Source organism: Papio anubis, chromosome 16, assembly GCF_008728515.1.
Source record: "Papio anubis isolate 15944 chromosome 16, Panubis1.0, whole genome shotgun sequence".
In the NCBI taxonomy this organism is placed as follows: Eukaryota; Metazoa; Chordata; class Mammalia; order Primates; family Cercopithecidae; genus Papio; species Papio anubis.
The window spans coordinates 89,947,174-90,000,549 of NC_044991.1; the positions used below are offsets into that span (position 1 = coordinate 89,947,174).

The 53,376-nt window shown below is 54.6% G+C and overlaps 2 protein-coding genes across 6 annotated transcripts; one reads left to right on the forward strand and one right to left on the reverse strand.

Moving 5' to 3' along the window:
- The first annotated feature begins 981 nt into the window (after window positions 1-981).
- COL9A3 (collagen type IX alpha 3 chain) lies at window positions 982-28,698 on the forward strand. Its single transcript, XM_031656896.1, has 31 exons — window positions 982-1,547; window positions 2,806-2,841; window positions 3,482-3,553; window positions 4,208-4,261; window positions 5,476-5,511; window positions 5,807-5,830; window positions 6,057-6,110; window positions 6,422-6,475; window positions 6,901-6,942; window positions 8,567-8,623; window positions 9,080-9,133; window positions 9,750-9,803; window positions 10,092-10,145; window positions 10,587-10,640; window positions 11,011-11,064; window positions 11,692-11,745; window positions 12,551-12,604; window positions 12,709-12,762; window positions 13,223-13,267; window positions 13,426-13,479; window positions 13,564-13,617; window positions 14,156-14,209; window positions 14,313-14,384; window positions 16,706-16,741; window positions 17,637-17,681; window positions 21,196-21,228; window positions 21,464-21,610; window positions 21,746-21,800; window positions 22,350-22,532; window positions 26,396-26,473; window positions 27,942-28,698. The coding sequence occupies exons 1-31, from the start codon at window positions 1,236-1,238 to the stop codon at window positions 28,130-28,132; spliced, it is 2,220 nt and encodes a 739-aa protein (XP_031512756.1). The 5' UTR covers window positions 982-1,235; the 3' UTR covers window positions 28,133-28,698.
- On the reverse strand, window positions 28,517-49,335 carry TCFL5 (transcription factor like 5). Of its 5 annotated transcripts, none has more exons than XM_031656900.1 (6): window positions 48,546-49,335; window positions 47,675-47,861; window positions 46,922-47,084; window positions 44,537-44,777; window positions 41,949-42,090; window positions 28,517-29,468 (listed from the first exon to the last, which is right to left on the reverse strand). In XM_031656900.1, the coding sequence occupies exons 1-6, from the start codon at window positions 49,184-49,186 to the stop codon at window positions 29,346-29,348; spliced, it is 1,497 nt and encodes a 498-aa protein (XP_031512760.1). In that variant the 5' UTR covers window positions 49,187-49,335; the 3' UTR covers window positions 28,517-29,345. The 5 variants fall into 5 exon arrangements, with proteins under 5 accessions (XP_031512760.1, XP_031512759.1, XP_031512758.1 ...); XM_031656899.1 differs by having other exon boundaries at window positions 44,537-44,780; XM_031656898.1 differs by lacking the exon at window positions 28,517-29,468 and adding an exon at window positions 33,473-34,017.
- Between the last annotated feature and the right edge of the window lie 4,041 nt (window positions 49,336-53,376).

Genomic DNA, 53,376 nt, shown 5'->3' on the forward strand with positions numbered 1-53,376 from the left:
GTCATGAGTCCCCACCTGCCCAACGGAAGCTCCTGCAGCCTCCTACAACCCCCAGGGCAGACTCCTGGGGGAGGGACTGCCATTCTGCGCCTTCATTGACCCTACAGGCAACTGGAACGTTTGAGTCCCCTAGGGCAGCGACTGCCCTGGCAGCCTGAGACAGACCTTGGCCGGGCTTGGCGACCCCCGAGCTTGTGGGAGATGGACATGGCCAGCACCGCCTTCAGGTTCCTGCTCAGGACACAGTTCCTTCAGGCCCGGGATCTGGGGGAGGCATCCTTCCCCTGGGCCAGGGTCATCGTTTTGCGCTCGCTCCCGGGAGTCTGGGGTTGGAGTCTTGTCTCAGCCAGTGGCAGCTGACGTGGCCTGACCACCCGGCCTGTCCAGGTCCACGGGTGACGGACCGCGGTGGGGGTGCTCCCAGCCCAGCAGGCAGCCCTGGACAGCGACCCCAGAGCAGGAACCAGGGCTGCAGTGGGCACTGACCCGGCCCTGGTACCGAGGATTCACCCTCCCCCGGGTCTTCCTGGGCCTTGGGCCGCCTGGGTCCGCTCCAGCGCCTGGGGAGGGGTCTGCGGCTTCGGAAACTCGCGGGTCCCCCCTGCCCCTTCCTGAAGGGAGCCCTTCAGCGCCGCAGGCTTCCTCCCCCACACTTGGGTTGAAGAGCACGGGGAGAAAAGAGCGTCTTTCTCTCTTGTTCAAAGCTGCGTGTGTGCAACGCGCCAGTCCCAGGATAATTTTAACTCGCGGCCGGAGAGAACGCGCCGCCGCCCGGCGTCTTTTTTTTTTTTTCACCCTGGCGGGCTGGGCTGCGGCGCGGGGCGGGTAGAAGCCCCCCCGCCAGGTGGGCCCGGCTGAATGGGGGGCTTGTGCAGGCGGGGGCGGGGAAGGGGAAGGGGAAGGGGCCGCCCACCTCGCGCCCCGCCCGCCCGCCCGCTGCCAGCCCCGACGCCGCCGCAGTTCAGACTCCGCGCAGCCATGGCCCGGCCGCCCGCGCTCGCCCCGCTGCTGCTCCTGCTCCTGCTCGGGGAGCTCCTGGCGGCCGCCGGGGCGCAGGTGAGCGCGAGCTCCGGGCTCTGACGCTGGACGTGGAGCCGCGCGGCCCAGGGAGGGCCCCAGCCCCGAACCCGCCACTCCGGGGTGCCCGGCGCAGCCTCGACGCCCCCAGCCCGTGTCGCCGTCGGGGCGCGGAGTCGCCAGAGCCTCGGGATGAGCCTCGACCGACCGCGTCCTCGATGGGTCCTCGCTGGCCCTGGTCGGCCGGCGCCGCCGCCTCTGCTGGGAGCACAAGGAGGCCTTTGTTCCCGCGGCCCGAGGGAGGCGGGGGACACACTGCCCGGGGGCGCCTGGCTCCGCCCGAGGCTTTGGGGCTCACGGAGGAGAGCAGGCCCCGGAGCCGCTCGGGACCCCAGAGGAGGGAACGCCGGGTCAGGCCCACCGAGGCACCTGCGCTCCTTAATGAGTTTTCTCCGTTTCAGAAAGTGGGACTCCCAGGCCCTCCAGGCCCCCCAGGGCCGCCGGGGAAGCCCGGCCAGGACGGCATTGATGTGAGTTTGGGGCTGGGGAGGGCCCCGAGCGCTCTGGGGTTCTGACTCTGGCCCCCACCTCCCTGAGCTCCCCAGCCTGATGGAGAGAAAACCAGGCCCCACCTCCCAGAGCCAGGGTGACATCAGGGGGCAGCCAGAGCCTTCACGGGATGGAGGTGGCCCTGCGGGGATTGCTGGTGGGTAGGGGTGGAGGGTGTCACGTGGTGGCCCCCGACCCAGAATGCCGGCACTGAGCTGTGTGGCTCTGGGTCCCCTGAGGGGCCTGGGCCCCTGTGTTCTGGGTTCTGGCCCCTGGGGCTGAAGTGGGGAGGGGCACGTCCCTCGGGTGGATGGGGGCCGGGGGTCTTATTGGAGGTTGCTGGGCTCTGGAGCCAGCCATGGAGGGGGCTCAGGGGCCGACTCGGTCCCAGAGATGATGTCCCTCACGGGTATCTCAGGCCTGGTGTGCACCAAGCAGCAGGAGGGGCAGCTGAAATTCTACAGCTGTGTGTCTCTCGGAGGGATCGTCTGGGGTGAACCTCCCCATGTGACCACCACCGGGGCGGGGGTCCCCTCAGGGCCTGTGCTCGCTGTGTGGTTCCCCATGGAGGGCTGTGGAGGGCTGCACCAAGAGCCCCCCGTGACCCACCCTCTGCCCCCCACCCAGCTCGGCCTCAATGGCCACAGCCTCCTTCCCCGGCCACAGGGCTGTGCTCAGGACAGGCATGTGGACCTGAACCCCCATGGCCCACGGCCCTGGCCTCCCTAGGCTCCTCCTGGGCCAGATACCTGGACCCCAGGGCTCCCACCTGAAGCCTGGTCTTGACATCTCAGTTAAAGACCCGGTGGTCGTCAACAGGGTGGGGAGCTGGGGGATCTTCCTGGAGACTGTGGGGAAGCTGCCCTTAGCAGCAGATGGAAAAGAGAGGCCTCCCAGCCCCGAGGCCTTCTTCCTAAAGCCCCAGGCCATGGAGGGAGGGGGTTACTGATGCATCCCCTCACTCCTGGGAGTTGCGTCCCCACACCTGCAAAGTGGTTCCCAAATGCCCTGTGGCTGCAAGCGCTGAGCCCCTCTCTCCAGGTCACCCCTTTGCCTATTGCTGCCCCACACATGGGAGGGTGCCCCCTAGGTATGGATCGGAGGCTCAGGGACGCCTTTTGTCTGCTTGAGCTGGGCCTCCAGGGCTGAATTGGAGGCCAGTGCTGCTCTTTTCCCTGAGGCGGGGTTCTTGGGGGACCTCTGATTTTCAGGGTTACATGTGGGTATCTTTCCTCACAGGGCGAAACTGGACCTCCAGGTCTGCCTGGGCCCCCGGTGAGTATCCCTGGCTGGGGAGACAACCTTTTTCTAGTCTAGAGAGAAAGAGGGGACTCGGAACAGAGGGGTCATTGATGTCCTGTCGCATCCTGCCAGAGCCCGGGTTGCCTAAGGGGAGGCCTCAGAGGGCCCAGAGCAGGCCCGGAGCCAGGGGGGCGGGAGGGGAGTGTGTGGGCTCAGCCTCTGCATGTTCTGGGCAGGGCCTGACTTTGAGCTTTCTTTGGACCAGTGCCAGGCAGGCCAGGGCCGGGGCTGGTACAGCCCTTCAGGTGCCCCAGGCCCAAGGTCGCACGGAGCCCTCCCACCTTCTCCAGCCCCAGGGATTGAGGGTGCTGGGGCTCAGAGTCCTGTCTGGCCCACTGGGGGTCCAACAGAGATGCCTGCTGGCCCTTAGCCAGGGAGGCTGAGGTGACCAGATGAAGATCTTACAGATGCCACTGAGGGATGAGGCAGGCAGCCTTCCTGGGCCAGCAAGGTGTGGGCAAGCAGGACACGCGTGCCCCAGCTGAGCTGGGTCTGCCAGACAGCAGGGAGGACCCAGGTGGGGGGGAATTGGAAAGCATTTTGCTTCCTTGCTGAAGGCCTGGGCTCGGAGCCAGACCCCGCCCTCACATCTCTGCCCTTTCCTCCTGCACAGGGACCAAAGGGGGCCCCAGGAAAGCCGGGGAAATCAGGAGAGGCCGGGCTGCCGGGACTGCCGGGTGTGGACGTGAGTGCGCCTGCCCCGCCCCCCATGCCCCGCTGCCCGCTCCAAAGCTCTGGAGGAGTCCAGCCTTAATTGCTGTTGTCCAGCTGGGCCTGCCGAGGCGGGAAGCCCAGTCCTGAGAGAAGTCTCCAGCAGTCCCCAACAGGGGTCCTTTGGCCTTCGTCCCAGACACCACTAGCATCTGGCAGAGGACAGAGCCAGCCCAGTGGAGTCGGAAGTCCCGCCAGCCTTCTCTTGTCCAGGAACGAGTGCCCATTGTCAGGCCCCTCTGCTCACTGCTGCCCGGGCCCCTGTGAGCCCCAGGCTGGCCTCGCTCAGTCGTCATGGGCTCCAGGCCTGGCCCCAGGGCCACTGGAGCTTTATTCGGGAAGCCAGGCCTGAGAAGTGAGCTGTCCAGTCCTACTGGGTTGGTCCCCGAGGCCTGACTACAGCAGGCGCCTCCGTTGCTGGCTTCCTGCTGGCTGCCCCCCTCCTCCCAGACCCTCTGGGCACAGCAGGTAGACAATGGACAGGGCCAAGAGAGGAGGCTGCCAACCTAAGGGTCTTCTGTGCCTCTCTGGACTCACCAAGGGAAGGCTCCATGCTTCCATTTTTGCCTGGGAGTGGCATGTGCTTCCCATGTGGCCCCTCAAACTCACCCTCTGCCTCTTTCCCCAGGGTCTGACTGGGCGAGATGGACCCCCTGGACCCAAGGGTGCCCCTGGGGAACGGGTAAGTGCCTGCGCCAAAGCCAGTGGCTTCAGTTCAGAAGTGAAGTCCCCCGGCCACCTCTGGCTGTTCTGTGTCCACAAGGCCAAGGAGCTGGTAGTTCCAAGGACAGCTGCCCTGCCCGTGCCTGGGGTGGAGGGGCAGAAGGGCAGGGTGCCACGTGGCCAGTCCCCTGTTCCTGCCTCCCTGCCCCACCCCCACATACGGTCAGAGTTGTCCTGGTATCCAGACCATGGCAGGGAGAAGAGGGATGGTTTGGGGGAACCCACCCCAGGTGCCTCCTCAGAATGTCCCTGCAGCCCCCAGAGCCCTGGGCGGACCACCACCAGGCGGACCACCACCAGGGACCCCGGGCACGCAGCCTGTGGAGTCCCCTGTGCCTGCCTGCTGGACCTGAATCCTTTACCCTAACTGAGCGGCGCCACCGCCCAAGGGTGCCTTTCTCCCCTCGTGGCTTCTGAGTACAAAACCGAAACCAGCATTCTCTCTTCGGCCCTCATAAGACGTGGCAGTCAGCCAGCCGGGTGCCACTGACCCCAGACTCAAAGCATCACAGAGGGCAGGAAGGCTGCGCTGGGGACACAAGGACACAGCCCTGCCCGTGGGCCCCTTGGGAGCTCGTCAGGCATGAGGCGGATTCTGAGCTGAAAACAGGAGGGAAACAGTAGCTGCTGGCGGCCGAGTCCGTGGTGCCCGGGGGTGTGGGGTGGGCTCGTCTCCAGGCTTTCAGGAGGGCCCTCCAGCCTCAGAGCAGGGCCCGTGTGAGCCGTCCAGCGAATGAGACATTTCAAGCAGCAGGGCCCAGACAGGGCCCCGAGTTTGGAGAGCAGACGGGACCTGGCTGCCCAAGGCTCTGGGGACTTGCTGACGTGGGCGGGGGCTGAGGATTCAGCAGGCTCCGTGGGTGGGTTATCGGGAGGGCTTCCTGGTGGAGACAGGCACCTGGGGTCACTTCTGTGCATCTCAGACCTGCCCCAGGTCGCGCCTTCGCCTTTCTGTAGCAGGCACTGGGACTCTGGTGCCATCTGTCTCCAGCAGCTCCCCAGGACGGCAAAGACCCTCCAGGTCGAGGGCTCAGAGGCCCTGCCCCTCTGTGGAGTGGGGACTTGGGCCCTGTTGCCCTGGGAGCTGGAGTTGTGGGTCTCACTTCAGCGGGAGGGGATTGGGTTTGCAAATAGAGGCCCAGCCCAACCTAGACACCTGCTTTCTTCCCACAGGGAAGTCTGGGACCCCCGGGGCCGCCCGGGCTGGGGGTGAGTATGGAGTGTGGTCCTCTCCTCTCCATGGAGTTTGGGGAACTGGAGAGTCTGGTCTAAATGGCATCCAGGAATCGCAGGGGCCATCCCTGGCCCTCTCCTCTGCCACCCCTCTGCAGCCTCTCCGGAGGCTGGTGCCTGGACAGGGTCTTGGAGCCCTCTCTGGGCTGGGACCAGATGCCCATGCTTGGAACCGCCCTTTCCCCGGGACCCACCTGAACCATCTTAGGGAGGGGTGCGGCGCAGCCCGTCTTGTGCCCAGCAGGCTCTGACCCCATGTTTGGCTTTGCAGGGCAAAGGCCTCCCTGGACCCCCCGTGAGTACTGACAACCCTTGGGGCCCTGAGCAAGCGTGCAAGTACCCAGAGCCTGCCAGGCTGGGATGTCCCAAACCGTGCCTGGGTGTGGGGCTTCTCAGGGGCAGTGATCTGACCACCCCATACCTGGAGCCCCCCTCCCTTCGCAGGCGGCACACCGACCCTGGGTGGGGATCCTCGGGGCGCCCGGGTGCAGACCTCCTCACCTCTCTTTACCTCCCTCCAGGGAGAGGCAGGAGTGAGCGGCCCCCCAGGTGGGATCGGCCTCCGCGGCCCCCCGGTGAGTGGCTGTCCCAGACCCTCTTAGAGTGTGCTCACCTGTGGCCTCCACCCCCAGACTCAACAGCCAGGGACCCTCTTCCCCTCTCCCCTTTCCCTTTCTCCCCCACCCCTACCTTGGTAGGTGTTGGTAGAAGCCCTGGCCAATGATCCAGACCCGACCCCAGGACGCAGACACCAGCAGAGGCCGTGGGAGTGGGGGCTGGCGGGAGCCGGGCGTGTCCACCTCCCTGGGAGAAGCCGGGCACCTCACTTAGGTGGGGGCTGATCCCACTCTAAGTCATATCACTCTAAGACATACCCCCTCCCCAGGGACCGTCTGGACTCCCCGGCCTCCCTGGCCCCCCGGGACCTCCCGGACCCCCTGTAAGTACTGGGCAGAGGCTCTAAGAAGTGCTGGGCATGGACTAGGGCACCAGGTTGGGCCCTCCCCCTTCCCCCTCCCCAGGCTCCATGCCCTCTGAGATCTCCTAACCCTAACTTGGCCACTCCTAGGAACAGTCAGTGGTGGGGGCAGTGGCTGTGGCTAGGCCAGCCAACTTGGGGATGATCAGGGCTCAGGTCCCCAAGGCCACCCTGCCCCAAGGACAGGTGGATTCTGTCATTGTCACATGCCCTGTGGGTGGGCCAGCAGCACCCAGCACTGGCCACTTGGGGGACGGGATGAAGGGTCTCCAAGTCCCCTGGTGGATGGGGAAGGTTGTGGTCTGTCAGAGAGTGGGTGGGTAGGTTGGGTGGGTGCAGGTGGACGGGGAGGGCAGGAGAATGTCAGCTGTCTCTTTGTGTCTTAGGGACACCCAGGAGTCCTCCCTGAAGGCGCCACTGACCTTCAGGTAGGCACTTGCAGCCATATGTGAAGGGCGCTGGGAGGTGCCTACCTTGGGGGGCGGGGTCTGGCCTGGAGAGGGACTCGTCCATCCTGGCAAGAAGGCAGGGCGCGAGCACTCCCTGGGGACGGGAGCTCAGTGCAGACAGCTCAGACACAACCTGGCAGAGAGCCTGGCTGGGACCTCCCCCTCCCGCTTCCTGCCCTCCTCGCCACCACCTAGACCTGCACTGTCCCTCACGAAGCCACCAGGGCGTGGAGGTGTGCAAATGTAATGAATCACAATCATGTCACAGAGCCATCGAGCTCCCCTGCGTCATCCGCAGAGGGCACCTTTGGCCACAGATGGCGACAGAATAGTCCCTCGCTGCATTCGGGACTGGAGTCTGGGGCCCACCTTTATCTTGATCTTTGAGCCATGTCAATCACCCGAAAAGAAAACAGGCTCAGGCCAGGCACAGTGGCTTACGCCTGTAATCCCAGCACTTTGGGAGGCTAAGACAGGAGGATTACTTCAGCTCAGGAGTTTGAGACCAGCCTGGGCAACATAGTGAGATCTTTGTGTCTACAAAAAATTTTTAAAGTAGCCAGACGTGGTGGCATGCCTGTTGTCCTAGCTATTTAGGTGGCTGTGGTGAGAGGATCACTTGAGCCCAGGAGGCAGAGGTTGCAGTGTGCTGTGATCAAGCCACTGCACTCCAGCCTGAGCAACCAAGCTAACCCCTGTCTCAAAAAAAAAAAAAAAAAAAAAAAAAAAAAGAAAAATGAAGAGGAAAGAAAATGGGCTTGGGAGGCCACGGATCCATCTCTCCTCTGTTTGGCCGTCTGCGGTGGCAGTCAGTGACTCGTTTCCATAGAGAGGTTTGATAGTTTTGAAGGGAAAAGCTCGGCCCACTCCGACCTGGCCACCGGTGGCTGTCTACCAGCCTCTCTCCTCACCCCACCCCGGGGCCCTGGTGCCTGGCCAGCCTGTGTCTCAGAAGGGAGGCTTTAGGGAACCTTCCAGAATGTGGTGTGTGATTGGGCCCTGACCATGGGATGAGTGGGGCGGGGGCTGAAGATACGGGTCTGAACCCTTGGCCCAGCCTGCCCATTGCAGCTGTGGGATAATCTAGAAGCAGCCCTGGGTTTCCTGAGCATCAGGCCTGTTGCCTGGGCTCACGGTGTCCCTCCTAAAAGCCCCGTGCCAAGCACGTTCCTGTGCTGAGGACGGCCCCCGACCTAAGGCTGCTGCAAGGCCCCCTGCAGAGCCAACTGCCCGTGCTGTGCTGAATGGCTGCTTTGAAACCCAGTGTCTGCCGTGGGGCTGAGAAATCCGAGCCGGCTGCTCTATGCAGCCTCCGCTGCACTTGGCCAGTGCTGAAGGAGACCCTGTCTGTGTCCTGTCCTGGTGCTGTCACCGGGGCGGAGTGGCCTCCTGGGGTCCCGTCACCCGTGCGGAGTGGCCTCCTGGGGTCCCGTCACCCGTGCGGAGTGGCCTCGTGCGGTCCCATCACCGGGGCAGAGTGGCCTCCTGGGGTCCCGTCACCCGTGCGGAGTGGCCTCCTGGGGTCCCGTGGGTGCTGACCTCTGCGTCACAGGGTCCTGCTCTGTTTGGCTGGGAGGGGTCTGACTGCTCTGTTTTCCGACAGTGCCCAAGTATCTGCCCACCAGGTCCCCCAGGGCCCCCTGGAATGCCGGGGTTCAAGGTGAGTCACTGGGACCCAAGCACTGCCCTATGCTGGGCAGGAGGTGGCCGGGCTCCCATGGGGCTGTGGGGGTGGCAGGTCCAGAAAGTTGGGCCCTGGTTCCAGGGTTGCTCCAGGAAGAAAGCCAGTCCAGCCTCCCTGTCCCGCCTTCAGCACCCCAGTGACAAGCTGATATGGCCAGGCTGGGACTGGTAATGGGCGTCAGAGAGACTGTGGGGGAGAGCTAGCCTCAAGCCCCCACCCCCCCAGCCCTGGCCCGCTCCTGACCGCAGAGCGCCCTCAGGTGGGTCCCAGCGCCTCTCAGGCCTCGGTTTCCCCGTGAGGGCCCAGGCCCGCAGTCCTGTACTGCCGTGTGGCGGGCCCTGGGCTGACTGACCCTGCAGGCCTCACTTCAGTGTTGCCAGGGAGGGGGTGTCGGGGGGTTGGGGGGGGCAGTGACCCCATGTTTGCTTTCAGGGACCCACTGGCTACAAAGGCGAGCAGGGGGAAGTCGGCAAGGACGGCGAAAAGGTAAAGCTGCCGCACAGCAGCTGGGGAGGGGCTGGGGCCTGGGGGCTGGGCTCGGGCGGGAGGGAGGGGCTGTCTCATGGGTGTGCCTGCGCTGGCACCTGCTGTGCCCATCTTCTGGGGGCCTGGCTGGCCTGGCTGTGGAAGCTCTCCCTGGTTTGTGTCTGTGGCTGGGCAAGGGGCGTCTGTGAGGATGACTGGCTTTAGCCTGTAGCCTCCCCTCACCTGTGGCTGCTGCCCATGGAGGGTGTCCATCGTCACCTGCAGGCCGGGAGACCAGGTCTGGGGTGGCCTTTAGCATGGCTGGAGTGATCAGATGAGGACACCCAGGTGCACATCAGAGGGGTCCCTGCTTGGCCATGAGGAGGGGCCTGGACAGGGCTGAAGGGTCTTATGGGAACAGTGGCCACGGACCCAGCCCCCGCAGGGCGAGGCCACTGAGACTCGCAGGACTGCTCTGGAGCTGTGCGCAAGTGACCCCTTCGCAGAGCCTCCAAGGCGCAGCTGTGAAGGGGGCAACGCCCCCAGCTGCTTGGACTTGAGTAGGGTGACTGGAGGCACCGAACGGTGCAAGGAGAGCCAGACTGGGCCACTGACCACCCTGTCCCCTCTGTTTCAGGGCGACCCTGGCCCCCCTGGGCCCGCCGGCCTCCCGGGCAGCGTGGGGCTGCAGGTGAGGCTAGGAAGGGGTAAGGATGGTGGGATGGGAACTGGCCGTCTCGGGCTGGGGAGTGTTTGGCCAATACCCAGGCACAGGAGCTCGACCTGGCTGGGGGTCTCACCTCTGCCAAGGCTGCTGATCTCAAGGCTGGTGCCCCCTACCTCTGGGGGACCTGAGCTGAGGCTGAGGGCTCATGGAAGACACCAGGGCTCCCAGGGGTACCCTGAGGGCCGAGGCCCTGCGTGCTCCCCGGGGTGGAGGTGAAGCCCTAGTCTCTGCATCTGTGCCTCTCTCCCGCAGGGCCCGCGGGGATTACAAGGACTGCCAGGGCCACTCGGGCCCCCTGGGGACAGGGTAAGTCCTGCAGCCCCTAGTGGGGGCCGGCCAGGTGGCTGGGGGCCTGGTTGTCCACACCTCCAGACTTCAGATGGGCCCCGTGAGTGACGCTGTGAAGCAGCCGGCACCCTGGCTCTGGCCATCGCCGCTGTGGTGCAGGCCTTGCTCTGGGCCCCAGTTCTCGCGTGTGCTCTGGGCCCCTGTTCTCGCGTGTGCCTGGGCTGACAGTCAGCAATCACGGACACCCACACGCGGTCCCAGACTGCTGTGAGGGCTGTTGTGGCTCAGGCCAGAGCAAGGGGCAGGAGGGATTTGGAGACGACCAGGTGGCATCTTGGGGGAACTTGCTGGGGAGCCCTAGAGGAAGGGCTGCTTGTGTCTGGGCCTCCCCTGAGGGAGCACTGGGGGGATGCCAGCCAGGCCTCAGACAAGAGGACCCCAGATCCCCTCTCTCTGCAGGGTCCCATCGGGTTCCGAGGGCCGCCTGGGATCCCAGGAGCGCCTGGGAAAGCGGTACGTGCGTCAGTGGACGGTGGGTCCCATGCCTCGTGGCCTCTCTCCCCTTTCCCTCTGCTCCTCTCAGATGCCCCCAGCCCCACTGGGGCCCCCCTCCTGTGGCTGAGCTGTTCCCTGGACACCCTGGGAGGGCTTGTGGCATGAGTAGGGGGTGCTTACCAATGGAATCCATTCTTCGTGGGACATTCACCTCCTTTCTGGTTCTGGATGTGGAACGAGAGGTCACCATTGTCCCTGTGGCACCTCCGGCCATCTCTGACCACTCCTGGAGGGCTGTCCCCTGCCCGGGCCTGGAGGGGCCCCCATCCCACTCTCTGACCATCTCCGTGGTGTTAACTCTGTCCCTGTCCCACCTTATTATTTCCAGGGTGACCGAGGCGAGAGGGGCCCAGAAGGGTTCCGTGGCCCCAAGGGTGACCTCGTAAGTGAGAGGGAACTTGGTTCCCTGGGTCCTTATGTGGAAGAACCCAATTTCCCTCCTGACTCGTGCTGGGGAGGGGGACACACTTGGGAGTGAGACTGTGAGGGGCCACCCTGGGTGGGCCTGGGGGTGCGTGGGGGTGAGCCTGGCCCTGGAGGGCCCCAGCTCTCTCCCTGGCCCCAGCTGTTCTCCCAGAGCCACATGGGAGCTCTGTGGCCCCTGCAGAGCGGCCAGCGGGCCGGGTAGAGGGATCAGGTTCCAGGGCTTGGATCCTGCCCCAGAGAAACGGCTCTTGGGTTGAGCGAGTGAACATAAGGAAAGTCCAGAGACAGTCAAGCGTTCCAGGAGTGGAACTGAAGTGACCGTCCCCAGACTGGTCAGCCTCCACACCTCCCTCGACCGAGCCCTCGCAGCCGGAGCAGCAGGGAGCCACCGTGCCATGCTGCAGCACCCATGGATTCAAACACAGTTTTCTCCGAGCACCCACAGGCCCCAGGGTGGTGGTCGGGGGTGGCCCCTGCCACTGCCCTCCACAGCTCGTTGGTGTCCCCGAGCAGCTGGCCGGGGAATGCGTGAGGCCATCTGGGAAGAGACTGCCACTGCCTCTGTCACTTGTGTGTCCTCTAGGGCAGACCTGGTCCCAAGGGAATCCCCGGAGTGGCCGGGCCAAGTGGGGAGCCGGTGAGTGCACGTGGCTACTCCCCCGAGAATGCTCCTCCCCTGGGTGCTGGCTACGTACAGGCAGAGGCCGCATTCAGAAGAGCTGGAGCTCAGTGCCCTCTGCTGTGGCCATCTTGAAATCCGGGTTAATGGTTTAACAGCCCCACTGCCCTGCACATTTCTCTTTTGCCCAGAGCCTCACGAGTGTGCAGGAGTAGGGGCCTCAGGCTGGGTTTGCCTGCATGGAGGACACGGGAAGTAAGGGTGGGTGGGCAGCACTGCTGGGCAGAGGTGGCCACTCCTGGGGTCCCAGGCACCCGTGCAGGCACCTTCCCTCCTGCTGTGTGCCCACCCTCAGCCCAGACTGGAGCTCCCGTCCAGCCCCTCGTGTTGCCTCTGCCCTTGGAGCGGTGCCCTCTCTTGGGACACCCAGCACTTGGCTGTGTCCTGATTCCAAAACCAGTCCAGGGTGGACGAGGCAGGCCTGGCCTGAGTCCTGGCTCCCAAGCCTCAGTTTTCCCCCCGTAAAATGGGCCAGAACCGAACTTCCCTTAGGGCATCATGATGTGCCTCATGGACAAGGCCTCGGGCGTCCGCGCGGCTTCAGCACCACCTCTGCCACCCACCGCACCCCTCGCCTGTGTGGTCACCGAGGCAGCACTGGTTGCCACAGGCCACCTCGATCATGAAACCAGACAACTGCCAGGGTTTGGGGGCAGACACAGTGTTAGGTTGATGGGGAAGGAGGCTGCCCCCAGGGCGGGACTGTAGAGGAAGGGAGCGGGGGCCGCCTGCCCAACGGGCCTTACGCATCCCTTGTCCCCAGGGCATGCCGGGCAAGGACGGCCAGAATGGTGTGCCAGGACTCGATGGCCAGAAGGTTGGCATGGGGCTCAGGGTGTGATGAGAGGGAGGGGCTGGAGGGGAGTTCAGCCTTCTGAGGCCTCAGCCTCCCCTTCCCCACCCCAATCTCTGTCCTCACAGGGAGAGGCTGGTCGTAGCGGTGCTCCGGGAGAGAAGGGCCCCAACGGGCTGCCGGTGAGTGCCTGGTGGGTGGGGCCAGCCTGGGGTGCCACAGCTTCTGCCTGCCCAGGGGCCCCTGTCGGGCTGGGTGGGTTGGTCGCTGTAGGGCTGGCTCCCTGTGAGGGGTTCTGGGGCCTGTGTCCATCAGGGCCTGGCACAACCCCTGGCTCCCAGCGGGTGCTGTGCCCGGTGGGTTGCCTGTGTGTGTGCATATGTGTGCTTATTCATATGTACGTGGGACATGTGTGAACACGTGTATGGCCATCCCTGGATGCCGTGCGGTCATCACCCCCAGGGGCCCGGAGTAGGGGCTCCTGCATCCAAGGCCAGGGAAGCTCTCAAAGCCGCACGTAAGGTCGACAAGGCTGGGAGAAGTCAGCCCTGCCCTTTGGGTGCACTCACTCTGGCCCCTGCACCCTGCCTGTGTGCACATTGCCTTGACGAGCAGCCCTGACCTCAAGCTCTCTCCTGGCAGGGACTCCCCGGACGAGCAGGGTCCAAAGGCGAGAAGGGAGAAAGGGTATGTGGCTGCAGCCGCTTTCTCTCTGCAAAGGGAGGCGAGGGGACGGGAGGCGAGGGGATGGGAGGCGAGAGGCCGGGAGGCGAGGGGCCGGGAGGCCAGTGACCCGGCCCAGATGCAGGTGTAGGCAGGCACTCACAGCTTTCCTTTCTCTGCAGGGCAGAGCTGGGGAGCTGGGTGAGGCTGGCCCCTCGGGAGAGCCAGGCGTCCCTGTGAGTATCTGCGGCGCCCCAGACCCCACCCCATCTTGCATGTGTGCAGGCCCTGCCCTCACACCCTCCTTCCCTTCCCTGTAGGGAGATGCTGGCATGCCTGGGGAGCGTGGTGAGGCTGGCCACCGGGGCTCAGCGGTGAGTGCAGGGATGTGGCCCTGGGTCGGGGGTTAGCACTGAGCCGTTGGCACGTGGGCCCAGTTTCTGAGCAGGCCGGGGTGGCATTTGGTTGCCTTGATGAGCCAGGCTCACAAAAGCCGAGGATGCTGGGAGGTGTGGGGCCCTGCCTTCTTGTCCCTCGCCCACTGGGAGATGGTCCAGGCCAGGCCGGAGCTGCCCTGTTTTCAAGCCCTCTATGCTGAGCCTAGCCTTGTGCCCCTGTAGACTGAGATGACAGCACGAGCCACAGGACCCTGGTCGGGGGAGCCATGGGCATGGGTGTCTGGCCCCGAGTCTGACCTGACAAATTGGGTCCAGGGCATGCCTGCGTTCTGAGACCCCCTAAACTGCCCTGGGAGGTAGCCCTGCCTCTGTCCCCAGCAATCCAGCCAGGTGGCTTAGAACTGGCTCCAGTGTCCACCCAGCTCTGGGGGGAGGCCGAGCCATGCTCCCTGGGACCTCTTGGGGGCTCCTCGAAACCTGAGACATCCGCTCACACCTCATCTTTGTCTTCCAGGGGGCCCTCGGCCCACAAGGCCCTCCCGGAGCCCCTGGCATCCGAGGCTTCCAGGTGGGTGAGGTTGGGGCAAGGGCCTGGCACAGGGGGCGGCATACCCAGACGGGTGAGACCCGACAGGGTATGGGCACTGACGAGCCAGGACCTCCTTCCCCAGGGCCGGAAGGGCAGCATGGGAGAACCCGGCCTTCCAGGCCCCCAGGGCCTCCGCGGTGATGTGGGCGACCGGGTCAGTGGCCCTCAGCAGGAAGCACCCCTGCGCCCCCATCCCCACCTCCCCCTACCACAGTCCCCAACCCCTACCACAGTCTCCACCCCCTACCACAGTCTCCTTCCACCCCCTGCCACAGAGTTCCTGCGACTTTATTTATGCCGATTTTTGACAAGATGAGTCTTTCGGTTTCGATGAGAGTCTTCGGTTTTCCGATGTTCGACTTTATTTATATTTTGATTTCTATTTATATCTTAGTTTTATTGTCTTCGTGACTTTTATTTGTTCTCGATTTTATTTATAGGTTTCGACGGATTATTCGACTTTCGGATGAGCCCGGATTTTAATATTTTTTATACGCCGGATTTCTTTATTTGTTTTCGACTTTTATGAAATGCCCGATTTCTTTATTTATTTTCGATTTCTTTTATTTATGTTTCGATTTTGATGATTTCGATTTTTATTATGGTTTCGATTTTTATTATCTCGATTTTATTTATTTTCGATGGATGTTCTTTTCTGATTTATTGTTCTCCACCCCTACTCTCCACCCCTACCACAGTCTCCACCCCTCACTGTCTCCACCCCACCACAGTTCCACCTCACTTCCCCACCTCACCACAGTTCCCACCCCACCATGTCTCCACTCCCTACCACAGCCTCTGACTCCTTACTCACAGTTCTCCACCCTACCATTGCCCCCACCCCCAGTTCTCACCCCTACCACAGTCTCCACCCCCTACCACAGTTCCCCCACTTCTACCACAGTTCTCACTCCCTGCACTATGTCTCTCATCTCTACTCACAATCCTCCCACCACAGTTCCTTAACCCTACTCATGTCCCCCTCACTGCCTATAGTCTCACCTCTGACAGAAATCTCATGACTTACCATCCCCTGAACTTTCTTATTTGTCCCTAACCTCTATCATTAGTCCCCACCTTTGTCTCACCCTCAATTATTGTCCCCAACCCCTAAATGGCGAAAGTCTGATCGTGACAGGGAGGCCTCCAGTGAAGTCTGTGTACTCCTCTGACTGGCAGGTGTCTCCCTGCATGGTGGAGGCAGTGGCATCAGGGCCCCAACTGTGGCGCCTTCGGCTCCTCTGACCTTCCATGTGGTGTTCCTTGTGGGTGGGTGGCTGCAGGAGCCTGGGCTCTGCCTCCTGCCCTGTGTAGAGGCCTGGCAGGGGACCTGGCGGGCGACCTGCACACAGGCAGTGCTCATTCCTCAGGACTGGCGTGGAGGCTGAGGCTCCAAGAGCCAGGCCGGCTCCTGCCTGCGGTGTCTGCGGAGGCACCATTGACAGAGGATTGCGCTGCTATAAAATGGGTTTGAACACCAAGTCCCAAGTGACCACAACAGTCACAGTTTCTACCTCGTCAAGACTTTTTCCTGCTGGGCTTGCAGCGGCTGCGGCGTCGGCTCCTTGGGGTCCGGGCAGAAGGGGGACATGGCCTGCCCAGGGCCCCAGCTCACTGGGAGGAGCCTATGGGTCTGGTCTGGGCCCCAGCCACGCTCCGCCAGGTCCCTGGGGACCTCGTGTGCCTGCTGTGGCCGCCTCTGCCCGGCAGACAGACCCCTTTTTAGACGTGAATCCCGAGAAGCCTCCAGGACACAGCTGCAGATGCCCGTGCCTCCAGGGTGGTGGTCATTCCAGGGTGATGGCCAGGGCTGTAGACACCACCGCCCCATGGGGAATAGCGGGCTGTTTTTTAGCCTCCAGGCAGGACATTCTAGAGGTGGGGGCCATGCCAGCAGCCTCAGGGCCTCCGAGAGACGTCAGGGCTGGCACTTGCCCTGCGGGTACTGCGCCTGTCCCAGGTGTGGGTGGGGCCTGGTGGCTGCATTTCCCTTTTGCTTTAAGCTCACAGGAAAGCCTCCTGCTTTTCTGCCCCTTGGGCAAGTTCTCACTTACACGGCCATGTGAGCACGTGGACGTTTTTTAAAGAGGTTCATAGCAACTCCCGGACGTGTCCTAATTTCACAATCCCAGGGGAAGGTGATTAGATGAGCTTTTGCATCTTTGACTCCACTGTGATGGAATTATCCTGCGATTGTGCAAAAATACCCGCACGAATTCACGGGTGTTACAAACAATGCCAAACCTAACGGGACTGCACTACCCACAAGGGGAGACTGGACAGAGCCGTCGGGCCCAGAGGCTGTGAACCTGAGCTTGGTCTATGGGCCTGTGTCTGGGAGGCTGTGTTCACAGAAGCCCTTTGTACAGCACAGATGGGGATGTGGGGAGGTGTTTACCATTCCTGGGCCCAGGGCAGGCTTACTTTAGGGATTCTTGTCATTCCTCTAATCCAGAGCCTTTTCTCCACTCCCAGGGTCCGGGAGGCACCGCAGGCCCTAAGGGAGACCAGGTGAGCTGGGCGCAGGCCGGGGCAAAAGGAATGATGGCAAAGCTGCACGGCTTCTCCCAGACCCTGCCTGCCCTGGCTCTGGCCCTGGCTGTGTTTTCGGGACACTGAGCCTCCTTTCTCCTCTTGCTGTCTCCGTCGGTCGCCCTTTCTGGCTCCTGCCACTCCTGCTTAGGACAGCGACAACAGCACTGGACACCCAGCCCCCAGGCATGCCCCAGCGTCCCCCGCTGCCTTCCTGGGTGCAGACGGCTGGCCAGAGTGTCCCTGCATGGCCCTGGGTGCAACAGAAGCTACTTCTGGTACAGGAGGCACCAACAGGGACCCTCAAAAGGACGGAGGTGTTTCCTGCTGTCCTTTTGGAGAACAAACAGAGGGAAGGGGCTAGGCTCTGCGTGTGTGTTTTGCAGGCAGATTCGAAATGCATTTCTGCTCTTCCAAGCAATTGTCTCTCTGGAAAAGTGTCGGGGTGGCTGGGGCCATGGTCGTGGCTGCCCTGCCCTCCTGCACTGCCTGCTCTGGGTGAGTGGGGCCGTGGTTTTTGTGGCTCCCCTGCAGTGCCTGCTCTCACTTCTGGGCACACGGCCTTTCCATACAGCTGGAGGGCCTGCGGCCATCGAACCCCACCCTCGGTTCTGCGCTTGGCAGAAAAGCCTCATTATGCAAACAAATGTCTTCCCTTTTTTGGCCCCGCCTCTGCCTGCAGGTCTCCCAAGGCAGGGTCCTGGGCTGCCTTTGGAGCTGATTAAAAGGCGGTGAGACCCTGGGGCCTGGGCTTTTGGCCTGGACCTCAGGATGAACATTACACCCACGGAGGCTTGAGAGCAGGGAGTTTAAGGCATGAAGTCTCTACTCATGCATGAACAGCTCTTTTAACTTTGGGGTGTGTTGTTTTCAGGGCATTGCAGGTTCCGACGGTCTTCCTGGGGATAAAGGAGAACTGGTGAGTAATTAGGTAACCTCACTGTCACCAATAGCTGGGAGCGAGGTTGTCACTGTGGCCGGGGAGCAGTCCTGGGGACAGGGTCAAAATCTGCAGCTCTTGGTGGAAGATCTGCAGCTCTGCTGGGCAGCATGGGGATGGAGCAGGGTCGGGCAGAGGCCCTGGCCACTGGCCGTCCCTAAGCAAGTGGGCAGGGCCTGGCAGGAAAGCGAGGCGGCTGACCTAACCAGGTCAGACCTGTGGGGCTGCCGCACTCTGCCCCGTGGAGTGGCACCTGCCTGAAGCAGTCACAGCGGCGTTTTTGTTTTGTTTTCTTGTTTTTGTTTTTTTTGGGGTTTTTTTTTTTTTTTGAGACGAAGTTTTGCTCTGTTGCCCAGGCTGGAGCACAGTGGTGCGATCTCGGCTTACTGCAGCCTCTGCCTCCTTGGTTCAAGCGATTTTCCTGCCCCAGCCTCCCGAGTAGCCAGGATTACAGGCCCTCCCACAGCCGACTAATTTTTTATGTTTTCTGGGGGTTTTTGTTTGTTTGTTTGTTTGTTTTGAGACGGAGTCTTGCTCTGCCGCCCAGGCTGGAGTGCAGTGGTGTGATCTCGGCTCACTGCAAGCTCCGCCTCCCAGGTTCACATCATTCTCCTGCCTCAGCCTCCCGAGTAGCTGGGACTACAGGCGCCCGCCATCGCGCCCGGCTAGTTTTTTGTATTTTTTTTAGTAGAGACGGGGTTTCACCGTGTTAGCCAGGATGGTCTCGATCTCCTGACCTCATGATCCGCCCGTCTCGGCCTCCCAAAGTGCTGGGATTACAGGCTTGAGCCACCACACCTGGCCTGTTTGTTTGTTTTTGAGACGGAGTCTCGCTCTTTTGCCCAGGCTGGAATGCAGTGATGCAATCTCAGCTCACTGCAACCTCCCTACTTCAAGCGATTCTCCTGCCTCAGCTTCCTGAATAGCTGGGATTACAGGTACCTGCCACCACGCCCGGCTAGTTTTTGTATTTTTAGTAGAGACAGGGTTTCACCATGCTGGCCAGACTGGTCTCGAATTCCCGACCTCAGGCAATCCGCCCACTTCCGCCTTCCAAAGTGCTGAGAATACAGGTGCGAGCCACCTTTCCTGGCCTAATTTTTGTATTTTTAGTAGAGATGGGATTTCACCATGTCAGCCAGGCTAGTCTCAAACTCCTGACCTCAGGTGATCTACCCGCCTTGGCCTCCCAAAGTGCTGGTATTACAGGCGCGAGCTGCCGTGCCAGGCCCACAGCTGGTTTTTTTTTTTTTTTTTTTTTTTTTTGAGACGGAGTCTCGCTCTGTAGCCCAGGCTGGAGTGCAGTGGCCAGATCTCAGCTCACTGCAAGCTCCGCCTCCCGGGTTCACGCCATTCTCCGGCGTCAGCCTCCCGAGTAGCTGGGACTACAGGCGCCCGCCACCTCGCCCAGCTATTTTTTGTATTTTTTAGTAGAGACGGGGTTTCACCGTGTTAGCCAGGATGGTCTCGATCTCCTGACCTCGTGATCCACCCATCTCGGCCTCCCAAAGTGCTGGGATTACAGGCTTGAGCCACCGCGCCCGGCCCCACAGCTGGTTTTTAACTGAAGAAAACTCCACTTCCACAGGCCTGAAACTCAGGTGAAGCATAAAATTAGGTTCTTGTTTGAGTCCCTTGATAGACAGATTTCTCCTTCTGGAGGTAACAAATGGAGCAGTCATGAGTCCGAGGGAAGGAGAGCCTTTCTGGCTTTCCCGAGGCCAGGGTTTTTAATCTATAATTAAGTCTTTCCTTTGTGATTGGGTGAAATCGAAGCAGCCTAGCCTCAGGGACCCCAGTCTCTGGCAGACCCGTGGTAAACTTTTTGTGCCTCTGGCCAAAAGATCTTAGTTGTATGTGTTTCATGTCGTGAATTCTTTTTTTAATTTTTTTTTGAGACGGAGTCTTACTCTGTCCCCAGGCTGGAGTGCAGTGGTGGGATCTCAGCTCACTGCAACCTCCGCCTCCTGCATTCAAGCGATTCTCCTGCCTCAGCCTCCCGAGTAGCTGGGACTACAGGTGCCCACCACCACACCCGGCTAATTTTTGTATTTAGTAGAGACGGGGTTTCACCATGGTGGTGGTCAGGCTGGTCTCAAACTCCTGACCTTGTGATCCGCCTGCCTTGGCCTCCCAAAGTACTGGGATTACAGGCATGAGCCACCGCGCCTGGCCCATTTCGTGAATTCTTAGACAACCCTGACAAATGGACCCTGGAAATCCCAGAAGCTGCCCTACCTGGCTACTGTTGCTTGTGGGGTGAGGGGCAGAGTCCCTGGCAGGCGTTTCGGGAAACCTAAGGCTTTGCTCTCAGCTACTCGCACAGTCGAGCTGTATGAGGTGACCCCTACCCTCCTGGCCTCAGTGGGGCATGGTGCCCAGGCCTGGTTGGTCCCTCAGATGTGTGGTTAGGCTGTGTCAGTCTGTTTTCTGCTGCTGTAACAGAACACCACAGCTTGGGTAATTTACAAGGAAAAGAGATTCATGTGGCTCCTAGTTCTGGAGGCTGGGAAGCCCCAGACCGAGGGGCACATCCATCGAGGGCCTCCCCACTGCGTGATTCCATGGTAGAAGGCAGAAGGGCCGAGAGGAGGTGCCAGAGAGGGGGAAGGGGCCCAACCCATCCTTTTCATGAGGAGCCCACTGTGGAGACAATGGCGTTAGTCTACTCCCGAGAGCAGAGCTCTCAAACCTAATCACTTCTTAAAGGCCCCACCTCTTTTTATTTTTTTTTTTGAAATGGAGTCTCGCTCTGTCGCCCAGGTTGGAGTGCAGTGGCCGGATCTCAGCTCACTGCAAGCTCCGCCTCCCGGGTTGACGCCATTCTCCTGCCTCAGCCTCCCGAGTAGCTGGGACTACAGGCGCCCGCCACCTCACCTGGCTAGTTTTTTTGTATTTTTTAGTAGAGACGGGGTTTCACCATGTTAGCCAGGATGGTCTCGATCTCCTGACCTTGTGATCCGCCCATCTCGGCCTCCCAAAGTGCTGGGATTACAGGCTTGAGCCACCGCGCCCGGCCAAGGCCCCACCTCTTAACAGCGTCGCAGTGGCCCTTCAATTCCAGCATGTGTTTTGGAGGAGACACTCAGCCCAGCCGACTGTGTGTTGACGCACCTGCGGCCAGTCATTCCTGAGGACCCGGCTGGAGGGGGTCCCAGGGTTTTAGGGCAGAGAGGTTCAGCCTAGCATTAGGCATGTTAGTAAGAAAAAGGAATGGAAATGAAGTAAGCGTGTGTAGGAGACAGCACCGCACAGCTACCAAAGTCACTCTTCCCGGGAAAGTAAATTTTTAAAAAGCTTCAATCAATCAACACAATCACAGCAATATAAAAAATGTATATAGAAGAACAGAAGGAAGGAGCCACTGTCAGTATTTGGATGTAGTCTAATAGCAGGTGTGTGGATGACCTGATTTATTTTATCCTCGACTGGCTACTTCCCACCTATCCAACAATACACACTTAGTTAAAACACACAACTCTTCTCTCCTCAGGGTGCCAGCGGCCCGGTCGGACCCAAGGGAGAGGTGAGTGCCCGGCCACTGTTCCGATGACACAATCCGTGGGTGCCTGCTGGCTTCCTGCCCACTGCTGGGCAACCAGGCAGCCCTGCAGGGCACTGCCCAGATCCGAGATTGTAAAAAAGCTTGCTCTGGTCAAGGCTGGGCAAGATGGCTCCGTGCCGGCCAGGAAAAGAGCATGTCAGGGTGGCTCTGGGCTCCTGGGCTCGCCCCTGACCCGCCTTCCTCTGTTTCTCTGCAGTCTGGCAGTCGAGGGGAGCTGGGCCCTAAAGGCATCCAGGGTCCCAATGGCACCAGCGGCGTTCAGGGTGTCCCCGGACCCCCCGGTCCTCTGGGCCTCCAGGGCGTCCAGGGTGTTCCTGGCATCACGGGGAAGCCGGGCGTTCCGGTACGTCGCTTTTCCAGCTTTCACAGGATTGAGATCGTGTTTTTTCCTGAAGGAAGTTACTTTGCGGGGTGATGGTGGGAATGCCTTACAGAGGCTGCCACCCCCATGCTGACGAATGTGTGGGGTGAATTCCAGGGGAAGGAGGCCAGCGAGCAGCGCATCAGGGAGCTGTGTGGGGGGCTGATCAGCGGTAAGTCAGACACCCGCACGGCTGCAGCAGGGCCCGTCCCCACCTGGGGTTCCCGTGCCTGGGGCTACACACAGCCTTCGCGCCACCACTTTCCAGCCAGACTGAGCCGCTAGCACTTACCCTGCCTCTTAGCCCTTGGGGGTCCACGTCCGCCTTGGTGTCTGCCCATCCTCTGCACCAGAGGATGGCCCACTCTCCGGCCCCGGATTCAACCAGATGCCCGGCACGCAGCAGACGCCCTAAAGTCTACTGAATGCGATGGGTACAAGAATAGCGGAGTGTGCCCCTGTGGCTGGTAGGGCAGGTCCCCAAACGCCCCCCAGGGCACTTCCTTCACCTTCCCACTCTCAGGCTTCTCAGGCTCCAAGGGGTTGGGGGTCCTTTCTAGCTCCGGCCTTCATCACCCCGAAGCAGTGAAACCATTTTCCATCAGTCGGAAGGAAAACGTCCTTCTGGAAGGCAGCTCTGTGCAGATATTTCACGCTTCATGTAACGATGCTTTTGATGACCCTCTCTCAAGTAAACGCCTGCACCCTTGTTTTCCCAAAGAACAAATTGCACAGTTAGCCACGCACCTGAGGAAGCCTTTGGCACCGGGGTCCATTGGCCGGCCCGGTCCAGCTGGCCCCCCTGGACCCCCAGGACCCCCAGGCTCCATTGGTCACCCTGGCGCTCGAGGACCCCCCGGATACCGCGGTCCCACTGGGGAGCTGGGAGACCCCGGGCCCAGAGGTGAGTGGTCGACTCCACGACACGGTCACCCTGCTGTAAAAATCCCTGAGACTGACTTGTTAGTAGGCGCTGCTTCTGGTGCCTGCCAAGCGCCCTCAGTGGTAATGCCCGGAAGGCAGGGACCCCTCATATTTTGGGGCCTAGCGCAGTTAACGCCTTAGTAATCCTGTGGGAACTGGAACATTTTAAAAATGTGATGTTTTTCTCAAATACCATTAGAACAATATTTGGCAGGGAGAGGTTGATTAAAACTGTGGCGAAGGCCGGGCAGTGGCTCCCGCCTGGAATCCCAGCACTTTCGGAGGCCAAGGTGGGCAGATCACAAGGTCAGGAGTTCCAGACCAGCCTGACCAACATGGTGAAACCCCATCTCTACTAAAAATACAAAAATTAGCCGGGCATGGTGGCACACGCCTGTAATCCCAGCTACTCAGGAGGCTGAGGTAGGTGAATCTCTTGAACCCTGGAGGCAGGGGTTGCAGTGAGCTGAGTTTGCACCATTGCACTCCAGCTTGGGCAACAGAGCGAGACTCCATCTCCATAAAAGAAAAAAAAAAGTGAGGAATGGCCGGGCGCGGTGGCTCACGCCTGTAATCCCAGCACTTTGGGAGGCCAAGGCAGGTGGATTACTGGAAGTCAGGAGTTTAAGACCAGCCTGGCCAACGTGGCAAAACCCTGTCTCTACTAAAAATACAAAATTAGCCGGATGTGGTGGCATGCACCTGTAATCCCAGCTACTCGGGAGGCTGAGGCGGGAGAATCGCTTGAACCTGAAAGGCGGAGGTTGCAGTGAGCTTAGATCACGCCATTGCATTCTGGCATGGGCAAAAAGCGCGAAACTCTGTCTCAAAAAAATAAAATGTGAGGAATGAATAAATAAGAGTTGCATTTATATTGACAAGATGCACCTTCATGAAAACTGGCAGCATGTGAAAATTTCTGTTGCAAAAGGCAAACATACGAAATTCAAAGTTCTCTCCATATTAAGGGCTATCAAGAACACAGAAAGCTTTAATTTAGAAACAAGACGAAAATCACTGACATTCGCTGATGAACTGCTGATCCTCCACGCGGCTGTGTGGTGTGCATGGCTGGCAGTATTGACTTGCCAGAAAGGCTTTGAGGTACCCAGGTGTAAACTGGGGAGGTCTGGAGGCATGGAAGACACACAATTGTGTTAACTGTTGGACACGAACCCTTACCAGAATTTTAAAATGTCAAGATGCCTTCCATCTGCAACATCCAGTCAGCTGCCCTTCAGCCCAAGTAAAGGATTTAAAGCTCATGATTCCAGTGGATCCCACCTTCCAGACCAGATAATGTCCTGCTTCCCAAAAATAGCTTAAGAAAAACGTTTCTAAAGGAAACTTAACTCTGCGAGTTTGTCTTCATCTCTGAGACGAAATTGAACTATTTAGCAAGGTGGTCGTGTTCCATAGTTGGTGATATTATTTCACTTATTTTAAAGATACTGAGATTGAAGATTTTCAGCACTTGAGTGTCAAATTCATTCTGTTGTCCATATGTCCAAATTATCAAATAGCTTCCTGTTTTCCTGGAAACTTCTTTAAGTTATGACTTTCTCAGGCCATCTAGGCTAGTCTTATGCCACATGAGGGACTGCAATCTTCAAAAAGAGACCACATAAGATTTTCTCCAGATAGGGACCTGAACTCCTTCAAGACTTTGAAAATAAAATTCAGACCAGGCGCAGTGGCTCACGCCTGTAATCCCAGCACTTTGGGAGGCCGAGGTGGGTGGATCACCTGAGGCCAGGAGTTCAAGACCAGCCTGACCAACATGGTGAAACCGCATCTCTACTAAAAATACAAAAATTAGCTGGACGTGGTGGCGCGTGCCTGTAATCCCAGCTACTCAGGAGGCTGAGGCAGGAGAATCGCTTGAACCCAGGAGGTGGAGGTTGCAGTGAGCCGAGATCACACCACTACACTCCAGCCTGGGCAACAGAGCAAGACTTCGTCTCAAAAGAAAAAAGAAAAGAAAATTCAAAAAGCACATTAATGACCATTACCGATTCTCAGAGAGTGGTGTGGTGGAATTAGTGAGCAGAGACCACACTGACCCGTGTGCCTGACCGTCCTGACCGTCCTGGCCGTCCTGGCCGTCCTGACCGTCCTGACTGTCCTGACCGTCCTGACCGTGCTGGCCGGCCTCTGGGACGGCTGCACTTTTGCACCCTGTGAAGATGAGCACGTCTGCGGCAGGAGCCGCTCCCTGGAGAGGTGCTTGGTGCCTCGGGCCGTGGTCAGTGAAGCTGGCACGATGCCCAGAGCTGACCATGGGAACTGAATGTGAATATAAATGCACGCTTGGACCCACTGCAGGTCCTCGCTCGGAAGCCTCTGTTACTGCCGTGCCTTGAGCCCCCCCCCGGAAAAGGAGCACCAGCAGGACCGCCTTCTGCCCCAGGACACAGTAGGTCAGCCCGCGGCGTCGGGCCAGTCACGCCAGACACACTGGGCACCAGGGGCCACCGAAGCCCGCTGCCCCGCTGGGGAGGCCCACCCGAGTTCCCAGGCCATGGGCACCGCTCCTGCCCGTGGCCGTGCGTGATGTGCAGATGGGCAGTGACTGCCTCAACGTTGGCACGCCAATCGCACCTGTGCTCATCAATTTCAGAAGGTAGCAGGATTGCAGGATTGAAACAGACACACAAACACCAAGCAAAACAAAGTTGGTGCCGCTGCAATGACCATCAGACAAAACAGACCGGCTCTGTGATGCTGCCTGCCTTACGGGATCCCTGCGCTGACAAAGGCTCACTCTACCGGGAGCAAATCCTAGAGCGACCTGTATGCATCCAGCCTCGTGGCTTCCGGGCGCACAAAGCCAGGGTTGACACGGCTGGGTATGGTGGCTCGGCCTGGAATCCCAGCACTTTGGGAGGCCAAGGCGAGAGGATGTCTTGAGGCTGGAAGTTCAAGACCAGCTGAGGCAATACAGTGAGACCCAATCTCTATAAAATTAGCTGGGCATGGTGGCATGCCTGTAATCCCAGCTACTCAGGAGGCTGAGGTAGGAGGATCCCTTGAGTCCAGGAGGTTGAGGCTGCAGTGAGCTATGATCACAACACTGCACTCCAGCCTGGGCAACAGAGAGAGATCCTGTCTCAAAAAAAAAAAAAATAGATGGTAACACACCCCTCTCCTCACCCAGCAAAACACAGATGTAAGATTTGAATGACACAATTAGAGGGATGTGAAAATGCCCTTAGATGACCCATGGGTCGAAAATCATTTAAAATAGGATTATAAAATATTAATAAATAACTACTTAATAGGCATAAATATTTTGAACAAAACTAAAATCCCATTCAAATTGGCTGCCGGAGGTCCGGGAGGTCGTTCAGCCATGCAGGGCTCAGCAGCAGGCATATGTTCTGGCGGCTGTGCCACTGGGCGGTTTCGCTGTGGGAACATCCGAGTTCACTTGCGCAAGCCCGGCCTCCCTCACCCCTGGGCCGTGTGCCAGAGCTGGAGCTTATGGCTGGAGACCTGCACAGCCTGTTACTGTGCTGGGTCCTGTGGGCGGTTCTAACACAGTGGTGGGTATCTGTGTTAAACACATCCAAACACGGGAGAGGTATGGTGAAAATTGGGTATGATAATCTTATGGGACCACCATCGCCTATACGGCGGGTCGTTGACCTGCAGCCGTCCTGTGGCGCAAGACTGTGTACAGGTGGGTCCCTCTTGTCGGACCCCGTCAAGCCCTGTGTGTGTGACGTCTGTACTTCGGTAAAAAGCGGGAACCCTGTTTATTACAAAAGTCGATCAGACACCGCCGTGCTGTGGCTGCAACAGGTACTCTAACCATGTGTCCGTGTCCACACCTCGTGACAGGAAGCCAGGGTGACAGAGGAGACAAAGGCGTGGCAGGAGCAGGGCTGGACGGGCCTGACGGAGACCAGGGGCCCCAAGGTATGAGTGCACGGCCAGCACGGCTTCACTGGGTGGCATCTCCTCCGCCATCTTGTAGCTTTATGTGGGGTGTGCTTGGGTTACGAATGGGTCTCTTTTCCTCTTCTCTTGGCAAAGCAATCTCAGAGGCAAGATTAGGAATTGTCTCAGTAACCACTGTAATACATAAAAGTTTAATCGGGGCTGGCGCGGTGGCTCACACCTGTAATCCCAGCACTTTCGGAGGCTGAGGCAGGCGGATAACCTGAGGTCAGAAGTTTGAGACCAGCCTGGCCAACATAGTGGAACCCCATCTCTATTAAAAATACAAAAATGAGCCGGGCATGGTGGCGGGCGCCTGTAGTCCCAGATACTTGGAAGGCTGAGACAGGAGAATCGCTTGAACCCAGGAGGCGGAGGTTGCAGGTTGCAGTGAGCCGAGATCGCTCCACTGCCCTCCAGCCTGGCGACAGAGCGAGACTCTGTCTCAAAAAAAAAAAAAAGTTTAATCAGTAAGCAGATCCTCCTGGATCTATTTAAGCTAAGTCGATTTGGTTAGATTCTGTTTAAGCTATTCAGTATCTATTTCAGTTAAATTCTGACAGAATTTTCTCTTAATTGACCTGTGCAGCCATTGAATGTTTCCATTTCTAATGTCAAAAATAAATGCTTTGTCACGGAGGGAGGCGCGCCAGGATCCCTGGCAAAGGCCATCCCCTTCCTGCCCCTGCCTTAGCCTGGTGCCTTCTCAAAACCAGGAGGCCTTAGGCTCCAAGGGTGTGTGTGCCCAGGTGAGAAGGCACCCGCTCCCACCTTTCCCTGGTTGCCCTGGAGCCCTGTCCTCCCCTCCATGCACTCACACTGCTCTCTGGGTGCCCCATGCTCCTGGGCTCTCTCCTTTGCTGACCTAGCTCTGCCTCTACCTGGTGTCCCAATGCGCAGGTGTCCCGGGCCCCCAGCCGCATCTCTCCACCTGTGTGGCTTTGAACAGCATCTGTGTTGTGCTTGCTGGTGGACAGCAGCCTCCCAGCTGTGCCATGACCACACCATTCTGGACTTTGTCACCTCATCTCAGTGAATGGCTCTGACACCCCGACTTAGGCGGTTGACTCCCTCTTCCCTCACACCCAGGCCTTCCCCAATGGTTCCACTGCCATCACTCACCAAAGCCACCCCGGGCCCCCACCCTGGGCCCCCTGCCCACTACAAATCCACTCCTCACTCACACAGCCCCCACCAAACCCGAATAAGTCAGAGTGCGGGTGTCCTCAGGACGGCTCTGCACCCTTGCCTGGGGCTAGCCACGCCTGGCCTTCTTGGGGCACTCCCAACAGCCAGCCCCCCGGAGAGCCTTTGTGTGCCCTGTTCCCTCGGCCTCCCCGACCCCCCACGGCTGATGGAAGAGCAGGGCTTGCTCGCAGCTGGACGTCAAGTACCCCTGCTTTCAGTCCCAGCTGCAGCTGAACTCACCCTTCTGCTCTGTCCCAAGGACCCCAAGGCGTGCCCGGCACCAGCAAGGATGGCCAGGACGGTGCTCCCGGCGAGCCTGGGCCTCCCGGAGATCCTGGGCTTCCAGGTGCCATTGGCGCCCAGGGGACACCGGGGATCTGCGACACCTCAGCCTGCCAAGGAGCCGTGTTAGGAGGGGTTGGGGAAAAATCAGGCTCTAGAAGCTCATAAAATTCAACGTAAGGAAATAAGCAAGTGACAAGAACGCCTGAAGCACAGTGGGGCGGTCATGAAGGAGCAGGGGTGTGGCAGGCTGGCGACATCCAGGAGAGTGAGCGCCCCAGCTGCCCCTCGGCCGCCGACTGGACGCGCAGGCCCTGCCAGCGAGCACCCTCATCGGGCTGTCGCCTGACCGCATACCTCAAAAGGCCCTAGCTGATAAACATGTAAGCCCAGCATTTGAGAGAAGGTAGGGTGTTTGTATAAAACGTTGTGTACAATTCCATGAGATGAAAAATATTCAGTAACTTGTTTACATAGCATTTGTGTAGAGACTGTGATCTCATCCCAATAAAATGATGTATTAAATCTTCAGATTAATGACTGGCTACAGAGTAACAAAAAATAAAGAATTTAATGTACAGTAAATTCTCTCCCATACAAAGGTGTAGTCTGATGTTTTGTGTACAAACTTGCATCTCCAATTAACAGTATTTATTGAGGGTGACTTTGTATTGCACTAACGTCTATTGCTATTACCTGTTGTGATAAATAAAGCCACTCATTTAAAAACTCAATTCCAAACACCACAGTTTATTACACATAAAGTAATGACTCTCGATATGAAAATGTGGGCATTTAAGCATCTACTGTGACAGTATTTCATTTGTGGACAAAAGTAGCTTTAAAGCAAGTATCTGGAAAATGTTTAGCACAAAGGTTTAAAATGGTCCTGCACGTTGCAGTACACCACCACGTGACTCGGAATCATTACAAGGGGGTGTGACATAACAAATGAAATAAAATTTCCAAACTGTTTTGAGTTAACAATTTAACTTGTTCCAATTGCTAAAGGGGCGTATTTAAAATGTAAATACAGTAAGTAAAAAGCAGTGTACTTTTTAAGATTAAAGAAAGTACAAAGGATGTTAATTTTTTATCATGTTAAGAAAACATGATGGAATCAGGGCATTGAAAAAATGCTTACTAATTATTCAGATGGCTTCATCCCCAAATGGTCTAAGAGGACATTCATGGATAAGTATTTGGTTCTAGATAAATATTTTTACAAAATGTGCTCTCAAAGTCCCTACTGGAGTCCCGTCAGCTTGAGTCACGTCCTTTTCGAGTCAGATGATCCGAGCAGAGTTCCAGGATTGCGGAAAATGTGCATAGATCACGAAGGAATGGCTGTTCACTCCCAAAGGATTCCTGTTCAGTCCAATCACTTGATCTCCATCGAGGGGCTACTCTGTAGACTCTGCTGTGCAGGACAGGCCACCAAGGAGTCTGGTCTGGTCAGCTTTAGCCTTCGGCCAGTTTTACCGCAAAATACACTCTCAAATTCCTAAAGTTAAGAAGTGATGGTTAATGTACTGAATTAATCGACATGAAAACTGCTATCTTCCAAAGTGCAAAAGGTTGAAATTAAAAGCTATGTAAATGACTTTAAAATACGCTGTTTTAAGGTGTCATTCACGAACTTGGGTCATAACTCACAATGGGGTTTATGTAATAAACAGATTTGAGCATTTTTTTTCAAATAGCAGTTATACTGTACATATACTTTTATTTAGTTTTCCCAATACTCAGAATGTCTGGCCACATTGTATTATTGTGGTAAAATATACATGACATGAATGTTCCAACCATTAACAGGCCCTAGCTATAAATCTGTAAACCCAGCATTTGAGAGAAGGTACAGTGTATATATAAAACGTTTCAGGCTGGGTGCGGTGGCTCATGCCTGTAATCCCAGCACTTTGGGAGGCTGAGGTGGGTGGATCACCTGAGGTCAGGAGTTCAAGACCAGACTGACCAACATGGTGAAACCCTGTCTCTACTAAAAATATAAAAATTAGCTGGGCATGGTGGCAAGCACCTGTCATCCCAGCTACTTGGGAGGTGGAGGTAGGAGAATCTCTTGAGCCTGGGAGTTGGAGGTTGCAGTGAGCCGAGATCATGCCATTACACTCCAGCCTGGGCAACAAGAGTGAAACTCTGTCTCAAAAAAATAAATTTTTAAAAAGTTTCAACCATTAGGCCGGATGCGGTGGCTCATGCCTGTAATCCCAGCACTTTGGGAGGCTGAGGCAGGCAGATCACCTGAGGTTGGGAGTTTGCGGCCAGTCTGACCAGCATGGAGAAACCCCGTCTCTACTAAAAATACAAAATTAGCCGGGTGTGGTGGCACATGCCTGTAATCCCAGCTACTCGGGAGGCTGAGGCAGGAGAATCGCTTGAACCGGGAGGCGAAGGCTGCGGTGAACCGAGATCGTGCCATTGCCCTCCAGCCTGGGCAACAAGAGTGAAACTCCGTCTCAAAAAAATAAATTTTTAAAAAGTTTCAACCATTAACAAGTCAGGGGCATCTACCCCTATCCCAGGGCGACTCCCTTGCCCTCTGCACTGCCACACATGGAGGGTTCTGAGGCCAGCACGGTGGAGGTGCTGCTTGCTGAGATGGCTCTGTCCTTGGGGAGACCCTGCCAGCAGGGTGGGGGTGGGGTGGGCTTGCTCCTGTCACACCACCTGTCTTTTACAAAAGGCCTCAGTGATGATGGCAGGGTCAGTCTCAACCTCCCAAAGGAGAGACTGAGACACAGAGAGAGGCACAGGTGACGGCCCAATGACAGGCGCCCACCACCACAGGTACGCCAAGTGCAGAATGTGGAAACATCTACAGGGCAAATCATTCCCTTTCAACAAATGAACGGTGAGGAAGACAGGAAGGGGGAACTATTACAGGATAAGATATATTTAAAAACTGTCAACCAAATGCGATGTCTGGACCCTGATTCAAACGAGCTGACTGTAGAGACACTTGTTGGCTCACGGGAGAGTCTGCTCAGACTCGGGAAGGAGACTCAGAGGTGGGTATTGAGGAATGAAGGCATTCAGGAAGCAGACTGATAGTGCGGTTGTTTTTAAACAGGCCTTTTCTTTCTAAAGATATATTTATGAATGAAATGATGTTTGGAATTGTTTTAAAATAATTCAGTGGGGGTGGGAGGGCGAGGGCATAGGTGAAACAAGCTGATCCCTCAAACTGAGTTAGAGGGACTTGGGAGTTCATTATTCTCCCCATTTTTGTGCACATTTGAAAATTTCCGTTGTTTTAAAACATAGCATTCTACACGATTAAATCCAGGTTTATATATTGTTTATTGCGGTATTAAAACAGAGAACAAAATTTGCCTTTTAAGCACATGTAAGTGAACAGTGGAGCAGTGTGAAGTCCATTCACAGTGCTGTGCAGCCGCCACCACCACCGTTTCATCACCGCAAACAGCAACTCCGTACCCACTGAACACTGACTCCACACCCGCTCCAGCCCCCAGCCCCTGGCACGTACCATTCCACTTTCTGTCTCTCTGAATCTGACGGCTCCAGGTGCCTCGTTGATGGAATTCTGCAGGGTTTGCCCTCTTGTGACCGGCTTATTTCACTCAGCATAATGTCCTCAAGGGCCATCCACGCGGGAGGCTGGGTCAGAATGTCATTCCTTGTCATGGCTGAATAAGGTTCTGTTGTGGGTAAACATCTGTTTACTCATTCATCTGTTGGAGCCCACTTGTTTCTGCCTTTTGGCCACTGTGAAAGGTGCTGCTATGAATATTCATAGAAAAGCATCCATTTGGGTCCCTGTTTCACCTTTTTGGGGTTTATGCTTCTCTGGTGATTCTATGTTTACCTTCTGAGGAGCTGTCATACCATTTTCCACAGCGGTGGCACCATTCACACCCCCATCAGCAACGCACGGGGATTCCGATTTCCCCACATCCTTGCCAACACTTGTTATTTTCTGTTTTTGTTTTTTTTTTTTTTAATAGCCACACTAATATGTGTGAAGTAGTATTTCATTGGGTCTTGATTTGTATTTCCCTAACGACTAACAGCTTGGCGCATCTTTCACGGGCTTATTGGCCATCTGTGTATCTTCTCTGGAGAAATGTCTATTCAAGTGCTTTGCCCATTTTTGAGTTGTCTTTATTTTGGACAGGGTCTTGCTCTGTCTCTCAGGCTGGAATGCAGTGGCACAACCAAGGCTCACTGCAGGCTCAGCCTCCTGAGTAGCTGGGACTACAGGTGCGTGTTACCATGTCCAGCTTTTAAAATATTTCTTTGTTTCTTCTTTTTTTTTTGAGATATACCCAGGTTAGAGTGCAATGCCATGATCTCGGCTCACCACAACCTCCGCCTCCCCTGGTTCAAGTAATTCTCCTGCCTCAGCCTCCTGAGTAGCTAGGATTACAGGTGCCCGCCACCACACCCGGCTAATTTTTGTATTTTTAGTAGAGACAGGGTTTCACCATGTTGGCCAGTCTGGTCTCAAACTCCTGACCTCAGGTGATCCACCCACCTCAGCCTCCCAAAGTGCTGGGATTACAGGTGGGAGTCACGGTGCCCAGCCTGTGTAGTCTCTTTGCTGCTGAGTTATGGTAAGTTTGTACTGAATTCAAGTCCAGAGGACGTAAGAGCCATGCTGCCAAGGATTTAACTTCCAAATCGTCTGGAGTGGCTGTAACATTCCACCTATCCACTTTTAAGCAACTTCCCAACCAAGCAAGCTGCCATTTCCAACTACTGCGTACACTCAGAATCTACGCCTGCGTATAAATATACCCATTTCTTCCCAATTTTTTTTTTTTGAGATGGAGTCTCGCTCTTGTCACCCAGACTGGGGTGCAATGGCACAATCTCAGCTCACTGCAACCTTTGCCTCCTGGGTTCAAGTGATTCTCCCACCTCAGCCTCCTGAGTAGCTGGGATTACAGGCATGTGCCACCATGCCTGGCTAATTTTTGTATTTTTAGTAGAGATGGGGTTTTAACATGTTGGCCAGGCTCGTCTCGAACTCCTGGCCTCGGGTGATCCACCCACCTCGGCCTCCCAAAGTGCTGGGATTACAGGTGTAAGCTACCATACCTGGCTTCTTCCCAAATTTTAAAAGGTTTTAGGATGCAATTTAAGATGACCCCACATTTTGATAATTTCCTACATTCTGATACCTAAAGCCTACATACGAAAAACATTGGCAGGGTGCGGTGGCTCACACCTGTAATCCCAGCACTTTGGGAGGCCGAGGCAGGTGGATCACGAGGTCAAGAGATCGAGACCATCCCGGCTAACACGGTGAAACCCCATCTCTACTAAAAATGCAAAAAACTAGCTGGGCGAGGTGGCGGGCGCCTGTAGTCCCAGCTACTCGGGAGGCTGAGGCAGGAGAATGGCGTGAACCCGGGAGGTGGAGCTGGCAGTGAGCCGAGATCGCGCCACTGCACTCTAACCTGGGTGACAGAACAAGACTCCATCTCAAAAAAAAAAAAAAAAAATTGCCTATATTTGGTAAGATAGAATGCACCTTTTAGGATAATTAAATGAAAGTCAGAGCCCAGGCCGGCTCCACCAAAGTTGGACCCTCGGAGATGGTCTCAGACTGCCAGGGCGTCATCCCTTCAGCGACCCCCGCTGACCGTGGCAGTGTTTCACGACGAGGTGGAAATCGAGGACTTCCAATATGACGAGGACTCGGAGACGTATTTCTGTCCCTGCCCATGTGGAGATAACTTCGCCCATGTGGAGATAACTTCGCCATCACCAAAGAAGATCTGGAGAATGGGGAAGGCGTGGCAATGTGTCCTAGCTGGTCTCTCCTTACAAAAGTGACTTATGACAAAGATCAGTCTGCGTGTGGAGAAACGGTCCCAGCCCCTTCAGTCAACAAAGAATTAAGTGCTGAAGAAGCCTTCAGGAATCCGAATCCTGAACAGCTGGAAATGAGCCCAGATAGAAATTTCAAACGCAAAGCTTCTGGCTTCATGGAGACAACCATTTGTGATCTGCTGTTCTGTAGGAGTGTCGTGGATTCTTTCCATCAACTCTGCTGATTTCATCTGCAGGAAGCAAGTCCATAACATGACGTATCTGGATTTTGTGCTTAGAACCTTAAATTGGAATCATTCTTAATTATCCATCTAAATTTAAAAGAAGATAATTTCAAAAAAAAAGAAAGGAAGAAGAAAATAATCATTCTCAGACATAACCAGGCACTGGCGAGATCTTCTCAGCTATTTTCACACAGTGATGAGGCTAGCCCCAGCGTCTGCCTTCACTGTGGACAGTCGGGCAGAGGCAGGGTTAAGCTGTGGTTCCATCTGGACCCTTGCAGGGCCCGCCCACAACCCGTCTCCTGGGAGTTGGGGCAGCTGTGAAAGAGAGGAACAGATCCCTTTAGTCCCCCTCAACCGAGCCCAGGCCAAAGACATGGTACTGATGTCATTGCACTCTCAGTCAGCATCTATTTGCAACAGAACGTATGTGAAATAGTCAAGTTTTAAAGGAATTTTTATAGCATCAAAACATATTGAGATGATAACGTAACAAAGTCGATACTCATATTAGATTTGTGAATATGAGAAGAATAACAATAAGACAGGCGTGGTGGTGATGGGTGCCTATAGTCCTAGCTACTCGGGAGGTTGAGGCAGGAGGATCACCTGAGCCCGAGAGGACAAGGCTGCAATAAGCTGTGGTTGCACCGCACTCCAGCCTGGGTGACAGAATGAGAGCCCCTTGCTAAAAAAAAAAAAAAAAAAAAAAAAAAAAAAAAAAAAAAAAAAAGAAAAAGAATAATACCAACAATTAAAAAAAATTCTTGGTAGGAAAAAAGAAATAGTTCTAACTACATGTCAGGAAAATATACCAGGAAGTTATTAACAGGAAGAAAGCGGCCGGGCCTTTGGGAGGCCGAGGCGGGCGGATCACCTGAGGTCAGGAGTTTGAGAACAGCCTCACCAACATGGAGAAACCCCGTCTCTAATAAAAATACAAAATTAGCTGGGCGTGGTGGCATACGCCTATAATCCCAGCTACTCGGGAGGCTGAAGCAGGAGAGTTGCTTGAATCCGGGAGGCAGAGGCTGCAGTGAGCCAAGATCGCGCCATTGCACGACAGCCTGGGCAACAAGAGCAAAACTCTGTCTCAAAAAAAAAAAAGAAAAATTACAAGCTACTTAGAACTAAGAAACAATGAAAGCATTGTGTCCTAACCTGTGAAATGTTTCAAAAGCACACCAGGACAAATTTACTATAATGCATTGATTAGAAAACAAGATAGACGAAATAAACTTTCAACCCAAGATGCCAGAATAAAATTAAACTTAAAGAAGGAAATAAGAGAAATAAGGTTTTTGGATAATAAAGATAAAAGCAAATTATGACGGAGAAAGCACTACCACTGACCCCACACGAAAAACCAAAAAAGTGAATGACTGAGCCCCAGAAAGACTCCAGCACAGCCCGGGCCAGAGGGTTACAGTGGACCAAGGAGCTCAGGTGGCCAGAGGTAAGGAGGCATAAACTCATTAGGTCAAAGACAATGGCTATTCTTTTTCAACATGCTTTATTTTTAAAACAGGTCACAACACAGCGTTCGGCTCATTCTGCCACAAACAAGCGACAAAGGCTTGCTCTGCAGCTGAGAGGCCCTCCAGTGGCATGTTCAAAAACAGAATGAAAATCTGAATGTGGGCTGGGTGTGGTGGCTCACGCTGGCGATCCCAGCACTGTGGGAGGCCAAGGCGGGCGGATCACCTGAGGTCAGGAGTTCGAGACCAGCCTGGTCAATATGGCAAAACCCTGTCTATACTAAAAATACAAAAATTAGCTGGGCATGGTAGCGTGACTAAACAGCACGGGAGGCTACGGTCACAGGCTGCTGGGAATGGATCCAAGCGAGGATGCAGTAGCTCAAGAGGTACAGACAAGCACCGGGCAGCCAAGGAGAACAGAGAAATGGGCGGTTGCCAGTACAGGACACGAGGTCCAGGGAGTTCTCACAGGAGGATCATGAGAGAAGTCACAGCGTGTCCACAGGAAAGGAGGACAGAAGGGACAGGCCAGTCCGAGTCTGCAGCAGGGCCTGACGCCAGACAGCATGTGAGGGACAGCGACGCCAGGGCCTGATGCAGACGGCAGGGAGACACGAAGTGGGATTCAGCCACCTGCTGGTGTGAAGAAGGGAGGGACAGACACCACAAGGGAGGCCCCAGGTGTGGTCGGCGCCTTCAGGGCCCCCAGTGTGCAGGGGCGTCTCACAACTACACACAACCAGCGTCCCAGATGCCATCCCGACTGCGGAAAAAGCTGTAGTGGGCACTATCGCGACAGCAGGCAAAATGTGAGTAACAGTCTTGCACCAAGGTTAAATGTCCTCATTTTTATCGTTATGGATATTAAAAAGTAAACACGGGGGCCGGGCGTGGTGGCTTAAGCCTGTAATCCCAGCACTTTGGGAGGCCGAGGCGGGCAGATCACCTGAAGTCAGGAGTTCGAGACCAGCCTGGTCAACATGGCGAAACCCTGTCTCTAATAAAAATACAAAAATCAGCAGGGCATGGTGGCACGCGTTTGTAATCCCAGTTACTCGGGAGGCTGAGGCAGGAGGATTGCTTGAACCCAAGAAGCAGAGGTTGCAGTGAGCCAGGATCACACCATTGCACTCCAGACTGGGTGGCAAGAGCGAGACTCCATCTCAAACAAAAAAAATTAAAAACTCGGCCAGGTGTGGTGGCTCACGCCTGTAATCCCAGCACTTTGGGAGGCTGAGATAGGTGGATCACCCGAGGTCAGGAGTTCGAGATCAGCCTGCCAACATGGCAAAACCCTGTCTCTACTAAAAATACAAAAATTAACTGGGCGTGGTAGCGCATGTTTGTAATCCCAGCTACTCGGGAGGCTGAGGCAGGAGAATCACTTGAACCCAGGAGGCGGAGGTTGCAGTGAGCCGACATCACGCCATTGCACTCCAGAGTGGGTGACAAGAGCGGGACTCCATCTCAAACAAACAAAAAAAGTAAACACTGGCCGAGTGTGGTGGTTCATGCCTGTAATCCCAGCACTTTGGGAGGCTGAGACAGGTAGATCACCTGAGGTCAGGAGTTCGAGACCAGCCTGGCCAACATGATGAAAACCCGTCTCTACTAAATACAAAAATTAGCTGGGCATGGTGACTCAACTGCAATCCCAGCACTTTGGGAGGCTAAGGTGGGTGGGATCACTTGAGGTCAGGAGTTTGAGACCAGCCTGGCCAACATGGTGAAACCCCATCTCTACTAAAAATACAAAAATTAGCCGGGGGTGGTGGCGCACGCCTATAGTCCTAGCTACTCGAGAGGCTGAGGCAGAATTGCTTGAACCCAGGAGGCAGAGGTTGCAGTGAGCTGAGATCGCACCACTACACTCCAGCCTGGGCAACAGAGCAAGACTCTTGTCTCAAAAAAAAAAACAAAAAAACATGGACGTACTTAGGTATAAAGAAGCATGGTGTCTGCAACTTACTATCAAATGGATCCCAAAGATACTGGAGAGCAACTGGGACTGGCAGGGAGAATGGGGCAAACCTGGACAGGCCTACAAAGAGCTCTTTGTACCGTTCTTGCAATTTTTCTGTAAGTTTGAAATTACACCAAAATTTAAAACTACCAAAAGTAAATAGAGCCATCTAAACCCAGAATGTGGGGCACTCTCTAGATAACTGGCCTGATCTCTTCAAAACCTCAATGCCATAGTTAATAACTGTGGGTGGGATTCTTACAGCTCAAAGAGCTTGAAAACCGTCATCAAATGCAGTGTATAATCCATGGGTGGGTGGCTGGACTGTGGGAAAAAAACAGCTAAGAAAGTCATTTTTAGAACATTTTGGCTGGGTGTGGTGGCTCATGCCTATAATCCCAGCACTTTGGGAGGCCAGCCTGGGCAACATAGCAAGACCCTATTGCTACAAAAATTTAAAAAATTGGTCAGGCATGGTGGCTCATGCTTGTAATCCCAGCACTTTGGGAGGCTGAGGCAGGAGAATCACTTGGGTCCAGAAGTATGAGACCAGCCTGTGAAACATGTCAAAACCCCATCCCTACAAAAATAAAATTAGCTGGGCATGATGGCACACACCTGTAGTCCTAGCTACTTAGGAGGCTGAGGCAGAAGGATTGCTTGAATCTAGGAGGCAGAGGCTGCAGTGAGCCATAATCATGCTACTGCACTCCAGTCTGGGAGACAGCAAGACTCTGTCTCAAAAAAATAAAATAAACATTAAAATGAAAAAAATTGGGCAGGTATGGTAGCAATAAAAGAACATTTTGGACAGATCTGAACACAGTCTGTGCATGAGAGGATATGAAAACGACTTGCCATCATCTTGATGAGGCATGATAGTGGTGGTGGGGTTCCGTGGAAGGCCTGTCTTTCAAAGATTTATGTAGAAATATTTAGAGATGAAGGTTCGTGTCTATAATTGTCTTTGAAATTGTGCGTGTGTACAAAGTAAATACGGTAAATGTTCATTGCAGAGATTGAAGGATAGGTGTACAGATGATCACTGTACTTCCTATGTTCACTAGAAAACTAACAGGAAGTGAATCATTGATGGTTGACGCCGCCCTGCCCTCACCCCATACTTGTCTATCCCCTGCCTCCCGATGTCCCCACCTGATGCCAAGATCCTGCTTCTCCGAGTCTTCCCTCCCAGTAAACAGCCCCGTCCACCCAGTCACTGAAGCCAAATCCTGACGCCTTTTTCCCATCACACCCCCCAACTGGTACCGCCACAAACACAAGAAGCCTCGAGCTTTTCCTCCTCCCCAGCGCCGCCCCCTGGCAGCCACTGCCGGGCCAGCCACATCTCCCAGCTGCTGCAGATTCCTGGTTTCCACTCTCACCCCAGTCCAACTCCTAGTTCCCAGCATCCGGTGCCCCCAGCAGCGGGGTGACGTGGGTCAGGTCATGTCACTCGCTGCCAAAAGACTGCCAAGGCCCCCAACCCTCAGGACTTGCGGTCCACCAGGCCCCAGCCTGCCCCAGGGCCCTGCCCAGCAACGCTGGCTGGCAGACAGGCACTCCTCAGACCCTGCAGCTCCCAGGTCCCGGCTGCCAGCTCCCTGTCATCATTGGGCCTTGGTTGGGCGCCTCCCTCAACCACCCAATCCAAAGCAGCCCCCCAGTCAGGCTGGCTCACAGCAGCATCCTCCATCCGCAAGGCCCTGCTCCCACTGTCTTCACGTTTACTCGTCCCCCGCCTCCCTCCATGCCAGACATGCCTCTGTCTTGCCCGGGGTACCCCAGCAACGTCAGCAGTGCCTGGTCACACTGCAAAAGACCTGCTGAGTGAAATGTATACCAAATAATATAGATAAATCACTTAAAACTCTCATGTGTTATGTCTTTAAGGACAAAAATACGCACGCAAGTAAAAGGGGGAAGTCACTAAGGAAATAATTAAGAACCCATGTGTTTTGGCTTTTTAGGTTCTAATTCCCCAAAAAAATTGTGAATTGACTTGACCTCAGCCTATTTCTTGGTGGGTCTAATAATGTGACCCAGAAATAATCAGGTTCAATGTAATTACATTTCAGAAATATTCAGCAAACAGAATGTATGTAAAATATATCCATAAACATCTGGTCTACTTAATCTGACTGTACATACAATTAACATTTTTTAATTTCAAAAATTATAAATGCCTTTGTCTTATTTGAGTAAATTAGATCAATAATGATTTGCTAAGAGATACACAAAACCAAAACATTAAAGCATTTTTAAAACACAAAAGCTTTATTTTATCAAAACAAATCAACAGTCTACCTCTAACAATAATCTTCAAGAGTAACTGCATTGTAAATAACCAAAAATGATCCAATTAGAACACATTTAACATAGTATCGCTATAGAATGCAATTAAATGCATAATGAAAATAAAGAACCTAAATTATGCAACTCACAAGATGTAAATGTCATGTGGACATAGAAAAGGGACAGAGACAAGACAAACTTCTGCCTGGTGCTGAAGGGAAGAGCCCTCACTCACCACAGCCCAGCTGCGGGGACCTCTCTCCAGCCCCACCACGACAACACACAGAAGCCCTTCTTTTGAGATGGAGTTCGCTCTGTCACCCAGGCTGGAGTGCAGTGGCGCTATCTTGGCTCACTGCAACCTCCACCTCCCGGGTTCAATTCTCCTGCCTCAGCCTCCTGAATAGCTGGGACTACAGGCACGTGCCACCACGCCCAGCTAAATTTTTGTATTTTTAGTAGAGATGGGGTCTCATCACGTTGGCCAAGCTGGTCTCGAACTCCTGGCCTCAAATGATCCACCCGCCTCAGCCTCCCAGAGTGCTGGGATCACAGCATGAGTCACTGCGCCAGGTCTGGGAGCCCTTCTTGAAAGGGGTCCTTGTTTGTTGCAGCAACCTTAGCTCGTTCTCTAGTCAGACTCCTGCCTGGGTCAACAGCAGCAATTCCCCCACAGCCTGGACCAGGTACAAAGTCAGGACCCTGTGGATCTATTTCACTAAGGTCTGCTCACTCCTGGAGGGCCAAACAGCCACTCACCCTGGCCACTGCAACGCTGAGGCCGGGACCTGGAACTCGGGTCCCCCCAAGGCAGGGCCCAGAACCCTGGAACTCGGGTCCCCCCAAGGCAGGGCCCAGAACCAGCCCTGTGACTGACACCGTCTTCCTTTTGGGCCACTGAGGGGCTGACCGAACTCCCACATTCAAACCACACGTCCAGTTCCAGCCAACCACAATGGCTTCCTGCAGGCCACTGCCATGACCATGCAGACAGGATCACGGCAGGGTGGCTGTCCTGAGAGACTGGATATGCTGGCGCTAACACGCCGGTTCCTCCCTAGTCACCCAGTCCACAGAAGTATAGTCACTCAGTCTACAGAAATATAGTCACCCAGTCCACAGAAGTATAGTCACTCAGTCCACAGAAATATAGTCACCCAGTCCACAGAAGTATAGTCACTCAGTCCACAGAAATATAGTCACCCAGTCCACAGCAGCACAGTCACCCAGTCCACAGAAGTATAATCACCCTGTCCACAGAAGTATAGTCAACTGGTCCAGAGAACTACACTCACCCAGTCCACAGAGGCAGTCACCCGGTCCACAGAAGTATATTCACCCAGCCCACAGAAGCATAGTCACCCAGTCGGCAGAAGTACAGTCACCTGTCCACAGAAGTACATTCACCCAGTCCACAGAGGTTTAGTCACCCGGTCCACAGAAGTATATTTCTTATTAACCTGCTGGGCATATTTGAAGTTCATATCAGACTATTTGTCACGTACCTGCATTTTTGTTTCTCTTTCTTTTTTAGGGTGGGTAGGGGTGGGGCAGGGTCTTGCCCTGTTGCCCAGGCTGGAGTGCAGTGGTATGATCTCAGCTCACTGCAGCCTCCACCTCCCTGGCTCAATTGATCCTCCCTCCTCAGCCCCCCACCGAGTAGCAGGGACTACAGGCGTATGCTACCACACCAGGCTAATTTTTGTATTTTTAGTAGAGATGGGGTCTTGCCATGTTGCCCAGGCTGGTCTCAAACTCCTGGGTTCAAGAGATCCTCCCACTTCGGCCTCCCAAAGTGCTGGGATTACAGACGTGAACCACTGTGCCTGGCCGGTTTTTGTTTTTCTATTCTTGCTTTTATCCCTTTCACAAGTTTTTCCGAGGGCAAAAATCATGTCCTACACACCCGTTAGCCCCAGTACAGTATACCGTACAGAGCAGGGGCCCAATCCGCTATCTGACAATTGACTCTTCACAGTCATTTATACACTGCAGTGTAACACATGTAGGCTGTGACTAACACTTCAGTAAATGACAAGTTATATCATTAATGAGCAGAGCTTTGTTCATAATGGACTTAGTATCTGACGTTAGATTCCAGGAAGCAAAGGATAGTCTGAGTTATCCTTAGGAAAAAAGAGGGACATTGATAAGAAAAATTTATAAAATTCTGGAAATCTACCTGGCCTACCACTAACCTTTTTAAGAGAATCTCCGTGTCTTTCCTGGATATATTTCAGGAATGCTGTGGTCCACTGCAGAGTTGTGGCCTTGTCAGTCTCGGCATTGCAGAACGGTACTAAGAGATTCAACTCATCACAGCAAATGCGGATTCTGCGCCTACAGTCAAAACCCAAAGTCATCACCGAGAGAGGCCGGAGCAAAACAAACACGTAAAAGGAAGCATCTCGCTGTAGTACTTGAGGGAATCAGAGCCCGTGAAGCCTGGCCACTGAGTGCCACGGAAATGCCCATCACCACAGGAAGTCCCACAGCTTTGCCACGGCCTCGTCTACAGAGGCAGCTACTGCCTTTGGGAGGCCAGAGCATCCTTGGGTGCCCTTGGCAGCCCCATGACCCACACGCTCCCTGGAGCTTTCCTTATTTACTTCTCATGGGCCAGGTTCAAGTCTCTGGATTAGGGGTGGTTCCAAAGCCCCTGAAATTGGAAGCAACATTTTTTGTCTGACACCTTCTTCCGTCTGGACCACTGAGGGGTCCAAATTGGGCAGATTCCTCTTTCATTCAAGACTGATATTACTTGCCCTTTATGGGCTAAAATCCCTACCAGGAATTCACGCACAGCTTTCAGATTCTCCAAGGGGCCCTGATTCTGAAAGGATCACGGCCCAATACTCTGTTAATATTCTGAAACTCAGTCTTTGTAGAGATAAACAATTGGAGTCTTGTTATTAGACTATTTTTTAAACTTTTACATATTACATTCAGTACCATGCAAAGTCCTAAACAAGCAGATACTCAGCAACTTATTCAATATGGCCTTTGTTACTCGTCTTCACACCGTGTATTTAGAATTTTAATTAGAGACTCTGCTGGTAAAACAGCAGCTGGCATTTACTAGGTGCTTTTGGACTTCTAGGCATTGAGCCAAACACTCTTTACGCATCAGCTCATTCAACTCTAACCACAAGTCTATGCAGTAGAGCTAGAGTCAAATTTCCAAACTGTCAACATACGGTGTAAGGCTTTCTACATAGCAGCTACTCAATGAATGTCTATTAAATAAATGTCAGAGCAAGCAAAACGCCCTTCATAATTCACAGTAGGCTGAGGAAGGCCCTCAGTCTATGTGTATGTAAGTATCATAAAAAGATATATAGCTAGCTTTTTTATTTTCTTTCTTTGGGACATGGGTCTCACTTTGTGGCCCAGGCTGGAGTGCAGTGGCAGGATCACAGCTGACTATAGCGTTGACTCCTGGGCTCAAGCGATCCTCCCACACCTCAGCCTCCCAAGTAGCTGGGACGACAGGTGTGCACCACCACTAGTATTGCTGGTTTTTCTTTAGAGACAGGGACTTGCTATGTTGCCCAGGCTGGTTTCAAACCCTGGGCTCAAGCAATCCTCCCACCACAGTCTCCCAAAGTACTGAGATTACAGCCATAAGCCACCATACCCTGCCCTAGCTAGTTTGAATAGATCCCTTTAAAAGAAATTGCCATGCTGGGCGTGGGGGCTCACGCCTGTAATCCCAGCACTTTGGGAGGCCGAGGCGGGCAGACCATCTGAGGTCAGAAGTTCGAGACCAACCTGACCAACATGGAGAAACTCCGTCTCTACTAAAAATACAAAATTAGCCAGGCGTGGTGATGCATGCCTGTAATCCCAGCTACTAGGGAGGCTGAGGCAGGAGAATCACTTGAACCTGGGAGGTGGAGGTTGCAGTGAGCCAAGATCGTGCCATTGCACTCTAGCCTGGGCAACAAGAGTAAATTTCCATCTCACCAAAAAAAAAAAAAAAAAAAAAGGAAACCCAATTATAATAGAAAAAAACTAACCACCTCTTAATTCTACAAAGGATACCACAAATAAAATCTACAGACAAAACCACTTAAATAACAATTTTAACCTCCTCCTTCCCAGCAATCTTAAAAGAACCAGGAAAACTTGCAGAATTCAGTTGGCTGGTTAAGCAGCAGTTACCATAACAGCCTGATCACTCTCCTCAGAAAGGCCTGCAGTCAGCGCTAGCCCTTAGCGGAATCTGCGAACCTAGATTTGTAGAGTTAGGAGTGGCTCCCAGGACCTACACTGTGCAAACAATATGGTTGACACTGATCACCTGTTTTCCTTCTGGGAGACTGGACTGCGGCTGCATGCAGGGAGGGCGTGCCTACGTGACGCGCCCCTGGTCTCTAGCAAGCTTTCCTGGTTGGCAACACCTCACCCACGTTTTCAGACCACATGACTGGGGCATGAGGGGCATCCTGCCTGACTCCACAGGGCACGCTCTTAGAAGCTTGCACCTCATCTCCTGCCTTCTTCCCATGCACCTTTGCTGACCTCACCTGGCATCCTTTCTCCATAGTAAGTCACAGCCTGAGAGTGACTACATGCTGAGTCCCGGGAGTCCTCCTAATGAGCCAGCGAGCCTGGGCGCAGTCTGGGGGATCCCTGATCCATCTGGGAAAGTTAACGATGCTCCTACCTCCTTTCTTCCCTCTGAACGCAGAAATGGCTAAGGATCATTTTATCTGTGATAACCATGTAGTATGACTAAGGTAATCATTTATGAGCCAGCTTGACAAGCAGTCGCACGTATTACCTTCTATCTCTTTCCATTCGGTTATGCCTCTCCCTACGCTGAGACCTTCCTCCCTGGGGCCCACTCTGGGCCTGCTCCCCCAGGTTTGACTGTGAGGACTCCGAGGACTGCCAAGCGCCCTGTGTGGCAGTGGCACCTTCGCCCACATTCTGAATCTCTCCAAGGGCTCTTCGCTCTACATTTGTGTCCAACTGACGCATTCTACTCCGATTCCTCTTCAGTGCTTGTTTGCATAGCGCTTCTTCTTTGCAAAAGAAGAAAAAAGTGGTTTTTAATTTTTTATTCTTATCTCAATTAATGCTGAACACAGTTTTGGCCTTTTCAATCCAAGATATAAACATTATTGGGTAAGCAGCACAGAGAACCGAACCACAAAGAGATGTATTAATGCAGTTACTCAGTGTCAGCAGGGAACAGAAGTCCAAGCCTATTTTATATAATGAAACTGAACAGCCAGGCGTGGTGGCTCATGTCTGTAATCCCAGCACTTTGGGAGGCTGAGACGGGCAGATCACAAGGTCAGGAGATCGAGACCATCCTGGCTAACATGGTGAAACCCCATCTCTACTAAAATACAAAAAAAAAAAAAATTAGCTGGGCATGGTGGTGGGCGCCTTTAGTCCCAGATACTCGGGAGGCTGAGGCAGGAGAATGGCATGAACCCGGGAGGTGGAGCTTGCAGTGAGCTGAGATCCGGCCACTGCACTCCAGCCTGGGCAACAGAGCGAGACTCCGTCTCAAAAAAAAAAAAAAAACAAAAACAATGAAACTGAACAAGAATCAATCATCAAATTAAATACGTCTTCCAAGTGCTATGCAATCAATATGACCTCATCCAAAGTCCCTCTTTTTTTTTTAATTTTCAGATGGAGTCTCGCTCTGTTGCCCAGGCTGGAGTGCAGTGGCGTGGTCTCCACTCACTGCAAGCTCCGCCTTCCGGGTTCACACCATTCTCCTACCTCAGCTTCCCAAGTAACTGGGACTACAGGCATGCGCCACCACGCCCGGCTAATTTTTTTGTATTTTTAGCAGGGACGGGGTTTCACCGTGTTAGGCAGGATGGTCTCGAGCTCCTGATCTTGTAATCCACCCGCCTCGGCCTCCCAAAGTACTGGGATTACAGGCTTGAGCCACCATGCCCGGCCCAAAGTCCCTCTCTTTAATCAACAGGTGTTACCTATGAATACAGAAAACAAGAAGTTGTTTACTTTTTCTCAAGGTCAGAATGGGAAAAAAAAAAAAAACCACTTGGACATATTTCCTCCCAAAAATATTTTCTTTATATACAATTATTCTAAGAACAAGAAAAAAACCCAATTATTTTAATATGACAGTATTTTTACTGCAATGCTCAGAACAAAACTGAAGCAGCATTAAGTGTATGCCCTCGCCTCAGAAGTGGCTCTCCTCCCCAAAGCATTATGTAAGAAGTAGCGTCCGAGCTCTTCTGCTGCATAACAGGCTGTGCCACGTGTGCATATGTGGAACTGTATCCATCAAAGAACCGCAGGCACGTGACTGGCAGGCGTGCTCATGTGCACGTGTATGCCACACAGAGCACATATTACAGAAGGATGACGAAGCTTTCAGCAGGAGAGAGGAATTCAGTTGTTTTGGTGACATTTTATTCCTTAACCTGGGTAGTCAGCACAGAGGCTACTTTAATACTCATCTTTGTATCTTACAAATGTGAACATACACTTTGGCATAAAACTTTGCAGGGAGGAAAAGGAGTGACTGACACAGGAGAAGGCAGTAGCTCTCCATCCCCGTCCTGTCTTCATCAACTCTTGGAAAGCTGAGTGTAAGGAGTGTTCTTTTCATCGGGTCACTTGACAAATCAGTTTCCCAGGGAGGAAGGGACTATGCAGGTGTTTCCCAGGGAGGAAGGGGCTAGGCAGGTGAGCACAGCAGTGCCTTCAGCAGTGACTTTATTTCCAAACTTTCTGAATCACCTTACGGCCTCTCGTGGCAGCCCAGGGTCCTCCTATTAGCATCCACCTATCCAAAGGCTTTCAGCAGATGTTAGATGCCTGCCTCACTCATGGAGTACAAAATAAGGAAAATAAAAAACTACAAAGTACTTTCAGTAACTTGAAGATAACGGAAAATTTATGTAAGTCTATCACTTTAATGTTATGAAAAAGCCCTCAAACTCAATGTTCCCACATCAAGGTTAATTATATTTGTGAATCAGAATAATGTTTAAAGTGAGAAGACGGGGAAGTGGGTGGACGGATCCGGAGATACATGGACACCTCCAAGACTGTTTCCCATGTGTACAAACCATCTGTCTCCCCTACCCCCCTCCCCAAGGCCAAAATACCATCAGCCACAGGGCTCGGTCACAAGAAAGCTCCCACTACCTGCTGCTTCATCGCTTACCTCCCACTTTAATCCAAACTTGCTCAGGCAAAGCTTTGTTTCTACTACCTAATGTCTGTTTAGTGGATTCAATTTCTTGCTGATAACAGAAAGAAAATGCTCTAGGCAATCCAATATCCTGGTGCTTGGCAGCTTCAAGGACAGAACATGAGTTACTAGAACTCTGGAAAAAAATGAACCAACAGGAATTTTATCAATATGTGACTTAATGTCCTCTTTACTGCACAAATAAAATGCACTTAACAAACATCAAAGCTACTAATACACAATTTGGAGAACTTTAGTTGCACTGAAGATTTTAAAACATTCCCATACCACATAAATACTCAACTTGCACAGGTGTTTTTTTGTTTTTTTGGTTTTTTTTGAGACAGGGTCTCACTCTGTCGCCCAGACTGGAGTGCAGTGTCGGGATGTCAGCTCACCACAACCTCCACCTTCCAGGCTCAAGCGATTCTCCTGCCTCAGCCTCCTGAGTAGCTGGGATTACAGGTGTCTGCCACTACCCCCCAGTTAATTTTCGCACAGGGTTTCACCATGCTGGCCAGGCTGTTCTTGAACTCCTGACCTCAAATGACCCACTCACCTCGGCCTCCCAAAGTGCTGGGATTACAGGTGTGAGCCTCGGCGCCCCGCTTAAAAGGTTATTAAGCTCACTCAAGGGAAAAAAAAGTACTTGGGACCTAATCAAAATAAGTTAAAATTTACCCATTTAATCCAAAAGAGCAAAGCTTCACAAATCATGTTCCCTACCTGTGTCTGTGAAAGATTAGAATTTCCACTAGTAGAGCAAGCATTTGTAGTAAACAGTGGGTATGTAAACTGCAAAGCAGTAGTTGTAGCAGCAGTTTTATTTTTCACTAATGTTGTACATTTGTTTTGTTGTTGATGAAGAGGAACATTCATTAATTCAGATGGATGTCGAATGAGAGTTACCAAACTGCCAAGACAAAAGAAAGCCCAGAAGTGTCAGGAATACGTGGCAGACAAGCATCCACCATCCCACTCTCACGGCTCTGGCCACTTTTTCCAGAGAGCAACTCAACTCTCATCCTGGAAATCTCTACACAACAGTTATCAACTCGCGCTGTTGGGGAAGTCCCAAATTTGCGCCACCTCCCTGCTCTCGTCACATCCTGACACCAATCTTACTTCTGCCATCCTCCAGTCTGACCATGATGGGCAACTACAGGTTGGGATGAGCAAAAAACTGCGGACTCAGCCCCTTCCACAGCCATTCCTGAGGGTCACCAAGGGGGCGGCTGCAGGCTGGAGCCTCATTTTAGAGCTCAAAGCCTGCAAACCCGCGTCGGGCCTTCCCAGGCTTCCCTGACATCTAAGAGTGCCACCCGGAGCACATGGTTCCCAGGAATTCTGCGCGCTCGGTCCCACTCTACAGGCGGGGCCACTGGGGGGGGGGGGTGTTTAGTTCCAGGAAGTACCTGCTCCCCGGGGCCCGCACAGCGCACACAGCCTTTCGGGGAGGCCCCACACCCGGTGGGGTCCGCGCCCTGTGCCGCCGGGAGGGCAGGCTGGGGGCGTGCACAGCGAGGGCCCCCTTTGCCTCTGCCCCGGCCCTGGCCTCCACCCGGGCCCTGCCAGCCCCCGGCCGCCGGGCACGCACTTGTTGAGCGCCACGCCCGGCTCGGGGGGCTCGGGGCCGCGCGGCGCGGGCGGCGGCTCGGCGGGGATGCTGTTGAAGCGGTCCTCCAGGCGGACGCGCACGGCCGGCTTGGCCCGGGCCTCGGGCGCGCCCTCGGGTCCAGCCGCAGCCGCGCCCGCGCCCTCCTTGGCGGCGCCGTCGGCCCGGGCCCTCGCCCCATCCCCGCCGCCCGGCGTCTTCTCCGCCGCGCCCGCCTCGCTCAGCAGCATCATGCGCAGCTCCTGGAAGTCGATGTGGCCCAGGCAGGGCGCGTCGGCCGCCAGCGCGGACGGGCACAGCACGGGGTACACGGGCGCCGCGCCCCCAAGACCGCCCGCCGCGAAGCCGCCCGCGCCCGCGCCCGGGCCCGCCGCCGCCAGCAGCGCCGAGTTGAGGCGCGTCTCGAGCTCGCCGTCAGCCGCCGCCTCCATGTGCGAGTAGAGGATGTGCTGCAGCTGCGTGTACTCCACCTCCGTCATCTCCACCAGGCTCAGGTCGGTGGTCGTGAAGCTCAGTCCCTGCTCGCCCAGCGCCGCGTCCCCGCCGCCCGCGCCCTCGACGCCCGCCTCGCCGCCTGCCGCGCCTGCCTCCGGCGGCGGCTCCCGCGGCCCGGGGCCCGACATGGCGGCGCGGCGCGGCCCAACGGCGGCGAGGGCGACGCGGGCGGCGGGAGGCGGGAGGCGGGAGGCAGGAGGCGACCCCCGGCCCGAGCACTACGCTGCGCCGGCCACAGCTGGCGCGCCGTTGGGGGAGGGAAAACCGCTGAGTGCCTCGCACTGCGCCTGCGCCGCCCCGCCCCGCAACGGCAACCCCCCCCCCGCGCTAGCCCCGCCCCCTCCGCTACCCGCCGCCGCCGGCCCCGCCCTCGCCCAACCGCCCGCACGCCCGGCCCCGCCCCCGCCCCACGTCGGCGGCTGCTTGCACGAAGGGCCCGCCCCCACGGCCCAGCCACGCCCCCAGTTCCCAGCCACGCCCCTGCTGCCCGGCCACGCCCCACTGAGGCCCGGCGAGGGCAGCTGCGCTGGAGTCAGCGTGGTACCTACGCGGTGACACCCTGGGGAGAAGCCACATCCGTGTGTGCATGTGCGCCCCATTACGGCCGCAGGAATGAAGACGTTGTCAAAACAGCTACCTGGACCCACAGTGCCCAGGCCATCCGCTTTATCCGCGTAAAATGCGCAGCGCATGGCCGGGCACCGTGGCTCACACCTGTAATCCCAGTACTTTGGGAGGCTGAGGCGGGTGGATCAGGAGGTCAGGAGATCGAGACCAGCCTGGCCAACATGGTGAAACCCTGTCTCTACTAAAAATACAAAAATTAGCTGGGCGTCGTGGTGTGCGCCTGTAATACCAGCTACTCAGGAGGCTGAGGCAGCAGAATCGCTTGAACCCAGGAGGCGGAGGTTGCAGTGACTCAAGATCGCGCCACTGCACTCCAACCTGGGCGACAGAGCGAGACTCCATCTCAAAAAAAAAAAAAGCACAGCGCGACGATAGTGGTGCATTCCCAGCGCTGGGCCCACCTCCACTGCCCCTGTCACCACAGGTCCCCTGTAGCAGTCAGCACACTGCCCCTCCCCCACCTGCAGCCACTAATCTCCTTCCTGTGTCCAGGAGTTTGCCTAGGCTGGGCCTTCCCTGATAATGGAACCATGCAATATGTGGTCTTTAAGAGATTTATTTTTGCAATCTTGAAATAATTCCTGTACTTAACCTCTCACCCACATTCCCATCTCACACAGTAGTTAGTTGTCTGTTCTCTGTCTAGACATTAGGACACTTAAAGGCCTGTGACTTGCACATCGTCTTCTTTTTTTTTTTTTTTGAGATGGAGTTTGGCTCTGTCGCCCAGGCTGGAGTGCAGTGGCCGGATCTCAGCTCACTGCAAGCTCCGCCTCCCGGGTTTGCGCCATTCTCCTGCCTCAGCCTCCGGAGTAGCTGGGACTACAGGCGCCCGCCACCTCGCCTGGCTAGTTTTTTTGTATTTTTTAGTAGAGACAGGGTTTCACCGTGTTAGCCAGGATGGTCTCGATCTCCTGACCTCGTGATCCGCCCGTCTCGGCCTCTGTCTTCTAAGCCAGGTCTTAATCTTTCGCTCATTTCATCACAGTTTAGACACAGGTCAATATATTACAATGATTCAGCGATGGGCTATGAAAGTTCAACCATGCAAAGCTAAACTCACACATGTATACATGAAAATAATACATCAGTTTTGGGCAAAACATCAGGTTTCAGAAAACAATATCAAGGAGGAAAGCATGGACTTAAAACTCTCAGGGACATGGCAACAGAAGTCGTCTAAAGTAAAAGAGAGGGAAGGCTAAGAGAGTGAGCAGAGCATCAGTGAGCTATGGGGCCGTTTCAAGCAGTGTGATTTGAAGTCCCCTGGGGGTGGAAGGATGTGGAGAAAGACATTTTAAGAAGTAATGATTGCCAGGTGAGGTGGCTCACGCCTGTAATCCCAGCACTTTGGGAGGCCCTAGAAGCGGGCAGATCCCGCTGAGGTCAGAGTTCGAGATCAGCTTGGCCAACATGGGTAGAAACCCATCTCTATAAAAATATAAAAATTGCTTGAGTTGTGGTGGCATGTGCCTGTAATCCCAGCTACTCAGGAGGCTGAGGCAGAAGAATTGCTGGAACCCGGGAGGTGGAGGTTTCAGTGAGTAGAGATGCGCCATGCACTCAGCCCTAGGGGGCGAGGCAAGACTCTGTCTCAAAAAAAAAAAAAAAAAAAAAAAAAGGCAGGCCTTGATTGGCTCCGCGCCTGTAATCCCAGCACTTTGGGGGCTTGAGGCCCAGGCGGATCACAAAGGTCAGGAGGTCGAGACCACGGTGGAAACCCGTCTCTATTAAAAATACAAAAAAAAAATTAGCCTTGAGTGGTGGCCGAGCCTGTAGTCCCAGCTTCTTTCCGGGAGGCTGAGGCAGGAGAATGGCGTGAACCCGGGGCTGAGGAGCTTACAGTGAGCGAGATTGCATACTGCACTCCAGCCTGGGGCACAGAGCCAGACTCTGTCTCAAAAAAAAAAAAAAAAAAAAAAAAGTAATGATTGAAAAGTTTTTTAAAACTACAAACCTACAGACCCAAGAAGTTTAACATATCTCAAACACAAGAAACACGAAGGAACTACACCAAGACGAAAAGCAAATTGCTTTATTTATTTATTTATTTATTTATTTTTTGAGATGGAGTCTTGCTCTGTCTCCTGGGCTGGAGTGCAGTGGCATGATCTCAACGCAGCACAACCTCTGCCTCCTGGGTTCAGGTGATTCTTCTGCCTCAGCCTCCCACGCAGCTGGGATTACAGGCATGTGCCACCATGCCTGGACAATTTTTTGTATTTTTAGTAGAGACGGGATTTTGCCATGTTGGTCAGACTGGTCTCGAACTCCTGACTTCAGGTGATCTGCCCACCTTGGTCTCCCAAATGCTGGGATTACAGGCATAAGCCACCGTGTCTGGCCTCAAATTGCTTTAAATCAGTGAAAAACCTTAAAAGCAGCTACACACACACACACACACACACACACACACACATACACACACACGAGACATTGTGTACAAAGGAACAAAGATGAGAATGATTGCAGGCCGGGCGCAGTGACTCACGCCTGTAATCCCAGCACTTTGGGAGGCTGAGGCCAGTGGATCATGAGGTCAGGAGATGGAGACCATCCTGACAAACATGGTGAAACCACGTCTCTACTAAAAATAAAAAAAAAATTAGCTGGGTGTGGTGGCACATGCCTGTAATCCCAGCTAACTCGGGAGGCTGAGGCACGAGAATCGCTTGAACCTGGGAGGTGGAGGTTGCCATGAGCCAAGATCACGCCACTGCACTCCAGCCTTGCAACAGAATAAGACTCCTTCTAAAAAAAAAAAGAATGATTGCAGACATTTTTTCAGGAATAATGCGAGTCCAAACACGGTGGAATCACAGCTTTGAAGTGCTGAGGGAAAGGGAAAGTTCACTGACGCTGTCAGGCATCTATATTCACAAGCTCTGTGTCTGTGAATCCAACCAAGGGTCGAAATCCTCAGAACAGAAAATTCCTTCTGTACTGAAAAGCGCAGACTGCTCCTCCCTGTCACTGTTCCTGAAACAATATGGTATAACGAGTATTTATTTAGCACCTACGTTGCATCAGGTATTATAAGTAATCTCGGTATGTATATATTTTAGAAACAGGGTCTCACTCTGTCTCCCAGATTGGAGCGCAGTAGTGCAGTTACAGCTCACTGCAGCCTCGACCTCCTGAGCTCAACCAATCCTCCTGCATGACTCTCCTGAGTAGCTGGGAGCACAGGCACACACAGCCACACCCTGCTAATTTTTATTTTATTTTATTTTTTGTAGACATGGGATCTTACTATGTTGCCCAGACTGGTCTTGAACTCCTGGCCTCAAGTGATCCTCCCACCTCAGCCTACCAAAATTACGGAGATTACAGGTGTGAGTCATCACGCTCGCCCCTACAGATGATTTAAAGTGTATGGAAGAATGTGCATAGGTTATATGGAAACACGATGACATTTTATATAAGGGGCTTGAACATTCATGGATTTTGGTATCCATGGGGGGTACTGGAACCCATCCCCCAGGGCTACTGAGGGATAACTGTAATTCTGTACCCAGCAAAGATATTTTTCAAAAACAAAGGCAAAATAAAGACTCTTTTGAACTTACAAAAGCCAAAATAATCCATCACTAGCAGACTTGCACTACAGGACATGTTCAGGAAGTCCTTCAGACAAAAGAAAGGTGAGACTGGATAGAAGTCGCGGTCTCCACAAAAGAATGAAGAGACT

What these genes read in the sequence shown, in the direction of transcription:
- COL9A3 (XM_031656896.1), top strand. Translation starts at nt 1,236, where the DNA reads ATGGGTCCTCGCTGGCCCTGGTCGGCCGGCGCCGCCGCCTCTGCTGGG. An exon ending in CAGGAGCGCCTGGGAAAGCG is followed by an intron (nt 10,641 to 11,010) that starts GTACGTGCGTCA and finishes TATTATTTCCAG; the next exon opens with GGTGACCGAGGCGAGAGGGG. An exon ending in GCGGTGATGTGGGCGACCGG is followed by an intron (nt 14,385 to 16,705) that starts GTCAGTGGCCCT and finishes CTCCACTCCCAG; the next exon opens with GGTCCGGGAGGCACCGCAGG.
- TCFL5 (XM_031656897.1), bottom strand. Translation starts at nt 49,186, where the DNA reads ATGTCGGGCCCCGGGCCGCGGGAGCCGCCGCCGGAGGCAGGCGCGGCA. An exon ending in CCGGGCGTGGCGCTCAACAA is followed by an intron (nt 47,862 to 48,545) that starts GTGCGTGCCCGG and finishes TTGTCTTGGCAG; the next exon opens with TTTGGTAACTCTCATTCGAC. An exon ending in ACGGAGATTCTCTTAAAAAG is followed by an intron (nt 34,018 to 41,948) that starts GTTAGTGGTAGG and finishes TGCTTCCTGCAG; the next exon opens with ATGAAATCAGCAGAGTTGAT.